We start from the raw sequence: 70,259 nt of genomic DNA, 5'->3' as shown, positions 1-70,259 counted from the left end.
GTTACCCTTGGTTGTGTGCAAACTACTTTTTAAAGTACCTCCAAAACACATCATTTCAACACTTGAAATAAGAAATTGTTTTTATGTTTCTTTATAAAGACCAAATACCAAACTATTAAAATGGCCTAGACACATCTTGATCCTCATAAAGAATGCAATAATTGATTTTTTTTTTTTTTTTTAAGAAGAAATTGTAAATCTGCCAACAGAAAATGTTCCCCAATATTCCTGCAGTCTAAACTCTATTTGTTCCCCCACTACCCTGGTCATTACCCTTCTACATGTTTCCTGACGTTGCTTACTATTCGAGTACTCTACTCGTATTTTACTATAGGTAAACTCAGAACATAGCTACATTATATGATCTGACCATCACATCCATATGTGCCCATTCTAAAATGTGCAACACAGAGCTGGTTCCACTCTTTTCTATTACAATAATCTCCACTCTTCTGGAAAGTCTTTCCACTACATTTTGAAGTATGGCTGTGGGGATATTTACATTCAGCCACAACAGCATTAGAAGGGTCAGGAATTAAACTCAAGTGAGGAGGCCTTGGGCGCACGTCAGTTCATCTTAAAGGTGCTCAGTGGGGTTGAAGTCAGGGCTATTCGCACCTGCGTTCTTCTATACCTACTTTGGCAAACCATGTCTTTACAGATCACACTTTGTGCACAGGGGCACTGTCATGCTAGAACAGGTGTGTGAGAACAGTGAGGGGACATCTTAATGCTACTGGATACAAAAGACATCTTAACAATTATGTGCTTCAAACTTTGTGGCAATCATTAGGGGAAGACCTACATATGGGTGTGATGGGGAGTGCAGGTGGTTAGTAAACTAGATTACATTTGTCACAAGTAGATATGAGTGAGGCTTTAGTGTCTATAGTCTCAATATGAAGTATTATATTCTCAGAAATTTATTTAACAGTAGTCAAACATGCATACTTCTTTTGTTGCTGTACCAGCTCACTGTACAAAGTTTTAGTTGTTTGGATCCTGACCTATTTGTACTAGCATGAGGACGTGAATTGGATGGAGAATATAAAGCACTTCAGTAAGTGGCCCTGGATAATAGCCTCTGGCAAAAGCTGCACATGTAAAAACTTAAAACCATTAAAAAAAACACACAATATTCAGTTCATCATTAACATACATTTTACAGCATTTGGTAGATTCCCTTATCCAGAGCGACTTTCATTTATCTCATTTTGAATTTTGAGCAGTTGAGAGTTAGGGGCCTTGTTCACGAGCTCAGCTTGGCAGTGCTGAGATTCAAACTCACAATCTTCTGATCAGTAGACCAATGTCTTAACTAACAGGTACTAACAGTTTCCAGCTACTAGGGATGGGCGATATGGACTTCAAACAATATTATGACATTTTCTGGTATTTATTGTGATAACGATATCAGTGACGATATAAATATCATGCCATTCACCACTGTTTTTGTGTACAAGTGATATCTGTGATCTTGAGAGCCTCAGAAACACAAACATTGATCTAAAAATAAAACAGGTTTTCTGTAACCAAACCAGTTCCAGATTGTAGAGGTAGCTCTTCGTTTAGTGATAAACTCCGCCTCAGCTTCACGTCATTCATGTGAGCTGCGAATGAGTCGCACACAGAACTACATCAACTAGGCTTTATCATTATTATTGATGGAAGACTAATTCTTATGGTGGGGAGAATTTCTACCGGTATATCACAGACGATAAAATATCGCCCATCCCTACCAGCTACCATGTCCTGATCTAATAATTTGCATATCAAACTATGATAAGTTCAAGCTATTGTTTTAAGTCACAACCTGCATTGTTACATAGTGCCCCCTCCCCTTATTTTCCTCACTAAAAATGTTCTGAGAAAATCAGCTTTTAATGGTGTGATACATGACCATTAATTCACAGGACTCATAATAGTAACAAATTTAACCCAAATACCAGTCAATATCTGCTAAAATGTTTACATTTACTCATTTGGCAATTACTTTTATCCAACACTAAAGATGAAGGATAAGGGCTTTGCTCAAGAGGCCAGCAGTGGCAGTTTGATGGTGGAGGGGTTTGGCCTCATAACTTCTGATCACCAGGATGTCTTTCTTCCTAGATGTGGCTTGCAAATATACAGCTTACAGCCTGACGAGCAGAGGGCGGCCTATAGCCATGATTCTCAGTCTCTCTGAGTTGATTTGAATGAATTTGATTGATACTTGATTTGAACGAGCTTATAAATAATAGCCAGAACATTACCTTTGAACAATGACCCTATCATTTAAAAAGTTTGCTTATGAAATGAATCTGTACTGAGAGCATTTGTGGAATTCATTCTCCAGTTAAAAGGGGTTTCAAATGTTTGTGAATCCCTGCGCTACTGAACAGACTATACATTTCAATTTACTGTTATACATTTCAACCTTCATGCTCCCCTCTAAACTTCTTATTCATGTTATGTGACAAGTGCAATCAGTGACCTCAGTAATATCCAGGATCATTTTATTGGTTTGTTTTCACACTAATTCTATAGACTACAATGAACAAACAAAAAAAGGAGAGAGACGGCATAATAAATGCATAATGTGCTCTATAAGATCATGAGCTATTAAAATGTTCATTAAGAAGAAGTTTTTGTGTTCGTACAAGTTATTTTTTAACCACCAGCCAGCGTCTAACAGCACACAAGGTCAGTAGTAACCGCGGGTGCTGTGGAGAGGATAACGCTCATTATGTAGCTAGCTCATGTGGAAAACAAGATCAATTCTATTAGCTGCCCAATGTCGCGAGCGAACGAGCACACACACACACACACACACACACACACACACACACTTTAATGCAAATAAACTGAACACGCACTGCACGTGAATATGCTTTAGCACGCTTACATTCCCTAACAAGCGCTAGCTACCAGTTAGCAAAACTAGCCTAGCAAGCTATCCAGCTAGCTCTTTCCCGTTCCCCTATCTATAAACATGTGGTGTATAGTACAGTGGTGACCAACAAACACTGCCACAAAACGTTTCTCTTGCCCTTCTTAACCCATACGCGCAATAACAACCCATAACAAACATCCCGTGCTAACGGCTGCTAATGCTAACCACAGTTAGCCAGCTAGCCGCGCGCGCTAAGTCTCAGCAGTGTGCAACAATAACGAGAAGACAGCGAGTAGATGCGGTGATAAAAGGCCTGGAGCTGTCCCGCCACATTACACACGCGACAAGCAATCAGAACAATCACAAGGTTTAATTCAAAGAAATGAAAAAACCCGGTAAAATTGTGAAACCACGAGCTCGCGAGTCCCTACAGAGCGCTGCTGTGCCACATCGGGTTATATTACCGTGTGAATGATGAATTCTCGTGTTGTTTTGTAGGGATTTCGGTAATGGCGTCCTTCCTCGCGAGAGAAGAGACTCTGCACGAGCTCCACGCCTTCCTGTGAGCTCCAGCGCGCTCTGAAGCTGAACAGGACAACATCAGTACTGCAACTCTTCCTTCACCTCATCTCTCCCTGCAGTGCAGCAAACTTTAACACTGATCTTCCTCAACTGAAGCTCCATAATGATCTCAGGCTTGCACAGGGCCCTCCATTAATACTGGCACCCTAGCTGTAAAAACCTAAAGCCATGATAGGTTAACTTGCTGAACTGACCATCTGATAACACAAAATATCAACACAGACCAGGCTGATCTCAAATAATAATAATAATAATAATAATAATAATAATAATAATAATAATAATAAAATGCAGCTCTTTCCTGCTCATCACATTATCTGTCAGTCTGACTAACCAATATTTGTTACTATACATTGTGGACAATTATTATTATATATATATATTTTTAAAGTAAACTACACAGCAGTAAAGAAACTACTAAATCTCACACGGTTTTCCTAACTATCCATCCCTCTTCCAAACTGCTCATCCTACACTGGGTTGCAAGAGCCTGGAGCCTATCCCAATGAACTTTGGACAGAACTCTGGATAGAGGGGCAACCCATCGCATTCACACAATTTGGAAATGCCAATCTGTCTACAGAGCATATCTTTGGACTGGGGGACGAGGCTGGGGTACACATGGAGGCCCCTGAAGGACCGGGAAGGCTCTGTGCACACATGGTGGAGGTGGGATTCGAATCCCCAACCCCAGAGGTGCAAGGCAAACATGCTAACTGCTAAGCCACACTGCCCCCGCATATGGTTATTAATTGATTTATTGAGTTACTTTAATACAGACAAGGTACCTAGAACTAGTGCATGTTTCTAAGTGAAGGTCATATACTTATTTAAAATTGCATTCAATTGCATAGAATTTAACAACTAGCACTAGACCAAGATGGTCTAGACTATAGCCCAAACAACAATAATTTGATGTAAAGTTCTTATACATATTCAGTGGCATATAAATAACTTTAAAAATGCTAACTCGTTTTTACCCAAAATGTCTGATAGAACCTTATAATTCCAATTTCAGGACGATACAAGACTTCTTGCACTATATTGTATTACTGATGGACTTTTTTGACTGTATTTTGTACCTCACTATACACATACATATTGTATTATATCACTTTGAATCGACTGCATACATTGTAATTTCCCAGCACATTATTCCATGTTACACCATGATGTCCTAAACTGTTTACACTCATTCATTCCTTTCATATCCACTTTATATTAAATATTACCATTTATTGGTCTTAACAACAAATCATTGATCAGGAAACTATCTAGAATTAAACAAATAGATAAAGTAACTTAGTATGGGATAGCTTTTCCTTTCATTTCTTTAAATGGTTCAACTTGCAGACAGCTTTTTACTTTATTATTATTTATTTTTATTTTCTTTTAATTTTGTACACCCAGATGTTTGTTAATTTGAATTTTACATCAAACATTTTGATCATTACCATGATTTTACCTTTGCGTATAAGAAGACTATAAGTGAATTTCCCCGTTTCTAGCTCCCCCCCCCCAAACACTTCACAGCAGCAAAGTAAACGAGCAAATGGTGGCACAGGAAGTCTCAGGAATGCATTTGTTTAATTCTTGCTCATTCTGTGACCAATGACTTCTTGTTAAGACCATTAAAAGCTTAATTTTTATAGCATTTTGGGCTTGGCCCTGCCATTTTATATCAAAATATTATTATAAATAAAAAAAGAAGTACAGTTTGTTAAATTATGCTTTATTGTCTTTAAACTATGACTATCATTTAAAGAGCTTTTGGTCAGGATCAGTTTGTACAAAGTGGAATTCCTCAAGAGGACTTCTTGATCCAGATGTCCAACAACTGTCTCTGCAGGTATAAATCAAAACAGTTCCGAACTCAACTGCAAGCTCTGTGAAGGCAAAAAATAATAACAAAAAAAAAAATGTAATAAAAATAAAATTTCAAGGCAGAAGATCAAGGTAAACTTTGTACTATGCATGCAGTTTGTTTCTATAAGTGTATATAAGAGTATAAGTGGAAACATAATAAATTCCTAATCTTATTGTTGCTGTACATTACACATTACTGGCAGGACTTCAAAACACAAATAAAAAAAAAAGTGCAAAATCTCAAATTCTGATGAGATATTAATATTAGAACCAGTGTTCAGAGAGTGTTAACATCTCAATTATAGTAAAAATATACACTATTCAGAATTCATCACACAAACCTGAAGTTAGATGTGCACTGCGGAGCAAACTGACCAGTGCTGGCATTAACTGGAATTCAAAAACTCTAGGACTGCCACAGTGTGCGCAAGGAGGCACGGTCTGATTAATGTTTGAAGGAGGCTCCATTATAAATAACGGCGTCCCACTCCAACTGTATCTGTAAGATCCAAAAACAATACATATAACCAGGGGTGAATTGGTACAGATACTGGTATCCGTCTGATACCATGTGTGAGCATGCAACATGAAATGATTGCAATCTGGACTTATTTTACGATTAATGATCAAAGTAAAGCAGACTGCAGCAAACTGCTGCAGCGAACACTTACTAGGTGAGATAAAATGTCTACAGACAATACGTGGTGAGTGAACAGCTATTACCAGTCCGTACAGGATTTCGCAGAGTTTTTTTGTGATTGTTGCGGCCAAAAATGCTCGATTTTGCTGCGGCTTGTTTAAAAATAAATTTGCAATGCAACTTGAGTTTTTTGTGCATTTTTGTAGAAAACTACTTGAATTGGTGAAATTGCAAGAAATAGTTTTGCACGGTCTTTCACAGTGATGTTTGTTGGTAAATGAGACCTTTTAGTTGTACTCATTTGACACACATGAGGGCTTTGGTTGACATCACATGGCGCGCCTTGGCCCAAATTTGCGGAAAATCTGCAGTAATTTTGAACAATTGCAAGCTCCTCTGAATATTGCGAAGTTTGCTTGATTTTGTGTTCATTTCTGCAATCGCGCAATCGCAAAATCCTGGAGGGACTGTATTACCCAGTATGTTGTTCTTAACAATCAGCCACCACTGGTGATTGACAATGATGGATTCCATCACGATAAAAACAAAAACATTCTTTACCAGAGCTGTACCCAAGCACTTTTCTGTAGTGAAAGAAAACCTGCTCTTGTCCACTGCCATCCTACTCCAGCTAAGATAACTAATATATCTAACTAATGAACTTCATTTAAAATCAACTCACTAACATTATGAGGAATGAGCCTAGTAGCCTGAAGGCATGAACTCACAAGTGTGAACTTATTTAAACAGAGAAAATATAAACAGCTAAAATAAAATATTGCATGACGCCCTTAACTTATTAATACTAATCATCAATGAGTACCAAAACACATGTACTCGTACTGAAAAAAATGGTATCAATGCATCACTACATATAACCAAATACACGCGCACACACACAAACATGAATTACTAGACAATGAAAGAAAGAATGTCGACATTTTCAGCTCTGGAAAGCATTAATTTCTTGCACGATGATTACTATAATGCAGCAGACATGAAAATGCCTGCTGTAGCTGTTTCTGGTGTAGTTGTAGTTGAGGCACATTGTTTATTATGTCTTGCTGTCTTTCATCTAATGCTAAGCTCACATGAAGTCAGGGGCTGGAGGGTGAAAACTTTAAGCATATCAATCATCCAGGCAAATAAACAAAACGCAAGGTCATAGTTTTTGCTAATGAAAAATGATTAGTCAGTGTTATCTAATCTTTCTGGCCACAAAACATAGTGGTCCATTTATTTTCCATGGCTCATTAATAATAATTCCTGCAATTCACAATGTCTGTTTTCTGCTACCCTAAATTAACTTGAAAAAAGCCATAAAGCATCACTTTAATCATGGAAGAGTTCTCCATGGGAACTGAATTATTATTATTATTAACTCATTAGTATGCGAAAGGGAATCATTTCACTAATAACGATCTCATTTAACAGAAGACATTGCTAGTTTTTAGCTCATCCTCAAAGTTTTGCCTATTATCCACCTCATTCATCTCACCGAAGCACTTGTTCTGGACAAAGGGAGATTCTCTTCATGAAACTGGAGAAGACTGCATCTCCATGTTTGGCTTTGGCTTTTTCATACGCCTCCTCCCCTCCTTCACCTTCACAGCTGAACAACACAGTGGAAATATTAGAGACGTCAACTCATATCCAAGATGAATCAAATTTCCTTTAGAAAAGAGAAAGACAGCATAATCGTGACACTAGTTCCAAATGACGTTATGTCTGAAACACAGGCTGATGATCTTCGTAAACGTTCACGTGATCATTTCATACGCTTTTCATTGTATGCAATCATAGCTCAATCAAAACAAACGCTTTCAAGAATAAAATGCCTCAGCTGTATTCAACGGAGTTCAGATGCAAAGGTTCTGTTTGTAATCAGAGGAAAGCCAGACACTTTGATTAATACACACTCCACCGAGATATGAGTGGAGTCCAGTGTCTCTCCGACATCGAAAGGAGAATGAACTTCATCACGATGATTGCTCTTCTCTAGAGAAGGGCCCTAATTTTGGCTTGCGTTTCTCTTTAAGCTGCTTTTTGTTTAAAATGAATCAGCCAAGAGGAGAATCATGAACACGCGCTGAGAAAGTTGGCTGGGTGATTTAGGTCCCCCCCCCCGCAAACATCAAGCCTTTTCTAATTAGCTCTCCCTTTTATTCTATTAGCTGAGCTCACACTTGAGACAAACAGTAGTAAACACATCAAGACCATATGGCAACATGGTTTTGAGAATGAGCAATCACTAGTATCAATGCTTAAATGAACACAAAGCTTTTAACATGCAGGGAAAAAACGCTGAAAAGTAATGCTCATAAGTTTCAACTTTTTATTTATGTTAAAAAAAAATATGTTCAGCAACATTTATATGAGCAACTAACCACCCACCTTTATAGACAAATCAAACATCTCTACCTTTGGTATTGAACTTAACACAGTTTAAGCCACAACAGACTGGAATATTCATCTCATCTTCATCAACCTCTTTATCCTGGTCAGGATATTTCCGGTGCCTATCCCCGGAAACAGTGGACGTGAGGAAGGATTACACATTGGATGGGATTTAAGTCGATTGCAGGGCCCCATACAGACACATTCACACACTCATTCATACCTAGGGGCAATTTAGAGCAGCTATTTCATCTTCAGGCATTTTTAGGAGATGGCAGGTGACTGTATAATCGTCAGGAATCCCATATGGACACGGTAAGAAGACGCTAAACTCCATACAGCAACCCAAGCTCAGGATTGAACCTGGGACCTGCAAGACCCATCAACCCGCAGCAATACCACTTATGCCACAGCGTCACCCTTATATTAATTATACTAATACTAAAATTAAAAAAAGAAAAACAATGACATTCAAAACACCAAAACTACTCTCACCGTGCAATCTCCCTGATGGCCACACCCTCCCTCTCCTCATACTCCTTCAGCAGTTTGTTGGCATGCTCCAGGTCATTTTGCCCCACAAGGTCCGTCTCCTCCACCACACTGATGTAGAAGGACTGAAAGGTGGGAATATCTGTAGGTTGTCCAGCAGATTCAACATTCATGCAGAGGTCTTGAAGTCTGCTGCTGACCTCCAGGCTTGCTGTAAGGTCATCTGTCTCAGGCTGAGCAGTACAAGTCTGTTCATTGTACACATTCTCCTCAGAGTCCATTCCCCAGTCATCTGCATCGTCACACCAGTCTGTACTGGAAACTGGTGTTTTATCAGAGCTCTGACACGCTGAAGGTTCTCTTATCTCAGACTCCATACACTGTGAACGGAGCGCTTTCCAGCTATGCACAGGAACAATCCAACAGAATAAAAGATGAACTTGAAAACGGTACCAATCTAACTTATGTTCCAATGAACCTGGAAAAGTTGCTTACCTTTCCAGCTTGCCATGACACTGTGGAGCACTGCAGGCAAACACATTAATGGTGCGATGATATGGAGATGCCGCAAGAGGGCAGTATATTTGAACAACATGACTAAGGAGATCACCACAAAGAGTGCACTGGCTATGTGGAGTAGATACACCTGGTATCAGGTCCTGAAGGAATAGAAATAATAGGTTACATGTTAGTGTTGGACACACTGGTGATTCTAATAGGAGTTATAGTTAAAAACTGATGTGTATTTATTTGATAAAAAGTGATAGTCTTTTTTTTTGTATCACACTAATACCCAGTGACATTATTACAGCAACATAATACTCACCTATAACCTCTATAACTGTAAACTCTATAAAACTATTGGGGTTTACATATATGAGGGTTCATCTGCATGTTGCAGCATTCTGCAATAGCAATATCATAAAGGCAAATACTGTGATGATAATTAATTAACAAATGTGGTATTATGCACATCCAGGCATCAATAAACAGTATTCAGTATATAAATGTATTCAATGCAGTAGTGTCTATTTATTTTTTTGGGGTCCAGGGGCCCCTTTATCAGTTAAATAATTTCCACAGAACCTCTCGGTACATGTTTAATAACAATGTTATTAATAAGTTTCAGGCATGATCTCTGCTTTTCATTTCTGTAGGTCTTGATTCTGTGTCACGATGTACCGTAACAGAATTATTTTCTCTTCTTGGTATGTGTTGTTTTGAGCATTCCTAATCACCCCGCCTTCCACTCTCTCTCTCTCTCTCGGTTCTTCTTCTCTTATTATCTGGTAGACTAGACGTCTTGTAATTCTTGTCACTCGAACATACATAAGATGTTTTGATTTTATCCGTGACTTGTTCCAATTGACATTTACCATTCTTTATCAATATTTCTGTGTGTGTGTGTGTATATATGTAAATGTATATATATGTATGTATGTATGTATGTATGTATGTATATATATATATATATATATATATATATATATATATATATATATATATATATATATATATATATATATATACACACACACACACGTACACACATACATACATACATAATCCTTTATGCATCATTAAACTAAGAAGCTTTCACTAAACAATGCTATCGGTGTGACGACTTCTTGGTACCAGACGAGAGGAAGTCAGCCAGAGTAGGGTCCAAATTTTGGTTCTGACTGATATCGGACAAAAAAAAACCTCAACAGTTATAACAATATATGTAATAACACAACACATTAAATAGGCATTAATATTATTAAAAGTGTACAGTAATATGGTGTCTATTTTTTAGAGCCATAGATCTTTCTGTTCCACTGAATGAGCACATCAGATTCAATCTACTATTTATAGCCTGCTTGATTTCTTTATTTTTTAGATTTAGCTCAAAGATACGTTATTACTGAACCAGAGACTACAGAGCTTTAGTGTTTTTAATGCTTTATTTATTATTCATCACTGGCTGTGTTAGGAGTATTTTATTATTATCATATCACCGTGCATCAAATGTAAATTTAGAGCTTCAATACAGAAGTAATATAAATCAATAAATGAATAACTGAATTTAGGACTCGGACACTGCACTTCACAGATCCACACAGAACTAAGACGTCATTTCCGCTGTGCCGCTGGTCAAACAGGAAACAGCGTTTACTATGTATTTATTAGATAGCAACTAAACGAGATTCCTAGTAGTTTTCTTTACTAAATTAAACACAGTAGCTTAATACATTACACAAATATGAACGGATATGTACAGTTGTTAATCCAGTGCGTGTCTATGTTCCTGATAATTCACTGTTTTAATTCTCGCTCCATCCCTGACCACCTTTAAATCTATAAACATTGGTCTTTAGCTAGCCTGGATAATGAAGGCATCATTTCCTCTCCCTGACTAAAATGCCTGCTAATGTATTTTATATTACTCAACTTAGTCCATAACTATGTTAACACACGGCTAGCTAGCAAGCAGATAGCTCATGCTTGTTCGTAGTTAGCTAACACGTTTAACAAGACGGCTAACTACAGTCAGTTTGCTACATAACATTGAAAATCGTGGTCTTACCGGACATCCTCCGATTTTATTTGTGTAATAATGCGTGTCTTTCTTCTTATCAATAGCACCGTCACATATTCCTATGAGTGGCAATTCCTCCATTGCTGTCTGCCCGGGGAATAATATCAAACCCACGTGGGACTCAACGTGAACTTAGTGCGCTAGCCATATTAGCTATAAAACTCAGGCACTTAATTCTTAAGCGTCGCACGTGTAGAAGAGGTCCACGGTTCGTAAACCCGCTCCCAAATGGGTTTTATATTGTGTTTTATGTAAATGTAAAGATGACAAACTTGGGCGTTTTATCTGGCTAGTTATCTCGGGGTAAACATTAAAGTGAAGCGACACATTAACCCCTAACATGCAGACTTGCCAAGTCTCGCGAGACACATGAGCAAGTTCAAAAACAGCCCATTATTATTATTATTATTATTATTATTATTATTATTATTATTATTATTATAGCCTGTTACAGCCTCGATGTAAACAGGCTCAATAAATGCGCCTGCAACATATTAAACAGAAAACACTCGCTGTTTGAAAAGCCAAAATAGAATTTATTTAATAAAAAAAATCATCAAATGGCAACAAGGCTGATAGGGAGGATGAGGGGAGGCACTAAACACTCATCCCTGATCACCTGCATGATTATGATTGGAGAGATAGGAGACAAGGACATTACATTAGCACAGCCGTTCTCCACCCGGGGGCGGGGGCCATAGTGTCCAAAGTTATTTTTAAATAATAATAATAAAAGTTATGAAAAGCAATTTTAAAAAAGTATAAAAATACAAAAAAAAAGAATATCTATCTATCTATCTATCAAAACAGATTATAACTGGTCTCCTCCAATATGGGTCGGGGGCGTACCACATGATAGGGGAGGCTTGGGCGGCTATAAAAGCAAAAATTAATAAATAAGCCAAGTCGATTGTCAGATATTCTTAACAAGAAACCATATTATTTATAAGAAGCCCAAAAAAACTGCAGTCCGTGATTTTTTTCAAGCGACTTCAGAAAAAAGAAGCAGCTAATCGGGTGTTATGAGCGGCCTTGGCAACTCTGCTAACAGGCCACATTTTCCTTCACAGTTTTACATCCGAGAGCCAGCGGCCAGTCTGAACATGGCGGGGATTCTCAAAGTTTTAGTAACCACAGACCCATTTAACTGTAAAATCAATTCCACACATAATCCCAGTACAGATTAATTTTATGAAAATAATCCAGTTAATCAAATATTATCCTCGTTATTCGAATGTGTTCAGTAATATTCTGGCCATTTCCTGGATCCGTAGAGCTTTTTGTTCCTGAACTTTCCACCATCTTAACACATTAGATCAGTTCGAGTAACTAGTCAAACAGGCTAATAAGGTCAACATAAAACATAACAGCTTTGATAATGATGGGTTGTGATTTCCGTCAGTTTAACAATATTAAAAATGTCTCCACACACATGTAATTTCCCAGACCCCACTTTGGGAGCCACTGGAATATGAAACATTCTGTGAATCTGTAATAGTTATCTGTACACACTTGGTTTAACTCACACTCCCTCATAAGCATGATGGCAGGGCTGAAAACGGAAAAATCTAGTTTACATTTTATCTACAAAACAGAATTACACATTCATTTAACGGTGTTTTACTACATATTACAGTGATCGAGTCAGTGTCAGTAGTTATCTTAAACAGCATTCCCAAAGACTTCCATCCATCCATCCATTTTCTATACCGCTTATCCTACTGGGTCACAGGGAATCTGGAGCCTATCCCAGGGGCCATGGGGCACAAGGCGGGGTACACTCTGGATGGGGTGCCAATCCATCGCAGGGCACAATCACATACACATTCACACACCCATTCACACACTACGGACACTTTGGACATGCCAATCAGCCTACCATGCATGGGGGAGGAAACCAGAGCACGGGGAGAACATGTACATAACCCTGGAGGTGTGAGGCGAACGGACTAACCACTAAACCACCGTGCACCCCATTCCCAAAGACATGCTCTAGTTAATTTATTTGAATGTTCATTAAGAAGTCATTAAAACAGTTAACACATATTATTTAAGGCAAGAGTTTTAAGGCAAGTTAAAACTGACTCAAACTCTCAAGCAGTTTAATTTAACCACGTATACAGCTGAGACGTAAAAAAAAAAATATTGACCTTTTACAGGCTGAAGAAGGATATTAAAGATGTAAGGGACACTGTTACAAACAGTAAAAACCATCATAGAGAAATGTCTACAAGAGTTCCATATCAAACAAAGCTATCTAAGAAAGCTTTTGAGTTCCACTTGTAAAAATGTAATTACATTTAATTGTAAAATTTTGTTATAGGCCACTTTAATCAGTGTGTTCCTGAAACATTAATCCAAAGTTATGGGGAATGAACGACAAATTCAGCTAATACAAATGCGTCAGACTGGCGCTCAGAGAGTTACTAGTCACAGTGTCAAGACGCAATATTTACAGAGAACTGGTTTCTGTCCGTATTTCCACCTCAAATGCAAATATATGGGAGGGAAGCATGTTTGTGTTGTGTACAGTGGAGGTGTACATTATTCCCTTGTATCTTCATTAGCACTTTCTCTTAGATCTGGCATGTTTTCTTTTCGTATTTGTCACCTTATCTGAAATTTCTCAAAAGGTTCCACCTCACATAGCTCAGCCTTTGAGCACACAGTGTGTGAAGATGAGGTGTGGCAGGCAACTCAGAAGTAAGAGCCTCCATGGCTTAGTCACTTTTTCACCACTTTCTTTAGAATGTTGTTAATGCCAGAGTACATGAATGGAAATCTACAGCCTTGTCCGAATGGAATAAAATGGAGGAAACATGAAATATATGCTGAAACAGTATAAGGTAAGCTTTATATTCTTATTTTATGCATGTAACTTGACCTATATGTCATTACGAAGATACTTGGGGGAGCACTGATAACAAGTGTTCAAAATGGTTTTGTTTAAAGTACTCTTTAGAAAGTGAGTTGTAAAAATGTTTTCTGCTGGCAGAAAACAATGAAATAATTTCTATCTGATTGTTTTAACTGAGCAAATGATACTAAGGTGTGAGGACAGCTGAAATCTCATCCAAAAAAAAGCTTAAAAACTGGAACTGAAATAAGAAAAGATAATGTCACCAGCTTGGACAAGTTAACTAGCCATGTTTTGTCTGTGGGGTGATTGGGCTTTGCCATGGGAAGTAACTTCCTTCCGCACTCCATTAGCTGTTGTGAAGTGTAAATTCAGCGGGACTGCAGGGATCCAAACCTGTGCTATAATTCTGCAACAGTGAGTTTATTGTATTATTCTAAAGTTATGTTAATATATATATATATATATATATATATATATATATATATATATATATATATATATATATATATATATATATATATGTCCAGTAAAGATCTGAAGCTTCTTATCTTTTGACTTTGCATAGGTTACATAGCTATAATGTTTTGAGGGTCTGTTACAATGTAACAGCAGTTTGCATTGGTCAGTCTGTTTTTATCAATGGTTCTCAAGTTATCTTGGCTTACTTAAAGGCCCTAATTATAATCATTCTAATTTTTTACAAGAAAAAAACATTTCTATTGTTATATGCTGTGTACCAGGCTAGGAGTTCACAGTCTTCACATGTAAATGTAACACATATTAACAGAGTATTTGTTATAGCAGTGCTTTTGCTCAATCCCTGTAGCCACACTTCTCTACTTTATAGGGATATATTTCATTGGAAAAGAATGTTATCTTTGTGCTCTGTAGCACACCCTGTTTAATGGAGCTTTCCATCAGTTGTCAACATTCCATGCAGTTGTTTAACTATGGTGGTGGCTTAACGTCTGATCTGTCATGGCAACTAAAGTTATTCTTTACAGTTGCTTCATTTAAGCCACAGAAAGTGAGTGGTGTTTTTTCCCCCAGTAAATCCCTAATTATTCTTTGCTTCTTCTTGAATAATTGTTGTCCAAAGAAATAAACCTGTGGAATGAATTTCTGTTTGTAGAAGTGTAGTTAGCATTTTAACCATCAGAGAGCAGTATTGCACAGCAGTTCTATCAGGAAGCTGAGTTCTGCACTGCTTATTTTTTCATTTTTATATTCATAGTGAGATTTTGATCTTCGTTTTGACACATCAGCCATGGCCTTCAGTACTACATTAAAGCAGAAAAGCACCAATGCTTCAGTTTCTCCGACTCCATCTTTAGCCAACATAACTTCATTCAACTCAACTTCAAAATCAGTCTCTGTTATAACATCAGCGTCTGCAGATCCGACTTCAGTCACTGCACCTCCGACTTCGGTCACTGCACCTCCAACTTCAGACACTTCACCTCCAACTTCAGTCACGGCACCTCCAGCCTCAGTCACTGTAATTCCAAAATCAGTCACTGTCAATGTCACGACACTGATTACAAACTCCACCACTGCCTACCCTGGGTTTCTGCCCTCTCTGTTGGACAAGATCCCATGTGAGTATTGCTAACCTGTTGCCCCTTCAGCTCTGCTAACAGCCCCCCACCAACTACCTTCGTCACTCCGTCCCTGAGGATGGAGGCACCTGTTTCATGCAGTATATCTAATTCCACTCCCAGGGCACATTTCTTACCTCTCACTTTTCACTTGTTGGAAGTTTATTGCACTCTAATCCTGCTGGCTGTGCTCTTGCCTAATGCTTCAGATGCATGTCATAGTGCTTCTTACAGCTTCTTACAGCCTTGCTGTTATGCCTGTTCAGTATAAAGGATGAACCTTTATAAATCTTTCATAACCCTCTCTTCTAGTGCCAAGATGGGCCATCTATGCAATAATTGCCCTGATCCTCCTGGTGTTTTTAATTTGTGTGCTGTGCTGCTGCATAAAGTGCTGCTGCAAAGGAAAGAAGAAGAAAAAGAAGCAGAATCAGAAGTTCAGTCTGAAAGGACTGAACGGCACCAGTACAACATCACTGGTGAGCGAATGGGCATTTTACCCTCGCAGATAGACTCACACTGGGGGGTAGAGAGGTGTGGTCTTTTTCTGATTGGATGATTTATTTGATCGACAGGTGCAGCCTGACACGGGGGATGTAGAGTATGGATCACTTAACCAGCCACGAGGGAAGCTGCTGTATTCTCTGGAGTACAATGCAGCACGCTCAGAGGTCCATCTGATCCATTTAATTACGTGTGAATATATGGGCTTAATTTAGAGACTGGGGCTGCAGATTGTAGAAGTTGCACGTCTGAATAAGAATTATCAGTTGTCATATTACCACTCAGAGATTGTCCGGAAAGGCAAAATAAATTGCACACCACATCATAAGTGTAAATATCATACACTTTTATAGTATCTAAATGCTGTGGTTGTTATTTTTAGATGACTGTCGGAGTGAAAGAAGCTGCAGAATTAATGGCTATGGACTCTTCAGGAACATCTGACCCCTATGTAAAAGTTTACATCCGTCCCAACAAGTTCAAAACCTATGAGACCAAAGTGTTTAGAAAAACTCTGAACCCAGTGTTCAACGAGCACTTTAAGTATCAGGTAAATATTGATCATATCACATGGCTTTAATCTGGATAAATCAAGGAAAATCATACACACTTGGCAAACAAAATGGCTACATTTGACTGCATAGTGCATTTTATTGTACTTTTATAGGATTTAAAAAACACCTATGAGTGTGTTTAACATTCCTAAATGTAACTACATTTTCTCTCTCTCTCTCTCTCTCTCTCTCTCTCTCTCTCTCTCTCTCAATCTCTCTCAATCTCTCTCTCTCTCTCTCTCTCTCTCTCTCTGTCTCTCTCTCTCTCACACACACACACTCTCTCTGTCTCTCTCATGCATGTGAATTATGTGCTTAGATTTCTCAGAAGGATCTCAGCGAGTCTATCCTCATGATGCAGGTGTATGACTTCAACAGATTCTCCAAACATGATGTGATTGGTGAGCTGAGGCTGGAGCTCTCTACTGTGGACTGGAACCATGTGATTGAGGAGTGGACAGACCTGAATGCACCCTCAAAAAATGAGGTACAATGGGCTTAGAAAGGAATTTGAGCTTTTTCCTCTGGAGTTTTTTGGGCAAATGATAGTGTTGCAAGGATCTCATAGTCAAAACTTCTTTTCTTGAATGTCTGGTTATGAAGACTAAATATGTTATATACCTTCAGCCAAGCTTTGTATATTTGAACATACATGTAACAGGCCTATCAGTGTTGTTGATCCAAAGAGTAGGGTTGGGTGATATAACATAAAGACATCATATCACAATATTTCTGTAAGACATTTTTCTACCATAAACATATATATATATATATATATATATATATATATATATATATATATATATATATATATATATATATATATATATATATATATATATATATCATGATATACACTGTAGGTTTCCTAAGAAACTGACAGCGTAACAGTAGTGTAAAAATAAGTCTTTCAAAATCAGTTTGATGATATTTTTATTTAATGAATAAAACAAAAATCTAAAAACTGTAAAAGTCTGTTTAAAAAATGCAACATTTTCCAATGTTAAATATTAAGATAAAAAAAAAATTCACACAGTAGAAATCTTTATTAAATCTGCTTCCAAAGTTGAATTGTTTTATAATTTAAAAATGTTATAAAAAAGATATCACAATACTTGAAATACCACATGAAAAAATATATCACAATATGATCATATTGCCAACTCCTATAAACCAGACTCAGACGCTCCGCCCAGAGGATACAGATACTTTGTACACTTTTCTGGTCTCAACCTTCAGAAGGTTGAATGCTTCAATCCAAGTGGGAAAATAAACTTTTTAACACCTTCATACAATGAGCTTTTTCGAGCAGTATACAGGCACTGGATTAATAAAGTCTTTAAAAGTTAGTCTAGAGTTTTGTGTGAAGCATTCAGTGGTGAGTAAACTAATAGCTGAAGGGCTACGGGAAAGGCCTGTGGTCTTTTATTAGTCAAATGACATTTTTCTGTTAAAGTACGCAGTTCTTGGCTTTGTCACATGGGCATATCTAAATCTTGTACCCCTTTATAGCAAGAACATCTGGGTGAGATTTGTTTCTCCCTTCGTTATGTCCCCACTGCAAGTAAGCTCACTGTGGTGATTCTGGAGGCCAAGAACTTAAAGGATATGGACATTGGAGGTTCTTCAGGTTAGTTATGATCCTGTCCCTAAGTGCAAATTGATCAAGAGGCTGATCTGTCAATATATCAGTGATTATTCTGAATGGCTATAATGTATCATTGGCATTAAATGTATTGTAGATCCATATGTTAAAATCCAGCTGGTTCTGGACAAGAAGAAGTGGAAGAAAAAGAAAACATCAGTGAAGAAGCAAACACTGAATCCTTACTTCAACGAATCCTTTACATTTGATGTCTCATTTGATCAGATTCAGGTACGTCACTTGTTTACTGTGTTTAAAACACGTAAGCCTTTTTCTTTTTGCTTCAATTACGTTGTTCCTCTTCAAATGATCTTGAAATGCATCCTTACATTCATTTGAAATAATGCCTTCATTATCATCAATATCCATCCATTTGTTAACATAGGAATGTTTTGAAACTTAATGAAAATGAGTAAATTAAAAGAATAACACACGCAATTTGTGATGTTTTCAGCTTGAGCACATTTTTTAAAACATAGGTTCATGCAGTTTGGAGGAAACTCTCAGAAAGAACTCCTAATCTTTGATTTTTAACACTATAGAAATAAACTGAACTGTAATTCTGCAGCTCAGAATCCTTTTTTATTCATCTTACTGTTTTGTGTTGAAAGCGCTTTGGTTTTCCCCATGGTGATGGATGACAAAGGAATTTTACATGTGTGCAACTTCACATTTTAGAGCTTTTTGGAGACTGGCAGCGAGTAAACATTTTTTAAGGATGATCACATTTAATTTGAAGTATTTTTGGGGTATGACTAATTTCGCCACATGTTTATTTATTTATTTATTTATTTATTTATTTATTTATTTATTTTAGATATTACCAATCTGTGTAACATTACTGCCAGTCTCAATCAAAACACAAACCCTGTTTCATGAATCACATCACAACCTGCATGATCCAGTAACGCACTTCAGCCAGTTAACAAACTACAGACCACACCACCTGACCAATCACATGACATGTCCTGTTCTCAAACAGCAGACTTTCAATCGTGCACACCTGTTCATAATCACACACATTTACACACACTCACACACTTTTAAATAACCTAGATATTGTTCTGTTTGCTATGAAGTCTTGCTTCTGTTACCTGTCGGTGATAATTCTGAGCATTTTGTTTGGATTTCCATCCTAGTTCTAGTCTAGCCTAGTGTACTCTGTGTGACTGTTGGCTTGCCTGCCTTTTACTCTCAGTATGTATCATTTCCTGAGATCTCCTGACATTATGGGCAATTTTTTAGGGAAAAGTAGTTATTCCAATTTAATCACTGAGTAAAATGTTTATTTTATTTAATCATTTTCTCTTTTAAACATTCTGGAGTTGACTATATATATTTCCTCGATCTATCCTGTCTGCACAGAGAGTCCAGTTGGTGATCTCTGTGTGGGATCATGATAAAGTGAGCAGGAACGATGCCATTGGGAAGATCTTCCTGGGATGTGATGCTACAGGAAACCAGCTGCGGCACTGGGCAGACATGCTGTCAAACCCACGCAGGCCGGTGGCACAGTGGCATACACTGCTTTCAGCCGAGCAGGTGGACACAACTCTGGCCTTAAAACACACACTGAGGATCCCATTCACTAATAAGACTTTTTGAAAGTGTCAACACTTCATTTTGCTATTTTGTGAACGACTTGGTGCCATTTGTTTTCAGGAACATGTAATTTCTGTCAATTTTTTAAAAAAGTGGAGGTTGCTTATGTTGCTTTATTTTAAAATGTGTACCTACAAGCTGTGTAGCATTTTGAAATGTAAACAAAATTACTTTATCAATCTGTAGAGTACATCCTGAAATGTTTTGATTTATAAATAACCTCACTGATGCACTGTCCAAGAAGAGATGTTTGCACAGGTGGTACGACACATGTTTGAAGACTTTATATGTAATCCAGTACTTTTTCTAAACACATATTCCTGATAATACTAGAGAGAGAGAGAGAGAGAGAGAGAGAGAGAGAGAGAGAGATGATTTTCCTTTAATTAATAAATCAGTAATTAAAATATATATATATATATATATATATATATATATATATATATATATATATATATATATATATATATATATATATATATATACACTATTTATGTCCACAAACTTTTCTTTGAACATGTAGTCTTTTTATTATATGCATCAGCTTGGGACACACACTGTATCATGCGCACACAAACACACACACACACACATACACACACACACACACACACACTGATTTCTCTGGTGGCAACACACACACTGATTTCTCTGGTGGTAACACACACACTGATTTCTCTGGTGGCAATACAGGAAAAGATTTTGTATGCATAGTGTCAGCACACATATGGTTTAACTACCTTAATGAAATTTCAGGTCCTCAGAATCAATGCCCAGTGCTACAAGGTTGCTGAGATTTCTCACTGGTGAATACAGTCAAGAGTATAATCAAGCTATTTTACGCTATATGCATGCATCCATTCTTTCATGCAATTATCCAATCATCCATCAGCCAATCTGATACTACACTGGGCACAGATTCACTGAAACTAGGCAGTTTAGGATCGAAAAAAGACCATCCGACATTTTTTCAATCACCATCTGCCCAATTTTAGGGAGTCTGTGCCCATCGTAACCTCGGATTCCTTTTCTTGTCTGACAGGTGTAGAACCCAATGTGGTCTTCTGCTGTTGTAGCCTGTCTGCCTCAACGGTTGATGTGCATTCTGAGATGCTTTTCTGTTCTTCTTGATTGTAAAGAGTGGTTATTTGTTAGTTACCGTAGTCTTCCTGTCAGCTCGAACCATTTTTCTCTGACCTCTCTCACCAGCAAGATGTTTCCACCTGCAGAACTTCTGTTCACTGGATGTTTTTTGGTTTTGTACACTAGAGTTCGGGTATTCGATCCCAGACTCGGACTTGAGTCCAATTATGAATTAACTCGGACTTGTCATGCACTCGGGTCAATTTGGACTCCAACTTGACACAGACTCAGACATTTTGTACTTGAAAATTTTTCTGAGCACAGTCGAGTTGACGCCATGAGTAACATGAAAAGATTAAAAAAATAAACAAACATAGAATTAAAATAACAAGAAATTAATGAAGGTCTCCCTGCCTGACCAGGGGGTTTTCTGTGCCATATACGTGAGGCCTGCGCACAGAAAGCCGCCTTATCACGCGAGTACCAAATTGAGTTCGCTTTAGCGGCTTATTATGCTTGAACAGCCAAATAAATACACACACATCATGTCAAAATGCAGGTCTGCAAAAATGAATAACTTCAGTAAATTTAATAAGAATCACTGTATATGTCATACAGTGAAGTCTATTTTATTTTACATTTAATTGCTTTATTAAATTTCCATAGTATTTCTTACTTGAATACTACTGATAGACCTACCTGAGAAAACGTATCGTTATCATGAAATAATATTGTAGTCATATCGACCTTCCCTAAACATTAGCATTTGGTGATTCCAGTCTTGAATTTCATGTAAAATGTGAAATGTACTTCTGAATGTATTAAATATCATAAACCCTGCTGATAGGGATTTTCACAATTTATTTTAGGAATTAAAATGAAAAGAACAGAGCTGTGTTCAGAAATTAGTTTGTTGTGATTCATAGACAGATTAGAAGCAGTAATAAAGCATGAAGCTTGTTGTTATGACATGCTGCTAAATGTAACTCTGTCCTCTCTCTCTAAGCTGATATAACTGTGAGGGAGACGCATCAAATCATTGAAATGAAACTCGAACTCAAGGACAGAATATAATATAATACAATAACAAAACAGGTTAATGTGTATTTTCATACACTTGTAATATAATAAAATGTATATTCTATATATACCTCTATAGTCTTTTTTTCTTTGAAACCATTTTTGAGAGGAAACTAGTTGAGGTGCTGATGACATAAAATAAAAATATTAATATACATTTGCAATTTCAAACTTTTTTTTTAGAGCAGTTTCTGAAATACTCAAAGCAGCCCATTTGGCACCAACAACCATGCCACCGTTAAAATCACATGCCACAGAGATCAAATTTCCTTCCATTCTGATGTTTGATGTGAACTTTAACTGAAGGTAATTAAAGCTGTATCTGCATGATTTTATACACTGTGCTTCTGCCAATTGAGCAGGTGTGCAGGTGTTCCTAATAAAGTGGATGGTGAGTGTATACAGTATATTCTATGTATATAATACTATATATAACTGTAATGTCAACTAATTTCTTGACGTTCCAAAACATCTGATGGTATCTTTTATACATGGCTTCATTGTACTTTATCTTTTCATTACCTTTGTGAAAAGGAGCCTGGCATGACCGTGTGTGTATGTGTTTTTCTTTCCAGAATTTTCTTGGTCCTGGATTCAATTTTTAAAAAATTTTATTTTATTTTATGAAAAACCAGTATTAACATTCAGAAGTAAATGTCCTGCTGTAAAAATACTGCTAAATGAATCTCAGATCAGTAGTAATAGACATCCTGCAGCATCAAAGCCTGCACTCAGCAGATGTGACCTTCAGGCTTCCTCCTGTTCATGCTGTGAACATTACAGAGATGTGATTCTCACAAAGTAACATTATTTCCAAGGGGACATCACTCTGAAGGGTTATACAACAGTCTGTCAAACCGAGCTGAGCTGTTTTCAGGTTGGTGTTCAACCAAAGCCTCGTGATCTGATATCTATTATACACATGTTAGTTCCAATCCACTAATTTGATTGGACAAGTAGCATTCCAGGAGTGCTGATATTTGGTATAACAGCACTGGTAGATTTCACTGTTTGTATCGCTCCGATCGTCTGTGTTTGCCTCATGCTTACGGCTAAATCACAGCCATGCTGATATTCAGTACAACAGCACTTGTGTGATATTGCTGAAATATAACCCATCAATATGCCGTTCAAATAGTGAACTCTAGTTTGCTTCCATTCAGTCAGTTATGGAAATGGAATACAAGAATATACAAATAAAGTTTTACCAGTCAGGAGGCTGCCACCCTTATAAACCATGTCCACCCCAGCTGCAACTCAACACTATTACCTCAAACCACTTAATAAATCTATTACTGTGAACTTAATGAATCATTTCTAATTCACACTGAATTGTAGGTATTTTGATTAAATCCCTTGTATTGTATTAGGAACCATTAGCACAAATTATGAGGCCATTCATTTTTTTTTTTTTTTTTGCACTAATCAGATATTCTTCTAATGCAAACCTCTCCTGTGCATAATTAGGTGTAACCACCCATTAGTGTGTTCTATTCCTGCTTTTGCACCCCATAACCTAAAGCCTGGATGCACCACCGTTATCAGTAGGCTTATTTTCTCTTTTAAATGAAGCTCAATACCTAAACTGCTTGTGTAATCAGTATGTAATGCATCGATTAAGGAATATTTTCATCAGTTTACTTGATCAGTTTTTTCTTTATCACTTTTCTTTTATTTCATCAGTTTAATGTCAGTTTAATGTTTTTTGTTCCCACCCCAGGTGTTTTAGACACCTGATGGTCATGTGACTTTTTTGAATCATTCTGTGCATGTGTGTGTGTATTTGTCTTTCCACTGTCCGTGTTGTTCGTAGTCCTATGAGCACTGTAGTATTAAGAGATTCACATCTTGTCTTGAGCAGAATGACCGAGATACAGGGACCAGCTCATTGAAATGCAAATAGGATCATTGTATTACCTACTTGTGTACAGTACTTCCTTATGTAAGAGTCTATTTACATACTCCTTATTCAATCATCACATGTAAGTTAACAATATGCAAGCAAATAATTTTTAAAAAGTAGTAAGTAAGTATTACGTACTATGTATATAAAAAAAGCATAACCCATATACTTACAGGTCAAACCAACCATTTACAATCGCAAAAGCACTACGGTATATTGAGAAACAGGCTGTAGACCCATCCATTCAAGGGTTATTCCATGATTACATAAGTTGGACAAAAGCCTCGTAGGTGGTTATTGTAGGTTATTGTTTTCTCAGACCATGACATCATTGGTGAGCCGAGGTCTCCTGGAAACCCAGAGAGTCAAGCAACAGGTCAATTAACCAGAGCAGCTCAGAGGAGACTGATGATCGCTAACACTGACAACAAGCTGTGCTGAGCTCCATCTCACGACAATCACGTTACATCAAGAAGACCAACAGTAAGTGAAAAGTTATTTGATATACAATGGATTATTTTTTTTAAAAATGCTTTGTGGTACTTTGTAGGCAAATAGATAAACAGAGTCATGATTGAGTGTCTGCTTTGTTTCTTGCCGGGCTTGTGCTGCGCTGTTTTATTTATTTTTTTAAAGTTTAAATTAATTTAATTTAAAATACATGATACAGAAGTATTTAAAATAAACTGCATTTACAGAATAAACTGCATTGCTGTCTATACATTCAGGTGTACAACTGTAACATATAATATATAAAAGAAGCTGGAATGGTCATATTTTCTGTGCACGCTAATAAATCTACATCTTCACTCAGGAAAGGTTTATTTTGTGTCTTCTTTATTTTGCATCCTTGCTGGATAGGTGCAGTTGTGAAATGAACACTCTTGTAGTGATCATCGATTTGTAAAACATAAAACAATAGGATGCATTTTTTGTGTGAAACCCAGACAAAAATGCCAGTTAATGTCATTTAATGCAGTGAACTCTCATTTGGGTAAAAGACCTCAAGATCTGTAGGCTGACATTTATTTACTGATTCAAATCAAATATGAACAGGGACATAGCCAGACCTTTTACATGGTTAGACCCAGTGACTTTATATTGCTGGCAGTGTAGAGGGGGGTAAAATACTAATCTACATCCACAGAAAGTGACATATGTGGCTAAGCCCCATCTGATATTAAAAATGCACACCTAAGCAACATTGATTTGTTGTCTAGCAAACCACAAAAAAGTCACAGCTATATCTTATGAAGTATGCTAGTATCATGAACCATGCCTGCTGTATATTTTAGGAGAAATGGTATTTCATTCTATCCACAGCTTTGTGTTGAATTAGAATTATAATAAACTTACATACTTACTATACTACAACTACTACTACTAATAGGCGGCTACTACTACTACTACTACTACTACTACTACTAATAATAATGTCTTACTCCTTCTGTATGTCCATGGACATGAATGTAAATAAAATGCATTGCTATCTGCTACAGATTGTGTGACCACAGAAACTATGCTGTTATTTGGAATCTATGGCGAGAAACAGTTCAGACGGAAATTGCACGAATGTCAGAAATAATTTGGATTTATTTCAGTTAATACACTGCAGGACAAATTCCGACACAAAATGTTTCAGTCGTCTGGGACATTTATGACAATATATACACACTTCTTCTGCAAAAGAGTGTGTGAATAACAGGCCTAACAGCTGTATCATGATTTCATTGGAAACATTACGCAGAAAATGAGATGATTTCCATCTAGTATGTTTATGCGTGGAGAAAACTGCTCTAATACCGAGGAATTTAGATCAATCTTGTTCTTCCAACATGGCTGTGTTTCAAATAGCGGAAACCGGAAAAGACCGACGCAGTGGCTTCTGCCTCCATTCAGCGCCCGACTACATTTCCCATCATCCCCAGCGTGTCGCCAGTATGAGGTCAGTTGTCCGCGTGAGCCTCATTCAGCTGAGCGCTGCAGAGACTGTGTGAATGGCTGGGGTTTGTGCTTTTCAGATTCTTACCCTAAATTGCATGTTGTAGTCACGGCTGCGCGCTCGCGTGCCGGTGCTGTGTCCGCGTGCTGCTGGGTGGTGTGTGTGGGAATAGATTTGCATGCGCTGATGAGGAAATAAGGCGAAGTGGCTGAGTGTGAAAGCCGCCCGTTGATGAAGGTGCTGTCTATCTGAGACAGTTCCGCTAGGATCCGCAGTGATCCAGCCTGATTTTAGACAAATGTTCATGTGCTATCAGTATTTTACACCCGATTGCAGTCGATAGCTAAAGCCTGTTTCTAATTCATGCACACTGGGACCATGCAAAGACTTTCCTCAACGTTATTTGTCGTTATTTCTGTTTGCATTTGTCGTGTTTCCAGCCGCCAAGTGGTGGAATGCATCGGAATTGCGGGGGTGTTTTTGTTTTCCTTGCCATTAAGTTAGTGTGAATGCAGATAGAAAGAGAAAAAGAGAATGAAAAAGCTCATCCTTTGTGCTGCATTCATTTACATGCATTACAGTGTTTTTTTAAATTATATTATTATTATTATTATTATTATTATTATTATTATTATTATTATTAAGTTATTGCATTTTGTCTACTTCATGCAGGCGGCAGAAGATGGAAACTGTGAAAAAATGGAACAAGGATTTTATTGCACTTGACCAGCTGGAGACGAAAATCCACTCCAAACAAAATGGTAAGGCAATTGTGATTGCTGAAAACCCTGATCAGGGATGAGTTTCCCCAAAACACTGCAGCACAAAGATCAAGATTAAATGGTAGAGTTAGTATCACATTAAACACTCTCTCTCTCTCGTGCTCTCTCTCTCTCACTTTCTCTCTCTACCAGATCAGATCTGGTGATCTTTGATATTAAGTTGATGTTGTTGGGAAATCACAGCTCCCCAGTTCAGTCCTCAGCTCAGGTCACTGTCTGTATATAGTTTCACATGTTCCCTGTGTGGGTGTCCTCTGGGTTCTCTGGTTTTATCCCACACCCCCCCCCCAAAAAAACAATTGCAATGGCTACACTAAATTACAATAACACACTAGGTGTGAATGTGTGTTTTTGTGTGTGAGAGATGGACTGGTGTCCCATCCAGGGTGTATTCACTTGGATTAAGACCAATGTGATAAAAGAGGTCTGATGCCATGTTCCGTCATCTTGATTGATGGATGTTGTTTTTTATTATTATTTGTCTGTGTTTTTCCAGTGCAATATTTTGTCCTTTTTAAGAGAGCTTACTTAATCTTTTAAACATGTGTGTGTGATAACTGATGTTACATTATACAGTCCTTTATCCACTTCACAGAATAATGCAGCCTAGGAAACTTGAACTGGGCTTTTCATTTAAGGCATTTGGGAGACGACCTTACCCAGAGTGACTTACATTAATGCCATTTTATACAACTGAGCAGTTGAGGGTTAAGGGCCTTGCTCAAGGGCCCAGCAGTGGTATTGTGGCAGTGCTGGGATTTGAACTAAATACCTCCCGATCAGGACCACTGCCTTAGGAGCATTTTCCACTGGCTATCACTCCTGTATGAAAGGTTGTATGGTTCAAGAATGGCACCAGTAAGAGCTAATGGTACTCAAGGTGGTGACAATGGGTCAAAACACCAAAACTCTGGGGTCCACACTATGCTGAACATTTTGAAGCGGGGTGGACCATGGCAGTCTTTCTTAACTGAACTGACGAAAAGCATTTACTTCAAAGGGCCATTTTGGTAGGGAATAACCGAAGGACACTTTGCTCATGAGTTGTTTTTTTTTCTTCTGTTTTTAAGCTGAATGGGGGAAAATGGCCATGGAAACAGACTTCAGAGTTCTCAGTGTGAAGGGAAGAGCCTTCTGAGGGAGTAGGGCGTAGTCATGATCACTTCAGAATGGATTGCAGACAAACTGAGCCAACATGTTTAAAGAATATTTCAGAAGACTGTGTTTTTTTTTATTGTTTGAAATGGAGGTAGAGTTCCAGACTAACCAAATCTCAGCTAATGTATGTTGGATAACCAAACAGCTGATCAAGCAAACTATTAAAGCTCATCCAAACATTTTATCCATTAGGGGTTTGTACAGGTATTTAAAAAAAAAAAAAAACCCAAAACATCAAACTATTTGAGGCACCAGTTTTTGAATACTATGATCATTTATTCAGATATTCGTTATGCTGTACTGTCAATGAAGTCAGTGACAAGATCTAGACCAGTGGTCACCAACCCTCTTCCTTGAGATCTACCTTCCTGCATGTAAATCTCCATCCAAAATCTAACACACCTGTTTTAGGTGATCAAGATTTTCTTAACGCAATGATTAGATGGTCAGGTGTGCACGATCATGGTTGGAGCCTTCAGTCTTCATGAAGTTAAATCTCCAGGAACAGGGTTGGAGACCACTGATCTAAAGTGTGTATCTGAAATTAAGAAAAAGTTTTTGCCCTCATGCGGGTGGAAAGGAGAAGACGGATAAGAAGATTCCAGTAACGTCCAAAAACCAACAGAAGGTGCACGGTGGCTTAGTGGTTAGCACGTTCGCCTCACACCTCCAGGGTCTCGCTCGGGCCATGTGTGTCGAGTCTTGCTGGGGCCATGTGTGTGCGGAGTTTGCATGGTCTCCCCGTGCTGCGGGGGTTTCCTCCCCCAGTCCAAAGACATGCATGGTAGTCTGATTGGCGTGTCTAAAGTGTCCGTAGTGTATGAATGGGTGTGTGAGTGTGTATGTGATTGTGCCCTGCAGACTGTCCAGGGTGTACCCGGCCTTGTGCCCGATGCTCCCTGGGATAGGCTCCAGGTTCCCCGTGACCTTGAAAAGGAGTAAGCGGTAGAAGATGGATGGATGGATGGAACTCCATCAGAAGTGGAGTTAGGACAGCATGTCAGGACAGCATGTCTAACTGCCGAGCGATGCTTGTAATCTTATACAGGGCACTGGTTTAGTACATAAAACCTGCAAAAATCTGTACTTCCCATCAGATTTTCATAAACCTCCGTTGCCACTGATGAGATAAGTAAAGGTACAAAGCGATTACAGTAAGGTTACAGGCTGAAATATCGAGTGGAGTTTCAGTAAAGCTTTTGCTGCATTTAATATTTCTGTTTGTCAAACACAAACACGTGCACTTTCACAGCCAGGAAGAAAGTATAATTGAACTTGGAAAATGATGCTTGTTTATGACACAGTAATGAAGCTATCTTTTTCCCCCTGAATATTTGTTTAGCTCTTATTGGTATTCCAATATTAATATTTGACAGAAGGCACAGCTCTGCTTTTCCATGTAAACACACTGCAGTGTGATAACATTGCACTCTTTTATTGTCATTGTTGTAACCATTGTATTTGTCTGTCCACTATTTGGGCCAGTTCTTGTTGTTTTATGGAAAAAATAGCCTAATGAAATTTCATGAAAAACTAAGAAGTGCCATGCGGATCTATTGCGACGGATAATATAGCTGAATGCTGGGACTGAATTCACGTGTTTAATTCTCTTTCTTATTTTTAAGGCATGATCGCCAAGAATCTTCTGAATACTCTCAAGATCTGCAACCATTTACAGCTCCAGCCCATTTCTCGTTCAGCATGTGCTATCGGTAAGGAGCTGCAGTATGACCGCTCAGATCATTTGGCGCTCTGAATGAAAGGAACATTTGCTCCGTCTCAAGTTTGTGTTGTGCATTGCTGAGGAACTGTGTATTAATAAATAATCTCTTAATTTTATTTGGTGACTCATGTTCACTCTCACACATGCTGTGCTGAAAGGTCTGAGCTCCAGGCTTTCTCAACTCTAGCCTTATCATCGGTAATCATGCAATATTTACCCTTTCAGTGTTTCACTGCTGGCTGATAAGACCATTTTCCAGACTTCCCCATGGTATCCAGAGTTCAATTTACAAATCTACTGAAATGTTTTTGTGACTGTAGATTTTGTGACTCTCCTTTTTTTCTTTTTTTTTTTTTAATAAGCTGATCTACAATACAGCTGTACAGAAAGATTCATTGTGCTGTCGCTGCTGTTGAAATGACACACTTATCAAATGTGCTTGTTGTCAATCAGCTGAACAATAAAGCGTTTGAGCAGCAGTCTGAAGTGAGCTATGTGGGAGTATTAATGCCTGTGTCATGTTGCTGTGGATCAAAAAGACCCTTCAGCTCCTTTATTGAGTGTCCTCCTTGATTCAGGCCCATGGACGTGGTTTTCCACGAACGCTCCGAGACAGGTGCCACATGCACACGCAAAGAAAGAGCGAGAGATAGACAGTGAGAGAGAGAGAGAGAGAGAGTGCACTCGTCATTGTTAGCTTCCTGATATGTGAACAAAGGGCAAGACCAAAACATCTATTGTAGTGCTATGCAGATTAATTTTAGTTCTGTTATGTCAACTCTTTGTTTTGGCACTTTCCACCACCACCACCTCAATTTCTACTCTAATATGTTAGTCCTGTAGTTTCGAACTTTTGTGATTTTATGTTTTATTGTTCTCCTGTCAGGCTCCTGTCCGGATCTGATGATGAGTAGGAATGAGCAGCGTGGGTTTCGGCCAGCTCCCGTGGCACTGACCCCACAGCTGCCTCCCAGGACACACCGACCTCTCTGCCTCTCAGTGTCCTCAGACAGCAATGGCCGCTTCAAAGCTCTGGAGACACAGGAATGGAAGAACAACCTCAAAGCTCAGGTGTGGACAGCAGAACAGTCTACCTTTGACTTAATAGTATATAACAGTAAAGGACAAATCAGTCATTCATTAGCTAGTCCAGCAGGCAAGTGAAAACTCTAATTTGCCCCCGAGTCCCATGTATTGGTTACTCGGAAACATGATGATAATTAAAAATTATGGCTAATATAATGTAATAAGTAGAGATGCACCGATACTAGTCATCTTGTCCTCTGTGATTTGTCCACTTATGATATAAAATAGGGTTGTGTAAAATATTATGTTTTATGGTATTTTTTTTTTTTTTTTTTAAACAATGACTTCAGTCTCTAGTTAACAGACTGCAATCCCAGCAAAAAGTAGGCTTGCCGAACATTATATATATATGTGCGTGTGTGTGTGTGTGTGTGTGTGTGTGTGTGTGTGTGTGTGTGTGTGTGTAAACGTAAAGCATACTCAGCACTGTTTTGCTGGCTAACCTCAGCAAAATTAAACAAGAAGTGCAAAATTTGCAAAGCTTTAGGTCAGAATTAAGAAATTGAATGACTGACAGAATTAAGAAATTGAAGTGCTCAGGTCACGTTTGGAGGCCAAGAGCCTCATCCAAACCTCTGACTTTTTCTTCTGTAGAATTTTTGGTAGCAGAATACCTCACCATTTCATTTTTAACTTCTAAGATAGTGGTATTTTTTTTCTTTGATTCCACCCATAAAACATGTGTAGATCATTATAGTGTGGAAATGTCGGTTCTATTTTTACATCCACTCCTCATATAGAATGGCGATGCCTGTGGTTTTTGGTTCCACGTGATCAGTGCGCTTGGATTTACAGTAGTGTGATTCGATCTGTTCCTTTGTTTGTGTGATGCTGTGCAGATGGAGCAGGCCCACAGCGCTGGTGCAGCCAGCAGCACGGGCTCTCTAGAGCGAGCCTCTCTTTTCTGTGCCTCTGGCTCGACCACTGCCTCCAGCTCAGGCCTCTCGAGTCCCGTGGAGCTTCTCGGCAAGAGCAAGTCCTCTAGCCGTTTCTCGCTCTTCTCACCGCCGTGGAACAGCAGCTCTGAGTCTGACTCGAACCCTCCGTCGCGCACCGGTTCCAAGAAATTGCGCCGCAGAGCAGGACCAGGGGGTGTCAAGACTAGCCCCGAGACACCTGAACCCAAACCGAGCGGCCCGGAACACTTTCACTACTCTGAACCTGTAATCTCCAAAGTGACAGACTACATCTACGTTGGGAACGTTAATGCAGCGTATAGTGGCCGCATGCTGTGCCGGAACAACATCGACAGCATAATTGACATGAGCAGCCTGCCAGGTGAGACATGCCTCAACCTGATCCCTTGCACATGCTCAAGAGGCACCAAGCACAGTTGGTCACGCCTGAAAGTGCACATGGAGGAGTCACGCGAGCTGGGTGAGGATGGAGCTGAGCTGCACCAGCGTTGCTTTGATGCCATCAATGAGTGCATCGATGCCTCGGCCGGAAAGAGAAAGCGAGTGCTGGTTCACTGCCGTGATGGCTTCTCACTCGCCCCTACATGTGTCATCCAGTACCTCATGATCAAGCACAACATGAGGCTGATTGCTGCGTATGAGCTGCTCAGGGCCAAGCACCCAGTCAACATCCGCGAGTGCCACCAGAATGCTTTAGTGAGTCTGGAGAGGACGCTTCGACCTGGTGGAAACACCGACCCTGAATGCTTCAAACAGGCCATCTCACGCAAGATAGCTTGGACTTAAACATACCACCATGCATTCTTTTCAGCCTCATACTGATTTATCTGGAACACTTCTAGGACTGGCAGCTTGGGGCTAATTACTAACCCTACTGATTATTCAAATAAAAACAACAACAAAAAAAACTTCTTCCAGAATAAATCTGAGATGGAAAAACTCAAGGTCAAGTACTGTATAGCTGCTAATCAAGAAAGCTGGAGTGAAAATGTGTCCGCTCTGGTGTTAAGACTATGGTGCTGAAGTCTTGTGAATATGAGGGTTGCAGCCATAGTGTTGTTACATTTTTCTTTCAGGACAGCATGACGGGAAATCTCAGGAGACCCAGTGATGTCAAATCATGTCTACTGGATGGGGAGTGTAAAGCTTCTCCAAATGGACTACCTTTGAATAGTGGTTAAGCATCGGTCTAGTGCCATGTTTCCCAACTCAATCCTTAGGAACCTCCAGACTGTCCACATTTAGGCTCTCTCTTAACACAACAAACACAAATCGAGCAGAACACTCAATACCTGGCAGCTGTGTTGGGAGAGAGCAAAAGCGTGGACGGTCTGGGAGGGTTGGGAGACATTGATCTAGCGTCAAGTCTTTAACTGCTGCCATTGTAAAAAATAAACCTACATTGAATCTGAATCGTTTTTGGTAATCCATTAATTTTTCAGAATCAGTGGACATTCTTAATGTTTTGTAGGTACAAATTTTCCTCCATGAGGAATCTGGTCACAACCTTTTCCCAGACATGTGATTATCACCAACTTCTCAGAGTTGAGTGCAAAAGTTTGCCTACCCTTATCACAGTAAATAAAGAAGTTTCCACTGTTTTTCCTCCATTACCACTAGTAACAAAAATAGTCACTGTTAAGATTCTAATGTTCAGAAAGTGAAATATTTTAAAAATAGCTCGTTCACCTTTCTGACCTATTTGCATGATCTTCAAGCAAATTTTGGATCGTTTTATTTGTAATATTCCTGCCGGTCTTGGCCCATTCTTGGTCAATCTTGGCCCTTTCACTCCCTCCAGGATTTTGTGATCGCAGAAATTAACGCAAAATCAAGTAAACTCCGCAATAATCAGAGGAGCTTGCAGTTTTTCAAAATTAACGCAGATTTGGGCCAAGGCGCATCATGTGACGTCATCACAACGTGCATTCAGCCAAACCCATCTTTGATTCACGTGCGTTGAACGTGAGCTAAAAGGTCTCATTTCATCACTGAAAGACCGTGCAAAACAATTTTGGCAATTGCAGTTTCACCAATTAATGTAGTTTTCCACAAAAAAGCACAGAAACTCCACATCTTGCATCACAAATTTTGAAGAAGGAAAACAAAAGCCAGAGCAAAATCAAACATTTTTGGCTGTGACGATCACAAAAAAAAACTGCGAAATCCTGTACGGACTGCTTTTTTTTTTTTTTTTTTTTTTTTTTTTTTTTAAAACACATCTCTGCTAAAATGCTATCAGATATAATAGACCGCATACTTCTAATCAGATCTGGAACCTGATAGAGTCTTCCTTTTGGTTCTTATGAAACCCATGTAACGCAGATACAGTATGAAAAAGTGGTACATTTACCCTTTTTCATCCCAGAACTTTTGCACCCAACTGGAGCGTTGGTGCTTGGGAAGTGAGATGTATTGTGTCTGTAGTGAAACTGATACCAACTAGTGTGTATCTTTGGGTTGTCAGCATTACTAGTGTGGATTTGACTGAATTGTGAAGCAGTGAATTACTACAAAGACTTTTTTATTGCACTAACTAGACGTTGTAAAGAAACTGCACAGGTGAAATGTTCTTTAACTGACTTGCCACTCCTTTTAGTTCTTCATTGCTCAGCAAAGGTAGACCTTTCCTATTTTTAGATGAATATGATGCACATGCTTCCTGTGTACTGATTATTAATTGATGCTAGATTGCTGTTGTGTTTTAATTCACCATGTAGGAAGTACTATCCAACCTCTTGTGTGGAATTGCTTATGCTTGTGTACAGTAATTATTATATTTTAATATTTTAGTGAGCAGTGTGCTGAGGTGGTGCGTTCCTGAGTTTTTGGTGCCTTTGAACTTGTCTTGCGTGATTGTATTGTGAGACTCACACTATGTATGCAGTTGTCAGGCACTGACAATGTTTTTATACTCTGGAATCTTCTGTATAATGCCTAATCCTTGTCCTGCTGGCGAGTACTGCATTGTGGTGTGCGGCAGGACACAGCTCAGTTCAGTAACGTGAAGGTTTTGTTGCAGTGGTCATTCTGTGAGCAATGGCAGTATTTTCAACCCTTGTGGTGGTAACTAGTGCATCTCTGTCTGACTGATCGTAACTTCTCCCCACTGCTATGCTTCTCTCCTAAAAACATTATCCACAGTCTAATCTATATTTGGCCTAACTACAGTACACTGCTTTCTTTTGTTGTATATTTCTAACAGTTTGACTTGATCTCAGGTGAAATCTATTGACCTAAACTATAATATTCTCTGTTTAAACTAGAAAACAGAACAATGTGGCAATGTATTTTCTGTATTATGTTTTTAAAGTCTTATGCATTTGTATATATAGATATTAAAGAAAACAATCAATTCATTTTGACTCGTCATTGACTCGACAATGATTTGAAGTGTATTACTATAAAATGCTCGATCAACACACAACACATATATGTGTATGTATGTGTGTATGTATATGTGTGTGTGTGTGTGTATTTATTTATTTATTTGAGCCAGAACAGTTATTTGCTAACAATATTGTCATTCTGTTGGCAGATAATTTAGGCATTTAATGCAGTGGTGTTTCCTGTACATGTTCTCCCTGTGTCCGTGTGGGTTTCCTTTGGAATCTCCAAGTTTCCTCCTATATCCCGAAAAACATGCTGTTATATTGGATTGGCTACACTCTATTGCTCCTAGGTGTAAAAGAGTGGGTGAATGTGTGTGTGTGCATGGTGCCCTGCCAGTGGAAGATCATTTTCACACTTGAAACTAGCAAAAAGTTCTATAAACACATTGAATCGTCTGATAATAGTTTTACGATGGGATGATATTGTTAAGATATAACTTTCTGTAGTCAATCGACCCTTATTTTATGCTCCGCTGCAAGGTGTGGAGGCAGTATGTTCTTGGGTTTTCTGTGCATCCATCTGAGATTCTCTGAGAATATGACAAGAGATATGACAAGAACGAGTGTTCCACTTTTGTAGGATTTATATGGAATTATCACTGTAACCCACAGATTAGATTTTGGAATTGATCCAAACAGGGTCAAGGTCAAATGTCAGAAAGTTTTTCTTCAGTTGCTTCTTTGAAGTCTATTGAAAGTGTATTTAAGGCATACAAATTAGTAACAAGAAAGACTAGACTTGTCGCTGGTGGAGGTATCCCTGTTAACGCCGTTGGCAGCAAGTTCTACTTGTTTTTTAAATCATTTTTGCTTTGTCCATTACAGAATTTTTTCAGTTTCATTTACTACAGGGTGTCCCAAAAGTCTCGATACATAGAGGAAATGAACATATTTTAGAAAAATTTAAAGATTTTTCATGCTTAATTTATATTATACACAGTACTGTGCAAAAGTTTTAGACACTCTATTTTTTTAGTACATACTTTTATTATAGTTTTTTTATTTAATGACTTCTACATTATCGAGTCAGTACGAAAACATTTTAGATTCCCAAACAGTTTTCCAGCACAAAATTAAATGTTACATAAAAAGTTTGAATGTCAGTAAAGAAAGCAGTACATTACGTAAAAGCTGCTGGGTTTTGCTGAAAATATAAGAAGCAAGTGCAACCATCAAAGTCTCCAGAAGAATTGTGACTGGTTCTGCAAGATGCTCAATAAAATGTACATCTCATTTCCTTATAAAACTGCACTAATTAAACCAGAGACTTCTATTTTTATTTGTATTTTTTGTCACACCAAATATTGACTTTGTTTCATTTACTACTGTCCACGAACATCCACTGGTGAAGGCACAACCAACGTGGTGCTGGCAAACATACTCCCCTATGTATGGAAACTTTTGTACAGCCTGTAGTATAGGCACTATAGGTTTTGCTACAATAAATTTCATTGCATCAACCTTTTTCCAATAGGATTTCAGTCACATTATCTGAAATCAAGTAGATTAGATGAAACATAGCTCTATATTAGCACTAGTTATAGTTGTTGACACATTATATTAAGCACTGGATGCATGCTAATTACCTCAAACTTAACACATAAAACAGATGTTCTCCTAATTGGTTCCAAAGCTTTAATGTTTAAGCATTTAGACCTCTATCTTGACAGTGACTGGTTATAACCTTTGCATCATCTTTAACTCATCACATACATTCGAATCTCATATCAGTTTGATCAGTAAAACTGTATTCTCTCACCTCTACAGTATTGCAGGATTCTGGCCTATACTCAAATTTAAGGATGCTCAAACTCTAGCCCAAGCCTTCATAAGCTTCATCAGTGTTCTTCTTATAGGTCTTCCTGTCAAAAGACTTTCCAGGTGGCAGTATATCCAAAATTCACACACATACTAATGGCTCTACTTATATTTCACCCAATGTCTTTAATTTACATTGCTCTTACAACATTTCATATACACTTCCATATACTGTACATATATGTACATAGAAGAAACTTTGTAGTGCAAAATGATTATTTAATTTATTGTTGCAACAACAAAAAATACTGAAAGGTTCTTTTTATTTTTAAAAATGTACCCTTGTCTGTATGTTAAGGTCATGTGGTTCCAATATATTCGTTCCTGGATTTAGACATTCATATATGGCTGGTGTTAATTTTGTGGCATTTAATTCTTGGAATTCACTTCCACAGAGACTCGAACAATTTTTACAATTGGTTCTCCACTTTTAAATCAAAGCTCTAAACATTACTATCATTCTCTCAACAATTACTAAGCAGTAGCTCACTATTTCTATATCATCTCTTTATCTCAACTCTGAACATGTGTTATTGTTAATGGATGTTATTGTAATTTGTAATGCTACCTTAACTATGACTAAAACCTTACTATTTTTAATAATTGTTTTATTACCATCAAATTACATTGATTACCAAAGCTCTCTTATGTCAAGACATGAGAAATTCATCATTATATTCTTGACTAAACTACATGGCTCACTTTAAACACAATCTGTTCATAATTGTCCTTCAACACTTTAAACCCCCAACCAATCCACCCAGAGATCTCCTCTTGCCCTCATGCATGTTCATGTGTGTGTGCCCTTATATTCATCCTGGCTTTGTGTGTGTGTGTGTGTGTGTGTGTGTGTGTGTGTGTGTGTGTGTGTGTGTGTGGTGTGTATGTGTGTGTTCTCATAGTAATTCTCTGGCTCCATTCCCCTAATGTTCTGCAGAAGTCTTGCTGAGTATGCCTTTCTGACTCTGTTCTTCCAATTAGTGAGATAACGACAGCTAGCGAATCTCTTTTCCACAGCCACTTAACACAGATGGGATGATGAGACATCTAACTAAGAACTAAGAGCTCAGGGGAGTCAAAGGAGTGCTAAATTATGACATGTTTGGTAAACCACTGTGTGGTGTTTATTTCCTCCGAGTTTTTTATATTCCACCCCATCACATTTGCTAATATCACTTATTACTGCAGTCAGGTTATTTCATGACGGAGTGCTTGTGTTTACTCCTGCAGTGTCCCAAATGCAGCACACCTCTTCGTCTATGACCATCTGTTCTGAAAGTCTTCCATAAAGAAACTTCTACCAGCTCCAGTTGGCAAAGCCTGTTGCCCCCTCACCCCCACCCTCTCCATAATGGGGGTGTAGTTTGTATGAATAATTAAAAATAAGGATCACTATCGTGTAAGAAGGGTTATTTATATTGATGGTGGTGAAGGGAGGAGTTGGAGGTTTCCATCTAATGTTTCAGGTACTTGCTAGCCCATTGGCCTCTGTGTGAAACTACTTCCATAAAGAGGAAGATGGGCTTTCCTTCAACATTAGGGAATGCAATATAACCCTTCAGATTATGCCAGCTTCTTGCAGCAGACACAGTCATCCCCCCAACTCTCTCGGCTGTGAGCTCTTCTCCACCTTCTTCCGCTCATAGGTGAGCGCCTGCATTCTCTCTTTCTGTCACTTGCTCTGTGCTATGCTGCAGCTGGTCTTTGAGCATATGTGCTGCATTCAAGCTTTTGGATTAGCACCGTGGCTGTTAGGATGGTCCTGTCTGATCTAATTGTGTCTGATCTGGAGGGTGTTCGTTGGTTATACAGTAAACAGACACAGTAAACAGACGTGTTACAGTGTCTGTGTTCTTTAGTCTTTGTACATAAGAATACAGTAGGAGGGGGAAAAACACTCATTTAATTACTATAATATAATGATCCTATATACATTTATTAAGTTATAGATGGCCTTCTTAGATGATGATTGTGTATGCATTTGGATAGAGGATTTTCTGTAATTCTTCATGTAAGTGAAAAATAAAGTTATTTAAGTAGCTCATATCAATTTACACATTTGCTGGTTGATAAATTGTGTGTTGAGCTGAGATATAAAAACAAAATTCCTCAAGGTTCTCATCTCCAGAAAGTGATATGGCAGTGTTTATCTTATTGCGTCTTCAAAATCTTCATATGCGAATATGAGGCTTCAGATGGCATTTCTGATGTGCATGGAATGTGAGAGACACTATGAGGATCCCAGTGCCATAGTGTATGCAACCGGCTTTGTGTGAGTGGAAAAAAGATAACGGGAGATTAACTCACATTATCGGGATCTTAATTCTGGTGAAATATTCTGACCTTTAAATTGTGGTGGCTGACTTTGTAAGAGAGGTGATGATGTGCATCATACATTAGAATTAGTGACAGAAGGAAATGCTACTTTTTCTTTTGCTGTTTATCTGTTCGATTCTAATTTTGTTCCATTTGCTTCATATTTGGATTTTATTTTATTTTTTTCACACCAGGATGACATTCTTGTCTTGTCTTGAATATATTAAACAGTCCTGATAAGCTGCGTGCAAATACTTTTTTGTCACCAGTTTGTGCTATGCTGAATAAGCTTACAGAGCTTTGTCATATGAATCCTAAGCCACTTTATAAACCACAGGCGCTAATGTATAAGTCATCTTAGCTATCTCAGGACATTTCCAGAAGGCCAGGTGGACTCTGAAGTCGTATCAAGTGTTTTGACAATCGTCCAAAAATACAATCCTGTCAAGCAAGTGAGCTGAAGAACCTCATACTCACCCAAATATAGCATCTTAAATTGATTTCCACAACACATGCCAAAATAAGGATTCCCACATATTGTGATTGGAATAGATTTAAAATTGGCTATGATAAAACCAAATTTCACTGTAATGCTCCTAAAAAAAAACAAAACATATATATATATATATATATATATATATATATATATATATATATGTTTTTTTAAGAGCATTACAGTGTATATATATATATATATATATATATATATATATATATATATATATATATATTAAAGTTGTATGCTGATATATGCATGATACGTTTGCTGGTATGTTGATGCCATTAGTTATTTCTGGAAGCATTTTGAAATATCACTGAGACATTTCTCAGTCAAAGCCATTTATTTCCACATATACAGAGTACAGTAAAATTCTACCTTGTGTGTTATTCCTGCACAGAGTTGAACAGCAAATATCATAGGATGTATATAAAGCAGTGGCACCATTATAAACAACAGCAGACACTGTACAGTTTGTGCACATAGTAAGCATAAGCATGCATGCTGGAATGAAAATGATAGCAGATTAACATGACTGTTAAAGTATCTGTTAAAGTGTCAAATGACTGCAAATGAAGTGAACTGCGCACAATGTTAAGAGTTCACTCTGCAGTTCAGTGTGCATAAGTGTTATCAGTATAGTTTACTCCCACAACCTCAAAATGCCTTATTACTTTAATATATTTAATAGCAAAAAAAATAAAAAGGCTTTTGATTTTCCATTTTACATCTATTAGCTCTTCACTCCAATAAATAAATACTAAACTGTACACTTGCTTGTCCCTGAGGGATATGTTTTGTTAGTTGTTTTTTTTTTTTTTTTTTTTTTTTTTTTTTTTTTTTTTTTTTTTTTAGTATTTATCGTTTAGATTGGAAAGGTAAAATATACCCTATAGGTAAGATACACCCTAAAGGTGAAAAAACAACAACAAAAAAAAAACATTCCAGTGACCAAAGATAAGATCAAATATGATCCTTTATTGATCCCATATAGAGGAAATTCAGGTTGGCACAGCAGCACAAGTAGTAGGAGTAACATCAAAGAAAAGAAACACATTTCCATAAATACCTATACAGTAGAAATAATAGAAACAATAAAATAGATCTGTGTGTATGTACATATGCTAGAGTTCTATTTCTATATGTACATGTGCAATATGTGGTATGACAATTAACTGTTGAGTGTGTGTGTTTGTGAGACTCAGTCAGTGGAGTAAGATATACTGTGTATTGCAGCCAAGTAATAGTACATTTCTTAAATATTTTAATATCTTTTTATCCAAGGCAGTGATCCAATGTTTACAATTTAATTCAGTTATAGTATGCTGATTTTGTTGAATATTGCTACTATTGTGAAACTTAACGGACTTCCCTTTGTACTACAGGGTGTAAAAACTAAATCCAGCCAAAATGTCGGAGTAAGTACCTTGCGATCTTTATTTTGATCATGTTCTAGGTGTACACTGTATTTTCAACAAATCATAGAAAAAGCTGATTGTGTGAAAGTAAACAAGGAGAACTTGAGGCACTTCATTTGAATTGCTATATATTGCAAGCCATGTATGTGTGAAATAAATTAGTGGAAGTTCACTGGAGCTCTAAAAATGCAAAAATATCCACAATGAATTTCAAAAATGTATTGTGACTCTGCATGTATAAATAATACTTTATCTGACATGTTTTTATAAACACTTTCACCGTTCCCATCCAAACACTTAAGGAAAAAGATGTCATCGAGTCGCAAGCATAATCTGAAGGTATGTTTTTATTTATCTGTTCATCTTTCCTAGATTAATATTTGCTTATTTATTACAAGATAGAGAATTTAGTTGCAATGAAGGAATGCCATGAAACTGATTATAAATCTGTGTTTCAGAGCTTGATGCTCTCCATCGCTAAAGGTTTACTTGAGGTTGAAGCAAAGGAAAAAGAAGAGGAGAGGAAAAGGTACATGGTAGAGACATGCCCACCTTTATCCCTGCCAAGTGGTGTACAAGCACTACAGGTACTAACACAAATACACCCAGCATTGCTTTAGACATTTTAGCCTTGATGCATATAGTTCATTCATGTCACATATTAAAATATATCTATCTATCTATCTATATATCTATATCTATCTATCTATCTATCTATCTATCTATATATATATATATATATATATATATATATATATATATATATATATATATATATATATATATATATATGCTGTACAGTGCTATCTCAAACTAAGGCCATGCTGTTTTGCCTCTGGGTTGCTTACAGGAGCTGTGCAAAGAACTTCACCATAAGATTGATGTGATTGATGAGGAGAGATATGATCTGTCGAACAAAGTTGACAAAAGTTCTAAGGAGGTACAGTTAGACTAGAGATGCACGATACTAAATTTCTCAGCCAATACCGATAACCGATTATTCAGAGTGATATCGGCTGAAACCGATAGTTCTGCCTTTTATGCCTTCTGTTAAATTAATATTAATGTATTCCACAATTCTGAAAGAAATGCAAACAAAAACTTTATTCTCTCCATTTCAACAAGTTGTTTCACAGTAACTGGTCTCATAAACAGAAAACACATTACTCTAATTAACATTAACACATGAACTAAATTCTGAAGATTAAAGTATGATTTTTTAACTTATTGAATGTTATTAATTCATATTAACATTGACTGAATTCTAAAAAACCTCCTGTTAGTCTCACATTCACTCACCACAAACAAAAGCATTTCTACTTCATCACTGACAGCAAACTGGTAATATATAATATATATTTTTTTAATATATATATATTAACATTAACTGGATATGAAATACACTGCTCTACAAATATATTTTTCTGTGCGATATATACTTAATACTTTTTTCTCAACTTATCTTCATTTAAATCTTTCAACAGTGTACTGGCTCTTTAATGCAGCGCGAGCAGCGTGGCAAAAAAAATAATTTGACGCCGAAACTCCCGCTTCACTGCTGCAGTGTCCGGTGTAAAATTTTAGCAGTGCAGAGTTTACAGAGCTTACACACAGCAGTTTTGTCGTCATTCCACACAAGAGACATCATCTTTACACACAGGATGAAATCGATGTGTTTTCCCGCCATCTTTTGATTGACAGAATATAATCGTCACTTATCACCGGATGTTTTTAAACTATCGGCCCATAGTGGGAACAATAGCCTTTATAGGTGCATCTCTAATTTAGACCTCACAGAAGACCGCAGTATCTCAATAAAGAGCATTCATAATTAAGGTTATTTATGTGATTGTTCTTCTGCACCACACTAGATTGAGGACATGAAAATTAAAGTTCAGGATCTGAAGGGCAAGTTCAAGAAGCCAGCTCTAAGGAAGGTGCGCATGTCTGCTGATCAGATGCTTCAGGCTCTGCTTGGCTCTAAACACAAGGTATCTCTGGACCTGAGAGCCAACCTGAAACAAGTGAAGAAGGAGGTCAAGGAGGAGGTGGGGGCTCAATTATTTTTACTACAACAGCATTATCACCAGTGGTATTATTTACAAATAAAGGTTTATGAACTTTATAATGATGTATAATCGTTAAATACTAACTTTTCTGTGTGTGCCACAGGATAAGGAATTGCGTGATGTCGGGGACTGGCGTAAAAACGTTGAAGATAAGGCTGGCATGGATGGCAGAAAGAAGATGTTTGAGTCCGAGGCTTAAATAATCATATGTAGTCTAGTCTTCAATGGTTCTACGGATTAACTGTTGTGTGCTGCTGCAAGAGGAATGGAAATGTCAGGTTTAGCATATGGACAAAATCATTGATAGTGTCAGAAATGGCAAAGCAAAACAAATGAAATGTTGTAAGTGTTATATTCTGTTTCAGAATATAAGTTTCAGAATTCAGTTGTATTTTGTGCAGTTATAAAGAACTTCATACAGAACATTTGTATTGTGCAATTCAATTTTCCAGTGCATGAATAAACGGTTTAAAGTACATTTGCATTTTTGTCTTAATTTGTGTCAAAATAATGCCATACTTTTCCATGCAAGGGCTATAAAAGGTTAACAAAATCTGCATTATTGCTTATCATTTCATTGATTTTAAAATAATTATTATAATTATTTGTTACGTTGTAAGTTGCCAGTTTTGGACATTTTTTAGTTCTGTTTCCTAGTCTTCCTTTAGCTGATGTAGTTGACTTCTGATGCCATTAACAGTATGGCAATAAAAACAATTAACAAAAGTTGTCTTTCAAAGCTAAAACATCACAAATATTTTACATTTGCATATTAAGTACCTATTATCTATTCTGTGTAGTACTGCTTCTAATTCACAGGTAAAGGTATGCAGCATAATTTAAATGAAGTAATGCAGTGATTTTTGGTGTCACTGGGGTTATAATACTGCAATTAACCTTTTTCTCATGTCTTGCAAGCTTAAGTATGGTTCAAATGATGGATGACTTCAGGACATTCTTCTGTTTACGGTAAGACAAGTTGATATCTTACAGTATCTACAAGGTGTCCGAAAAGTCAGGAACCAGTGAGATTAAATCTACAGTTAATTTTGTATTTATTATTCGCAACATATGCTCTATATGTTCACCCTTATACTCCATGCATTTTCTCTGTATCATGTTTTTTGCAGATTTTGCGGACACCCTGTAAATTGATTGTATCCTTATGAGTTGACAGTTTTTTCTAGTGTCATTTACCAGTATCCCTTTGGATGATGTAATTGACTTCTGATACTATTTATAGTATATAACCAATTAATAAAACAATTAATAAAAGTTGCTTCTAAAAGCTAAAACATCACATTAAAGTTTTAAATTTGCATATTAAGTACCTATTATATATTGTGTGTAGTTCTGCTTCTAATTCCTAGATAAAGTTAAGACTTTAACAGCATAATTTATATTACAATACATTACAGTATCTTATACAGTATATTACAGTATCTATTTTGACTGTATTTATATCCGCTATAGTATATATTAATAGTTTTGATATCTACTATATTATCTAGTATTGACTGTATTGATATCTACTACAGTATCTATATTGACTGTATTGATATCTACTACAATATCTTTATTGTCTGTATTGATATCTTCTACAGTATATATATTGATAGTTTTGATATCTACTATATTATCTAGTATTGATATCTACTACAGTGTCTGTATTGATAGTTTTGAGATCTACTATATTATCTAGTATTGATATCTACTACATATTGATATCTATATGTAGTAGTGTCTATATTGACTGCTGACTGTATTGATATCTATTTCATTTGTATTGATTGTATTAATATATATTATTCAAAGTTATCTATTATTCAAACTGTGATGATGTTGAGCTCTAAGGTCCCTTTCAGGGTCTTCTTCCCTGAAAGTTGGTAATAAAGATAATACCTCAATAATAATCTTGAGGGATGTGTTATTCATATTGAAGAAGCAGAGAAAGAAGCCATAGTACTGTATTTCATGACCTTGTCAGCCCATTGGTTTGGTTGGTAATCCATTTCCATAAAGAGAAAGGCAGGATTTAAGGGTGATCAGAGAATGCAATATATAACTTCTTTGCTCTTCAGCTGCTTGTGTCTTCGCTTGACAGTAGCTAATCAGCACTTTTACGAGCCTCTGTGTTCTCTTCAGTCTGTAAGGTAAGGGATATTCTTTGATTTATTTAGCTGTGCTTTCATCCGTTCCATGTTTTGTGCAGACTTGCATCATTCTTACATAATTTCTACATTATTGTTGTTTCCACTGGTATTATACCTGTACATCTTTACTGTGAAATGAAGATTAAGGTAAAATTAATAATGGTGTTGAATTAAACATTATTTCATTTTGGACATACATGCACACATTTTTAGCATAATTTGGTTCATGCTTAATTTATTTCCAAATACACATAATGTTATTGGTAATAAGAAATAGACTTGAAAACCATTGAGTTTGGTGAACATGTTTTGTGTGTTTTAGTGAAGAGTGGACAGAGAGAACCAGGATGCTTGCTTATTATATGGAGTGATGATGTGGCACTTTGAAAGTCTACACCTCCTTCAGCAATAAATTATGAAAATGATACTGCAAAGTTTTACTTCTTGTCAACACCCACATTCTGTCATGTGTAATATGTTGTTCACAAAAATGTGTTTCGCTTCCAAATGATAAAATGGTGATAAATGTGAGTTAAATTGATTAAAAATATATGTAATCCATCAGCTATTCTATATACCACTTCCACGGAAGGATAAAACTATCTTGTTTCTAGTGTTCTCTAGCCTCTAAGAATAACCAAAGAAGTGAAGGGTTTTATATGCCCTAACAACTGTCTTTGTAGCTTTCTAAGCATGTAGTTAAGGAGTGTGATGACCATCTGAACAAGCTTAAGCTGTTCAGTCATCAGTTAGACAGTCAGCCTACTCAGTTGCTCCACAACGGATAAATAAAGGCTAAGAATGGAGTCAGTTATGAAGGAATAAAGGACACTGAGTTATTTTTGAGCACTTCGCTAATGTCTTGGTCATCTCAAAGATGTTCCATAAGGCTGGGTCTGTCTCTCGGCACGTCTAACAGTTGTGGTGTCTCATTGCAGAGACCTCACTAAGAAAATATCAGACAAGGATATGAGGCCACATAGCCTACTCACATCTCAGATTTAGAATCAGGGATCTGGTCATGTGCATGTGACACTTTAAAGACATAATGAACTTGAACATGAATTTGACTTTGCACTATGCTCTGTACAGTATGTTTTCAAAGTTCCATTTCAGATGTTCTCAGAGGTCAAGCTTTCAATATTTTTTCTTTAAAGGTCGAGAAGCAACATCAGATTTGAAAACAACAACAAAAACATTGACATTTTGCTGCCTGAATTAATTACTTAAAAGTTGACATTTTCTTAATAATTAGATTCTGTGGAGCATTAATTATACTGAAATGTCTAACACATCATTGTCCTCCCAAGAATACACCATAAGCAGACAATGTATGTGCTCTTTCTTTGTATTACTGTCACCAGGAAACAAAGACAAGCAGCCAACATGACTGAGTGAGTAATACTGTATTTTGAGTCACTCACTTTGCTAAGAAGTAGTGGTAAAGAACTTAGCATTATGGGAACCTGATCTCATGAGAAATATGCATATGCATAGGAAATATACAAGACAGTCATGTGAATTGTTGTGAATTAAGGACTAGAAAAATAAAAGTTATACATAATATTTAACTTATAATTTTCATAATAAATTATAAGCTATAATGTAACTACAGAAACAAGGGGAAACCCCCAATATATCTATGTTTTTGTTCTGGTAGAAACAAGAAAATGTCCATGAGCCGGAAACACAGCCTGAAGGTAAATATCTTTGTTTAGATTGTAACAATTTTGCCACTAGTGATATAGCATGTATACTGTAACATATTTTACATGAAACTATTGAGTATGGGCAAATGATGCAAGAATAAATCCTCAGATTGATTGTGTGTCTGATAAACTTCTGTCTCCAGAGCTTAATGCTTCAGGTTGCAAGAGACTTGTTAGAAGTTGAAGCTGGAGAGAAAGTGCAAGAGAGGAAGAAGTACATGGAAGAGCACTGCCCTCCTCTTTGTTTACCCAGCAGCAAGGAGGAGTTACAGGTAAAACTCATGCTAACTTTTCCTCTAGAACTGAAAGACTTTGTTATTCTATTAATATAGACACTTATACATGAAATAAAAGTACCCTGGCCTATCTCCTATCTCTCATGGTAGACACTTGGGCTTAACTTTACATATTTAATTAAGTTTCCCTTAACTGACATTATTTAACACAATTAGTTTTAATAAATATAAAGGTGTACACGTCTGCTACAGGGAGGCTGAGACTACTGGGCAGGAATGACAGTGACCAACATGAACCTTAAGGAACATTTGTGGTTAACTAGTATAATTCACAAGTGAGGTTGAAAAACAAGTTCAAATATTAGACAAGATTTCAGTAAATTAGTAGCATATTTAGGAACATGCTGTAATGACCCCCCCCCCCCCCCCCCCCCTTTGTCAAGAGAGTCAGAATCATGTTTAGTCATCTTTAGTCAAAACAGGCATATAACATTTAAACAATCATCTAATATGTGTTAAATTACGTTGTTACTTTACAGTAACCTATGGTTTATTAATGCTAGGTTTAAATATTGTTACTGTTAATTAAAGCTGTACACTGCTCTGGATAAAAGCATCTATCACATGTTATAAATGCAAATGTAAAACACTCAATTTTGCGATCCTGTATAGAACACTACATTTAACCTTTTATTCAACAGTGTAAGATGTGTGAAGCACTGTAGTTTTATTTTAAATCCCATTTACTATTCCATATTATTGTGTTTGGAGTCTGTTATCTGTCTAGATCAATATATGGGGTAAATTCAGATGCAGAAGAATACCATTGTAACATTTTATTGTTATTATATGGCATTACTTTAAATGTACCTGTATATGCTCTCAGGCACTGTGCAAAGATCTACATGAAAAGATTATAGTTATTGATGAAGAGCGATACAATCTGGAACACAAAGCTATTATGGTTGTGGATGAAGTAAGTTTTCAAAAAAAAAAGTTTAATCATTTATCACGTTCCTTAATGCTCCATTGACATGTGTTCTCATGCACACTGATTGATTTCTCTCTGTCATCAGGTTAAAGATTTGAATATAAAAATTGTAGACCTCAAGGGCAAGTTCAAGAAACCTCCTCTGAAGAAAGTACGTATGTCAGCTGATGCTATGCTTCAGGCTCTACTCGGCTCCAAACACAAGGTGAACCTGGACCTGAGGGCCAACCTGAAACAAGTGAAGAAAGAGGTCAAGGAGGAGGTGGGGCTTGGATTATCAACAATCCATTTGATCATTATTTCTAGCTGTTTCAGACATGGATTTTAAAATCTGAGGTTCATTCTGAAGAATCACTTGTGTGTGTATTGATGCTGATGAGCACACATGGAGAGTGGGTTAATTAAAAGCAAATGGCTTTATTTTTCTTATGTTTATCAAAACCAACAAAAAAAATAACTGGCCTGCAACTTAGCAGCCAGAGTATCTTAAAAATAATCTAACTACCTTTAATGCTTAGCTAGTTTACATTTATCTTTGATGCCACACTGGTTATAAATTATACAAACATCTAGTCACTTTTCTCCTTCCTTTCACAGGATAAGGAACTGCGTGATGTTGGTGACTGGCGTAAGAGTATTGAAGACAAGGCTGGCATGGGTGGAAGGAAAAAGATGTTTGAGACTGAGGCTTAAATGCATTGATCAGACATGTGTCTTTTAGTGACATTATCAAAATAGTTCCCATTTTGCCAGTAGTAATGCCACAATTGTCTCCATATAATTACAATATTCACAGGTCAACTAACCCATGAATGTTTTTCTATTAAAGCAAACGTGTGTTCCCATCTTTAACAGCATTGTGCTTTCACTACAATCTCTTTGTAAATGCGTTCAAGATGACTTTTTACCAAATAAATGCACTATGTGGATTAAATAAATATCATTTCTGAATTATTTTAACAATGAATGATTACATTCATGATTACGTGAAACCTTTCCGCTTTCTTGTCAAGGGATTCTTTAGGAAGAATGGTAAGTAATTTCTGACAAAGCATGTCTGTTACTTAGAGTGAGTATCTGAACTGTTACATATTCTTGAATGAATATATGATGTTTGTTTAAAAGTATTGTTTTTGTCTTATACAGATGCAGACCAGATTGATTTGCATTAGAGGTAAGTTATACTTGGGCCAAAATGCATTTATATACTAGCATACACTAGAGTGTGCTGTCCATCCTACTCATGGAACTCTGTCCTCCAGGTGAAGATACCTCTAACTGTAAAACAACACAAAGCTAATAACTTCTGAAGGTAATAACTTGCTTAGATATATATTAAGGTTGAAACTAACTCGTTAACATGAGAACGGCTAATGGAGCTTTCAATGGGTTCATCATTGTCCTCCTTCCCTTGCATCTCAGGAAACAATTGTACATGTGGAACATTTGTACAGTTCCTGAGACCATAAATCTCAGCTGACAGCAGGACATTAACAAGATATATAAGTCATAAAATAAGAAAAACATCTTAAACGATGAGTTATTTATATGGAGGTTGGGGTTATATGGAAGGGAGGGGCTGAGGCTCGAGTTTCAGATGCATGCTGATCTGTTGGTCTGAGCAGCACACCAATTCCATAAAGAGAGATGCAGTGTTTTGCTGAGCCATCATACAATGTCATTAAAACCCCCATGGTGTTTCAGTAGCTCGTGGCAGTCTCTCTGGATCATACTTGCCGCCTTCTTCTCTTAGGTGAGAACCTCTCAACTGTCTCTCCAGAGTCCAGCTTATTTTCTCTTTAGCACCAGGTGGATTTTATGGATTTGGACAGCTTTTTTTTTTTTTTTTTTTTTTTTTTTTTTTTAAACCTTGGAACCTTATGAGAAATTCAATCTCCCAGGATCTTCCTGAACGCAATAGCAGATTCGCATTTGATCTGCAGTAACAGAAGAAAATAATTGTATTTGATGTCAAACGGGTTTTTGACATATTGCAGCCCAGTCATTTGAGCAAAGTTTGTTGATGTGGTAACTATACAGTGGCCATTGCAATAATAAAGATTTACATACTTTATTATTGCTGACATTTTGAGTTCATTAGTGAATGAATTTACAAGATTGTTCTTGTAAATTACACACTGATGTTCCAGCTCTGTGTGAATGAGCTGGAAATTAGTGCTTTTGGAATGTATTTGAAATCTATTTCAATTTTAATCCAATGACTATAGATTTATTCTTTACTAGTCTCTATATGTTCAAAAAGTGTGGTGTAGACCCAAATCAATCTGTTGTTCTATACTTATGATATGTGAGTTACTAAACAATTACATACATTTTGGTTTGACCTTTATGAATTTTTTATTTAAAATATTTGTTGTGCTAGATGATTTATGAGATTATTTAACATACTGAAACTTTATATCTGTGGAAAGAGAACAATTACAGATGTTCTTGCTTGGTGCACGTGCTATGCCTATCAGCTATCAGTGTATATGTCACCCTGTGAAATAATACATGCTTACATATATATGTATATATATGTGTATGTCATATTTATTCCATGACAAAATTATATGACATTTATAGCAGTCTGTTGTAGATGTAAAATGGGAACGACATGTCTGCAGTGTTCATCCAGCTGACTACTAAGTTACAAATAATTTTAGACAGGTCTTTTCCTTAATTATGCAAATTCAGTTAATAGAAATCGTTCATGCCGTATTTGAGTCAGTAAAGATTTCATCATGCTTGTCAAAAGTGGCCATTTGAATCAGACTGATGAATCTCAGATGTCAGAATCTAAAGCACATGCCAAGGTGCGAAGTTATAAATGTGTCCTCCAAGACAAGCACATCACCATAAGAGGGATATACTATGAACAGCTGGCCTCTTAACACTTACTTGCCTAACTTAATTTAGAAGGGATTTTCATTCTGTCAGGACCCTACCCTTGTAATCTTTCATGTATTAGTTTCCACAGAAAATCTAGACTAGCAGACACAGGCATAGAGAGTCTGAGTTAAATGCATGTCTAATATTATCATCTAGATAATGCTGTCATTTTGCTGGATAAGAAACAAGAAAAATTATCTAGAAATATAATCAGATCTGCTAATGGAATTTCTGCTTAACTTGCTTATATTATCCAGCAAAGTCTTTTTCAGTTAATCTTTACTGAAAAAGCTTCCTATTTGCCTTATAAACACTGTCCTGAAACAGAAAGGCTCAGAAATCAGAATTAAGCTGCGAGTGTACAGTTTCCCCCCACACTTAAAGCAGACAATAAAACAGTGTGTTCCTGAGTTCTAACAAACGCAACAACTTTTCACAGGATCTGAAGCAAACAAGAAGGCAAGATGTCTGAGTAAGTCTTCTAATCTAAATTAGTGAAAATTATACACTTTTCATTTTTTTTTGTTTGATCTCTTTGTTTATCTGACATGCCAAACAATTAGTGCAGGGAAAAACAGATGAAACACAGTCAATTCAATTTTATAATAAATGTATTTTTGTACTTACAATTTTTCTAACCTTGAAAATGACTGTTTTTTAAACAGCACCTTTACTGTGAACATTTATCCATAGTTTAAAACAAACATTTTTTTTTTAACGCATTATAACAAATGTAATGTAATTTCTGAGCTAAAATCATGCAGATGTATTTCACAGCATAATGTGCCAAATTCGGTTCACTTCACTCACATTTTCTTAAATGCATACTATGTAATATTCAAATATAATTTATTGTTCCCTTTTTTTCCACTGAAAAGCAAAAAGATGTCCTCGAGTCGGAAGCATCATCTAAAGGTTGATCAGCTTTACTATGTGCATCTTATTATTTCTCTCTAGCTATGCTTATAGTTAGTGTTTTATCTAAAATTAAATGTTATATTTCATTTGTGTTCCCCAGAGCTTGATGCTTTCCATTGCTAAAGGTCTCATAGAAGCTGAGGCAATTGAAGCAGTGGCCACAAGGAATGCTTATATGGAGGAGACTTGTCCACCTTTGAGCCTCTCAGGATCTGTGGCAGACCTTCAGGTGGATTTACATGAGTATTTTTTATATTAGTTATATTGTTTTCACATTTTCATTATGTCTCAGACAGATAGGCGATACACCTAGCAAACCTTTAGCTGTATATTTATCATATAGTAAAATATATAATATAGTTAAAGACATGCTAATGATTTGCACACTACTTAGCACTACTTGTATTGTTCTCTGCTCGATATATCGCTTTGCTTGTATTTTCTCATTTGTAGGTCGCTTTGGATAAAAACATCTGCTAAATGAATAAATGTAAATGTAATGTACTTACAAATGTGATTTTCCTAAAAATTATGGATTGCAGGAGCTATGCAAGAAGCTGCACTCAAAGATTGACAAAATAGATGAGGAGCGATATGACCTGGCAAGCAAAGTGAGCAAGAGTGACAAAGAGGTATGGATGCTCTGCTACAGTAAAACGTGATTATAACATTTTATCCTCAGCTGTGCATCAAATACTGTATGACTTGCGATCTGTTTGTGTGGAACAGATTGATGACCTGAAAATTAAAGTTCAAGATCTGCAAGGCAAGTTCAAGAAGCCAGCTTTGAAGAAGGTGCGCATGTCTGCAGACTCTATGCTTCAGGCTCTGCTTGGCTCCAAGCACAAGGTGAACATGGATCTGAGAGCCAACCTGAAACAAGTAAAGAAAGAGGTCAAAGAGGAGGTGGGTATAAAAGCAGGCTTCAGAGCAACACGTGATGACCATTTGTGGTGATATTATTGCTTGGTTACTCATTTTCTGGTCTTTTGGTCTTTTAACACACAAAAACACTTAATGACTTTTATGTTGGATTTTTTTTACAGCCTGCAGAACAAGTTGGTGACTGGCGTAAGAACATTGAGGACAAGGCCGGTATGGATGGCAGGAAGAAGATGTTCGAGACCTCCTAATTATCTCATAGCACAATGCAGCTGGTTGTTTTTAACTAGAAAAGCAGGCAGTGTACTTTTCTTTGCTTTTACCACATTATAGACCATCATTCTTTTGTATATGACCCAAGGATAAAATATTTCAAAGCATTAAGTCATTTGTTTTGTTCCTGTCTGCTGAATAGTAAGTACTGTACAAACATGTATCAAGTCATAAATAAATATCAGAAGGATTTTAACGATTCCTGTAGTTTGTCTGAATCTGTGCAGTTGGTTTCACTGGGTTTCTGACATTTTATAGATAAAATACAAATCCAGGGATTTGACATGGTGAATATGATTTGAGGGTTTCGAGGTTCCCAAAACCGCGCTTGATAATTAACTAACGAGTTCTTTTGGGTGGACCAGAAAAGTGAAAACAAAAAACTAACTAAGCCACTGCTCTAGGCAGTCTGAATTGGAGAGATGAAGAGGATTTCTCACTTAATCAAGACTTAACGAGTGTTTCAGCGAGTTGTCAGGTAAGTTTTCCTCTGTACCTTGTATGCCAAATGTCTCTGTTAATGTCTCTGCTGACAATTTTTATCGTACACTAATCACATGCCAAGGCAAATTAATCTTCTTGTTGGCGAGCTCATTTGAACCGCCAAAAACTAGCCACTGTATATAGTTGGAAAACTCTACTGATGGTAATGGATACTTGTGACTCATTTTTAATAGTGCTGCAGAGACACTGATGAAGACAGCTGGTAAAGACATGAAGACTTCTGGACAGTGCTCAGAGAAGATACGCAGAGAAACACTGACATCTATCGGTCAATCTGGAACTGCAGGTATGACTCCAAGCCTTGCCTACAGTCTTGCCTATATATAGAGCCTTTATAAAACCACTGGCCTTGCATCTTACCAACCTTATGCATACTTCATGTTAGTCATTTCATTGGTGGTTAATTAGAAATGAAATGTTTTTCATGAGACACACCGAATACACCTGGAATAGAATGAACTGCAAATAAGATAAATGTGCTGAAAAACAAATCGACAAAAAAATGGAAAAATGAAAGGAAATTAAATCTAGAAGCTGTGCACACAAGAAGTATAGACTAAAATAATTGTTTTTGTTTTGAACGTTAATCCACTGGAACTCATTAAGATTTATAAACAATAAAATTAAAATAAAATACATTTATGTCAATTTAATCTTCAGTATTTTTATATGACAGCAAATTACACTAATTATTCCAGGACAAACACTTTTTCTTTCCATGCAGAAACATCATTTATCCCGTTCTTGCTAACAACGTGTCAAATCATCGATCATCCTTTAAGAACACAACCAGCTGGTACACAACTGGTACATTTTCTTAAAGGTGAATATTCCGTTCATTTAGAATGCATAGAAAATGTGTCTGTGTCTTTTGGAAAATTAAACTTTTTCTATCACTAAGGCTGTTATAGGATAACTATCATGAATCCAATACTTCCGCTCACTACTTCCGCCCACTTCTTCCTTGATGTGCACTCATGCTGCTGCTCAGCGCTATTTATTTATTTCACTGCTACAGATCCTGCCTCCTGCACTGGGATTGGCTTATAGTTAATATTCACAAGCAGATGCTTATGGCTTTAAGTGCCAACCAGGGTTGCAAGGGTTACTTTACAAATATATTCCGTTACAGTTACAAATTACTTCATCAAAAATGTAATCAGTAACGTAATCCAAGTATCACAATATGAAAGTAATGTAATCTGATTCTTTTGGATTACTTCAAGGTCACATATGTAAATAAAGTCAAGAGAAAAGCAATATGATCTAAAATACTTTGATTTAATGCTTATTCCATCCATCTATCTATTTTCTATAACGCTTATCCTACTAGGTCATGGGGAACCTAGAGCCTATCCGAGGGAGCATGGGGCTCAAGGCGGGGGACATCCTGTACGGGGTGCCAATCCGTCAAAGGGCACAATCACACACACCCATTCATACACTACAGACACTTTGGACATGCCAATCAGCCTACTATGCCTGTCTTTGGACTGGGGGAGGAAACCAGAGTACCCGTACGAAACCCTCACAGCACGGGGAGATCATGCAAACTCTGCACACACAGAGCAGCGGCGGTACTCGAACCCCCAACTCTGGCGGTGTGAGGCGAACGTGCTAACCACTAAGCCAAATAAAATTAATTAATTAATTAATAAAAGATCACTGTCCATTTAACATTACATCATAAAATACATATTCTGGTTTAAAAAGGAATTACAGTGAGGGGTAAATGCAATGCAAACATGTGCACACATGATGCAGTATTAGACCATACGCACATCATAATGAAACTAAAGCCAAATCCCAGACATTTTCTCAAATTTAGACGCTTTTTTAAGGTCCGAAAAAGAGGACATGTCCAGGAAAAAGAGGACGCATGTTCAAAAAGCATTACAGAGAACTTATTATAAATTAATATAAATTAATAAATTAAGAAATTTATTTGCGCATGCACCAGGAGGTTGCTCATGTGAGCCACGACTGGTAAGAGAGAACCAGAATCATAATCAAGCAGCTGTCTATATTGTGTTATGTCAAAAGATTAATTTATTTGGGTTTGAACGAAAAAAATTGTAATCTTGATAGTATTCTCATTTTTTACAAAATGTAGCTGTAATCTGATTACTTTGTTTTTTGATGTAACTGTAACAGATTACAGTTACCAGTTTTTGTATCCTGATTACGTGACACGGTTACATGTATTCCATTACTCCCCAAACCTGGTGCCAAACAATCACTGTCCAGAACTTACCAGCATGTGGATAGAGCAAAATAGCCCCTCCCACCTCTACTCGGATTTTAGCGGAGTTCTGATTTATGTCTAGAGAGTGCACTAGTTTGGAGTGACCCTTTGAGGGCAGTATTTAACCTGAAGACTGCCTTTTTCAGGCTTAAGGAGAAATCACAACATTAACACAAGCCTCATTAACCTGGTTGTCCATGAATGTGTTAAAGCTAGTGGCTTATTAAGAAGTTATGTCCAAAGATGCAGAAAGAGGCCACAGAAGATGATGTCTTAAAGCTGAGTCGGTTGGAGCCGTCTGAAAAATGTCTCAATAAGGGGTCTTTTGGATAGATAAAGGGATCTTAGCTTCCTAAAAGAGTTCTATGTGATACTCTTTCAGAGGGAAATAATCCATTGTAGAGTTCTGTATGCATCCATGCGGAAGCTTTAAGGGGTGTCACAGAGGGACAACTGAAAAACATTTAAGAATTCTATACTTGAGCTTTTATTTGTGGGGTATAGGGGCCACTGCTAAATTTTCTTACAGAGTTGAGGTTTTCTAGTCTTTTCCCATCTGTAGAGTAATCTTACTTTAAGTTTCTTGTGTATGAACGCCATAACGTTTCCTTTGGTTTGCCCCTCTGGGAACCCTTGTGGGTTTGATGTAGAACCCTGAACAAAGTTTTGTTTACGAAGGTTCCAAGAAGAACCACTTTAGAAAAATATAAACAGTCACCATGCAATAAACCCTTAAGGAACCATTTTCCTCTATGAGGGCAGCACATATATTTTGGTGTGCATGTGTCCTGAAGTATTGGGAAATACTTTTGCACTTCCCAATACTTTTACATGTATTATGCTCCAATACTTATGCATGTCTAGCTATTTCTTATATACTAAGATTAATTCAATTCAATTCAATTCAATTTTATTTGTATAGCGCTTTTTACAATAGACATTGTCTCAAAGCAGCTTTACAGAAATATCAGCACGGTATACAGATATTAAAGGTGTGAATTTATCCCAACTGAGCAAGCCACGGTGGCAAGGAAAAACTCCCTAAGATGTTTTAAGAGGAAGAAACCTTGAGAGGAACCCGACTCAGAAGGGAACCCATCCTCATCTGGGTAACAACAGATATTGTGAAAAAGTTCATTATGGATTTATATGAAGTCTGTATGGCGTTAAGAGCAGCCGTAGTCCCAGCAGTCTGGAATTAAAGAAGATTTGAGCTCCATCCAGAGGCAGAAAGGATCTGGATCTCTAGTATCTCCATAAATTCGTGTGGGGCTCGGCGAAAGGAGAGAGGGAGAAAGTAGAACAGAATCTAGTCAGGGTAGGCTTGAGTAAACAAATACGTTTTAAGCTTAGACTTAAACACTGAGACTGTGTCTGAGTCCCGAACACTAATAGGAAGACTGTTCCATAACTGTGGGGCCCTATAAGAGAAAGCTCTTCCCCCTGCTGTAGTCTTCACTATTCGAGGTACCGTCAGATAGCCTGCATCTTTTGATCTAAGTAGGCGTGGCGGATCATATAAAACCAAAAGGTCGCTTAGATATTGTGGCGCGAGACCATTTAGTGCTTTATAGGTTAATAAGAGTATTTTATAATTAATGCGAGATTTTACTGGGAGCCAATGCAGTATTGATAATATCGGTGTGATATGGTCGTATCTTCTAGTTCTAGTTAGGACTCTAGCAGCTGCATTCTGGACTAATTGGAGCTTATTTATATTCCTACTGGAACATCCAGACAGTATGGCATTACAATAATCTAATCTAGAGGTGACGAATGCATGAACTAGTATTTCCGCATCATGTAGTGACAATATGTTTCTTATTTTAGAAATATTTCTGAGATGAAAGAAGGCTATCCTAGTAATATTATCTACATGAGCATCAAATGATAGGCTGGAGTCAATAATCACTCCAAGGTCTTTAACTGCTGCACATGATGAAACAGAAAGACCATCCAGAGTAACCATGTGATCAGAAAGATTACTTCTAGCTACACGTGGGCCTAATAAAAGTATTTCTGTTTTATCAGAATTAAGCAGAAGGAAGTTAATTAACATCCAATGTCTAATGTCCTTTACACAATCCTCAACTTTACTAAGCTTATGTCTGTCCTCTGGCTTCGCTGAAACATACAACTGTGTATCATCAGCATAACAGTGGAAGCTAATTCCATGTTTACGAATAATTTGACCTAGGGGTAGCATATATAAAGTAAAGAGCAGTGGGCCTAAAACAGAACCCTGTGGAACTCCAAAAGTAACCTCAGTACGCATGGAGAATTCACCATTTACATCTACGAACTGATAACGATCGGTGAGATAAGACCTGAGCCAGGAGAGGACTGTTCCCTTAATACCAACAACATTTTCTAATCTGTCAAGGAGAATAGTGTGATCTATAGTATCAAATGCTGCACTAAGGTCGAGTAACACAAGCAGCGAGACACAACCCTGATCGTAAGTCAGTAGAAGGTCATTTACTACTTTAACTAACGCTGTCTCTGTGCTATGATGAGGTCTAAATCCTGACTGATATATTTCATGAATGTTATTCCTATCTAAGTACGAGCATAACTGCTTTGCTACAACCTTTTCTAAAATCTTAGAGATGAAGGGGAGATTTGATATTGGTTTGAGATTAGGCTTGGAAAAGATCATAGGAGTTGTTGCAGATGTTTTCTTTCTTTCTTATATTTTATGTTTGAAAGCATTGACTAGTATTATGACTATTTGTATCAGCATTGCTTTTTCTGATTCTGATTTCCTGCCATCGTTCACATGAACAAATTCCTGACTGAGGTACTTGAGGACAGCAGTGGATTGTAGGCTCTGTTCAGCAAGGCTTTAGAGAGAAAAGCGATGATTTTTGCTGTGAGATACTTTTTAAAAAAATTCTCGCTAATTAACAATTGATTTATCCTGTGAAATACATTTAATGCAGAATGTGAAATGAGGTACATTGGAAACCAGAGCTAAACAACTTCTGGTCTGTCAAAAAAGTTTAATAATTAAAATTTAACTTAAAATTTCAAGACAGCTTGCTGCACAGCTTTTCTGAGTTTATTCAACTTTTAACCAAAGTAGTTCACCTAAGTAATTTACTGTGTAAATTATAAATAAGGTCACATGTCTCCCAATTTGTACTCTTTTGTTCAGCTGATGGAGTTTTTATAGTTGAAAAAAACTTTGAACAAAAAAGTAACTATAAAAACGCCATCAGCTGAACAAAAGAGTACAAATTGGGAGACATGTGACCTTACTCAGTAATTTGAGTTAGAACTACTTTGGTTAAAAGTTGAGTAAACGCAGAAGAGCTATGCAGCAAGTTTCCCTGAAATTTTAAGTTAAGTCAGCTTTTCTTTTTTACAGTGCCATTCACTTTATACAAAGAAATTTCTATCATTTTCATTTCCTTACACGTTTTATTGAAACTAATATATGATCTTCACTTACCTGGTTATTTTTAAGCAAAGTGATTGAGATTGGATGTAGTGTGTATTTCTGGACATTGGCACACTAATGGCTTTGCTCTTATTACCATAAACAGGGTGGGAGGTATTTGTTTTAGAGGTCCATGCCAGCCTTATATACTGTTAGCAACCAGTAACCGGGGTGTCAGTGATTCGCTTCTCTGAACCATTTCTCCATCAAGCAGGTAACACTGCCACAACATTTCATACAGGTGAGAGTAAAGTGCACTGCAATCTTTCCTCTGATTGTGCTTTATAATCCTCCTTTGCTAGAAAAACTCTACATGGCTTCTGTTCTTGCTGATGGATTGTTGGGCAATTAATGATGAGATGAGATAAGATTTATTGGGGTATATGCTTGTTTTAACCTCAAGGCATCACGATGTTTTCTACATTTTGTATCTGTATGCATAACGTACATAGAAGAACAAAGAAGTTTTAAGTGGTAAATATTTGGACCTTTGGCCACAGGAAAAATCGATGATGCTTAACTTTAGTTTTGAAGATCAGAGTTACCAGGATTACTGTTTAGCAATGATAATATGAACAATTGTATGATATATTTGCATAGCAGTTATACTGTATTAGGCACAATATTGCTATATTTCCTTTAGTCCCATGTTGCAGGACGCTATTAATTTAACACTATTTTGTGTCATATTTGTGCACACTTGCTGGTGTGTGCCTGACAGAAATGCCTTGTAATGATAAAAACCAGATTTGTTAGCTGGCATGCAGAGGCTTTCATGGAAACGTGAGAAGTTGTTCAATACTGTACTTTGTACTCAGGGAAGCTTCAAGAAGCACTTGAAACAGCAGACCTATGTCTGTAGCCCTGACTCAGCTGGTTTAGTAGATTTATGACATTGGCTCTGTGTATAGCATACTGATATCTGCCAAAATGAAAGGTCCGGAAAAAGTTGATGGGAATATGATAAGCTCTGACTTGATTAATATTAGCATACTGATGATGGTGGTAGGGGTTGGCTGGGTCAAATGCTCCTCTTGCAGCCTGTAGAGATTGTTCCAGAAGCTAAGACTGGACATTAGATATCAAAGGTTGAAACAGATTCGATGAGCTTCCATGAAGTCAGAGCATACTTGTGGGTGTAATGAAGATACATCAAGTGCATCTTAAATACTTGACTGCGTGTATTTCAGGTGGTATTAATGTTGGAAACATCTACTGGGTTTCTGGGGCACGTCATAACATTCCGTGCAATTAAAGCATATGATTAGCTGTAATAGCCAATGTGAAGAACTACAAAAAAAGAATCTAGCCAATTGTATTAAATACTTATAAATGCATTTTACAAGTAACTAAAATGCTTTTTCTGTATGTTTCTATAGAGGTAGAAAATAAAAAGAAGCAGTCAAGATGTCTGAGTATGTATTATTTCTTATTTATTTTTCCAAGTTGCCTGTTAATCTGCTTTTGTAATTATATGCAGTATACTACATACAGTACCCTCCACTAATATTGGCACCCTTGGTAAATATGAGCAAAGAAGGCTGTGAAAAATTGTCTTTATTGTTTAACCTTTTGCTCTTTTATTTAAAAAAAATCACAAAAATACTCTGCTCTCATGGATATGGATAGATAACAAAACACAGGTTTATCCAAAAATATCTATGTTAAATATATGTGTGCAACAATTATTGGAAAATTATATTTACCAAGGGTGCCAATATGAGTAGATCACTGTATCTTATGTTCAATATAGCACCCTAAAGAATTAGCTGTTGAAAACTTTAAAGAGTCTCTGTAGAATCTTACAAAAAAGGGTTTCACTGTTAGAAGGGGTTCCTAAGTAAAAAAAAAAAAAAAAAAAAACAGCTGAGGAGCCCTCTTTTATCAGCATATGTGCCAGTTACTAATTTGTGCATACTGTGTCCAATATTTTACTCATATAGAAAAAAGATGACGTCAAGCCGCAAGCACAATCTCAAGGTAAAAAAAAAAAATCTAATCTTTGTCCTCTTATAAATCCTCTCATAAAAAAACATATTTATAAAAAATATCAACACCGACTGCAGTGAACATGTGATCAAACTGCATTTCCTTCCACACAGAGCTTGATGCTTTCGATAGCTAAGGGCATGCTGGAGAAAGAGGCTAAACAGTCTGTGATTGACAAAGAGGCCTACATGGCACAGAATTGCCCTGACCTCTCCCTTCCACACTCAGTGCAGGAGCTGCAGGTACAGTACAACACATTCACTCTCTCACACTCAAGCCAGTCTAAACACATTCATACTAATCATGTTTATCATATTGTTTTACATAAAGACATCTTCCTGATTCATCTAATACACTGTTTAGTTGTGCTGATAATTTGCTTACAAAGAACCAACAAAAGCAGGGAGCCATAATGTGGAAATTTTTTAATAATATATATTTCAAACTATTTTTAGTTCAACATTTGTAAAATCTTAGTCATAACTAGTGAGTGTGGAGTTATAAGTGTTGTTAATAGAGTAAGAATGTAACGATTGAACGATTTGGACTTATGCATCAATTAAATTGAATCGGGGTAAAAATCATAAAATGAAAGACAGACAACTAGTGTTGAAAACGTAATTCTTATTTGTAAACTAATGTGTAAATAGGCTAGCAAGGTGATTTGCCTATTTACTAGGTGATACTTAAAAAGAATCCTTCTCTACATCATTGCATTCGTGAATTAATGGTATGCTCACACCAGATTCTAAACAAAGCTGGTCACATATTGAATGAAGGCTACTAAATTAAAATCATATCATATCACAGCAGATTCAGTGCTATGGTAAAATGCCAAATTGTTACCTTCAGAATCGAAATTGTGTTATAATGTGTGGAAGCCTGAGGATTACACATTGAATATATCAGCTAGTAATATCAATATCATCTTGTCATATTGCCCAACCTCAGCTCATCTGAAACCGTTTGATTTAACCTCTTAACTCCCAGAAGCTGTTGGTGGTGCAGATTTACATTCTTCACTCTTTATATTGTACATTTCTAATATTTTCACTGTAGTTACATATTAATTTATAGTAGTTTCTAAAAAGAAATTGCTCTAAGAAGAGTAACTGAATAAAAAGTTGGGTTTTAAAGGGTTAATGTAGATAGATATTTATTTAATTGTTTTAACTGTTTTAAAACTAAAATGTGAGACTTTGTAAGAACTCAGCTGAAGTGATTCCATTGATTACCTCTTATCTTTGTCCTTCCATCAGACTTTGTCATTATCAATTGCACCAAGAATGAATCCCCAAGATGTAATAAAAAAGAATAGCATACAAGGATGGTTTCATCTTTTGGTTAGGCTTAGAGTTAACTCTTACATTACACAAACTGTCTATGCTTACCCTGAATGTCATTAGAACATTATGTATTACAGCCGTGGGATCAAGACAAGATTTATGTAAGAGCGCATAAATGAAAAAGAAAGAGATTGTCACCTAATAGCCCAAGTCAACAAATACACCTTTTTATATATGTTCCTGTTAGCTGGGAAATGAGTGTAACAAACTATAGTTAATAGGTGAACCAAATAATTAATGTACAGTATGTGGAATTATCACTGTGATGTGGTTTTAAGTAAAAACCTCTCACTTCCAAAACCCTGAAGGGTAATTTTAAGGAAGAAACACAGAAGATATACACTTTCTTTGTGAAATCTTCTAATACAATCTGTCATTAGGATCTGTGCAAGAAGCTGCACCAGACCATCGACAAGGTTGATGAGGAGCGATATGACCTTCATTCCAAAGTCCAAAAAGGAGACAAAGAGGTATTTTAAGATTTTGATGTTCCTGAACATTTTGGTAACTTTGTTTGTGTTGGTTTGAATCATTATTTGACCATGGGATGTTGTGTGGCTGCAGATTGAGGATCTTAAAATTAAGGTGATTGATCTGATTGGCAAGTTCAAGAAGCCAGCTCTGAGGAAGGTGCGCATGTCTGCTGATCAGATGCTTCAGGCTCTGCTCGGCTCTAAACACAAAGTGTCTCTGGACCTGAGGGCCAACCTGAAACAAGTGAAGAAGGAGGTCAAGGAGGAGGTGGGTTGTATAAATAAAGCTGTGAATAAAAAAACAGCTACATATCCTTCTCTGTTTTTGTCAGTGAGCAAGATGGAATTTATTACATTCTTCTGTGCTCCTGAAATGGTTTTATTATACCTTTATTTGATCATATTCTTTACCCAAACATATGCATTGTCGGTTTCACAGGCTACAGATGTCGGTGACTGGCGTAAGAACGTTGAGGACAAGGCTGGCATGGGTGGCAGAAAGAAGATGTTTGAGGGCGAGGCCTAAATTTCTGGACATTGCTTTGTTTACTTGCTTTGAACACTCTCAACAGGGCAGTGTAGTGTTTCACCTCTTTGCAATAGTTGGACTGTTTATTCCAACTCTACCAATGCCTGTTGCTTACATTTGTTTCGTGCAGTATATTTGTTCTGAAGGGGAAATGTATGTTATTGCACAACCACTACCATTAAATGAATGTATATGGAAAACCCATTCCCATCATGCTTGTTTTGTATTAATTTTATTTTCATATTTTATGAAATGCCTCACATACTTTTTAGCTTTCTCTTGACCACTGGAGGTCACCAGAACTTCAACCATCTAATCTCACTCCTCTTTTTTAGTTACACTATAGGGTGTCCCAAAAGTCTCCATGCATAGTGGACTACAGTATGTACGTCAGCACCACGGTGGTTGTGCCTTCGTCAGTGGATGTTTGTGGACGTCCACTTCTCGGATGGTTGGCAACACTTCCAGTCTTTTTTGAAGTTTGGTAACAGTGTCGTGTGTGATGTGCTTGCCATGTTTCCTGTGAAAGTCCAACACATCCTTGCGACAGCTTCCTGATCCAGCCATGAGAATGATTTCAATACATTCTTCTTTTGTCAAAACATTTCCCAATATGTATGGAGACTATTGGGACAGCATGTATCTTGGTTTGTCCCAACTGAGATTTTTCTCTTTTTAAATTTATTATATTATTTTTCATTTTTCAGTATTTCCCTCTGATCATGCATCTATTAAACCCCCAACTCTAATTATTGATATATCACTGCTACTTTGAGCAACAATCTTGATTTCATTTAGATGATTTTAGAAAAATTAAGATTGGAAGGTGGACTGTTTTTGTATGATGGACAAAACTTTTGATGCAGGCCCTGGTAAGCAACTTTAAATTAGTTTTATTAGATTTTTAAAAAATCTTTCAATTAAATTGAGAATTAATTATTGGGGCCCTTTTTATCTTTACACAATAGATATTATTAGGCATTATGATGCATTATATACTATATTATTATATAATTGATTTTTAAAGATGGAATTTTCCCTTTAAACCTTTTTTTTTTTTTTTTTTTTTTTAAATATATAACATATATACATGTATATTGAGCTTTCACTGTGTCAACTGTAGGTTAAGAAGGACCCAGCACTTGTCTCAGACCTCCTCAAGGCAAGGAAATTTATGAGGTCTGCCGAGTTTGTGCTGGAAGTATTTCAGGATCTTGATGGCCTATTGGCTTGGGGTGGAATCCACTTCCATAAAGAGGACTCTTGGGATCTGCTGAGCCATCAGAGGATCCCATATATATCCTATTTAACTTTTCCTTCTCTCTGTCGGCTTGCCAGTCTTTCCTGTCCTTTCGCCAAGTGTGTTCTGCCCTCACTCTCGTACATAGGTGAGCATTTTTCTCGTGAAATCTAGGTAATATGGATAAACCACAACCCACCTTGTTGCTGAAAATATTTGAGGTTAAAGGAATAATACATGGGTATGTACATTATTTATATGAATAAAATAATATTGCACTTATGGTAAGTGTCTTTCCTATTGCTTATAGCTTTGCATGTGGTAAAGCAAAGACTAAGTGTGTTGAATGAGAAGTTAATTGTTATACTGTATGAAGCCACAGTCTTGGCTTTAGTTGGTTTTAGGAACTGAGCCATCTCAATTAGTTTTTGGCGATACTCCTTATTGAACATAATTAGTTAATTGCATGCACTGGAAATGTTCATTTAACATTGAAATAATTAGCTCAGTCAATTATTGAAGAATTATTTATGACTTTATTATTCTTAATGTGATGTTTGACAGGTAATTGCTTGCAGTGTTATTTGTGTGAAACTGACGTTGCATTGGCATTCCTGCTGCTCAGTTAAAATATACTATAATAGTAATAGTATTATAATACGATATAATATAAAACTTCTCGATCCTGATCATCCACTTTGAGTTGTTGTTCACTTTGTGATAGACCCTTAAAGCTGGCTACTGAAATGACATCATCTTGAGCTATAGATTTAAAAATATTTCTCAACTGAATATGATTAGATTTTTTTTTTGTAATTATACAGCAGTTTATTGCACTCTGTGGTTTTTAAAGTGCTTTATAAATTTTTTTAATTCAAAAACATTTAATTGAATAGTTGATCATATATTTCATGTCATAGCTACATTTTATTTTCTACTATTTATTGTATGCTTATATTTAATTCTCTTTTTAATAGATTTCATCAACTCTAATCATGCTATATTCAATGAAATCTTTATTAAAGTTAAGTTGACCTTTCCAATCAGCAGGCTGCATGTCACAGATGTTATCTGACACTGCTTCACTAAATTTAGCATCTGTCCTTTACAAAATCAGCCATTTACAAAATGCAAGTGCAAGCCCATGCAGAGAATAATGGAGATGCTAGAGAAAAAAATTCAGAAAACAGCACCAGTTTGAGAAAGTAAACCTCTGTAATGCATAATGTGACCCTTGACCCTCTTGTAAATACTCTTGTCTGTTTTTTTTTTTTTTCCTGTTTGCAGGGTGTGAGCACAACAAACTGCCAAGATGTCAGAGTAAGTCCTGTAGCTGAAATTTACACATTATTTTCTGTCACAGTTAACATCAGCCACAGAATAGGTTGATTAATGAGTGCAAATGTTTGTACACCCTTAAAAAAATTCTATAATGTGTATGTTCATGCTTTTCCTTAATAACTGCTTCTAACCTTTTTGCCTATAGCAACACACACACACACACACACACACACACACACACACACACACACACACACACACACACACACACACACACACACACACACACACACAGAGAGAGTCTTACACTGCTTTCTACAGATCTGGTCTGGAGACCATGGCCATGACAAAACTTTGACTTATTCTTTAGATTTAATTTATTTTTTAACTCCTTCAAAGTTTTTTCTTCCCCTTTTCTTACATTTCCTATTCTCTTTTTGTTGTTGTAAATGATTAGTAAAATAGAGGTACTTTTTCCTTCCTCATTCAGAATCCATGGGGTGTGCAAACTGTTGCACACATTTGTCAAGATTATGCAAATTTATAAGACTTGTATCCTATATTAGATGACATAGTGCCATCACAAGTTTGATGAAAATAATATTACATCTTCCTTCTCTAACAGCAAAAAGATGACATCCAGTCGCCGGTATAACTTGAAGGTAAATGAGACTAAAATGAAATTAATCAAATATTTTTTTATGAATGTGAAAATAAACCTTCATACTCAACCCAACTTAAGGTAATAAACAACCTTAAATCATTACTTCCAGCTTCATCTGTCCACATTTCTCTGTCTGTTCTTCAGAGCCTGCTGCTCTCCATTGCTGCTGGCTTGCTGGAGGCTGAAGCCAAACAGCTTGTGGCAGATAAGGAGTCTTACATGAATGAGCACTGCTCATCACTGAACCTTCCTAACTCTGTGCAGGAGCTGCAGGTAGGAACTCAAGTACAAGCAGATGGAGCTGAACCTGACAAAGCCAAAAATGTATAAGAACCTTAGTCTAAGTACAGTAAACCAAGTGTACTTGTAAAATATAGCACAATAAAGGATAACCCCATAATAAAGACTAAATTCTGGTAAGATGCTTCAGGCTCTGCAAATCTTACTGCTCTTTAATGGCTTAAGTACATAAAAGCATGTAGCTTATTTTGATGAAATCTACAGTTATGCTGTACAATTCAGAGATTTGTTGTAAATACATTCAAAGTTCAGAGCATACAAACATCACTGAGCAGTAATATATATCTGTAGGTAATTACCAATATTAAACCCCATTGCATTAATTCATTGAACAATGTTGTGTTACAGAAAGATTAAAAAGAATCAAATATTTACATTTATTGATTTATCTGCTGTTTTATCCAAAGTGATAATCCAAGCATTTAGGTGAGTAGAGCCTCTATATCAGTCCTGGGGTTGGAACGAAACCCTGTCTAGTATTACATTACTACATTATTATCTTCTAAACCTATTCTTTGTCCCATAGGACCTTTGCAAGAAGCTCCACCAGAACATTGAAAAGGTTGATGAGGAGAGATATGACTTGGAGGTCAAGGTTGCAAAGTCAAACAAAGAGGTAAGAACATAATTTAGCACATATAAACAACATACAAAACCTTTGAGCTTTAAGACTTGCTTTTAACATGACCTCTTCCGACAGACTGATGACCTGAAAATTAAAGTTCAGGATCTGAACTTTGAACTTGTATTTGGTTTGAATCATTATTTGACCATGGGATGTTGTGTGGTTGCAGATTGAGGATCTTAAAATTAAGGTGATTGATCTGATTGGCAAGTTCAAGAAGCCAGCTCTGAGGAAGGTGCGCATGTCTGCTGATCAGATGCTTCAGGCTCTGCTCGGCTCTAAACACAAAGTGTCTCTGGACCTGAGGGCCAACCTGAAACAAGTGAAGAAGGAGGTCAAGGAGGAGGTGGGTATAAAAGCAGGCTTCAAAGCAACATGTGATGACCATTTGTAGTGATATCACCTCATAGATATTCATTTTCTGGTGTGTTGGCTCTTGTTATTGCTCTAAAACACTTAATGAATTGTGTTAAATGTTTTCTGTTTTATTTTTTTTACAGTCTGCAGAACAAGTTGGCGACTGGCGTAAGAACATTGAGGATAAGGCTGGTATGGACGGCAGGAAGAAGATGTTTGAGTCCGAGGCTTAAGAGGGAATAGTGATTATTGTCTGAAAGATCTTAATTTATCTCTGGCAGTTGTTCTGTAATCCCCCCCACATACTGTTGTTTCAATAAAGGTGGTTTACTGGTCATTTTTCACATTTGTTTTTACACGTCATGTATACGATATTAAATACAGTGTATACAGTGTACTGAAATATATATGTGCCCTTGTTTTTGCTCATGCATAAAGCAAATAAAAATGCTTTAAAAGAACATAAACTTTGAAGGATATTAATAATAAATGTAGATTTCCACAATATAATAATATAGGATTATAATATGGGGTGATTTTTAAGATTGCCTTAAAGATTGAGTTAGAGGGAAATTGAATCCTGATAGTATAGTTTATCACATTCAATTAATTCACTGGAAAGTTAAAAAGGTAAACAGAGAACAAGAACAAACCCTATCTATCTATCTATCTATCTATCTATCTATCTATCTATCTATCTATCTATTAGAGACTGGACTTGGACTATCTATCTATCTATCTATCTATCTATCTATCTATCTATCTATCTATCTATCTATCTATCTATTAGAGACTGGACTTGGACTATCTATCTATCTATCTATCTATCTATCTATCTATCTATCTATCTATCTATTAGAGACTGGACTTGGTCATGGTTAACATATGACTGCCAGTGATTCTCAAGTTTCGTGCTCGCAATGGCAGCACATATACTAAAATTGGAACAATCCTCAAGTTTAAAACTTTACTTCTCCTACACTGTAAAACATGATAGCCCCATTAAGTTTTGCGAGCGTATTTCTTCTCTTTAAATCCAATTGTCATGACAAGTATTGGATATCAAACTCAAGTTTTTAAGTTTTCAAAAATGAAACTTAACGTAATTTATTGTCTTGACTTTGAGTTGAAACGTTGAGTTGAAAGTTATCTTCAAGATGAGATTACTTGTATTTTTAAGGCAGCTTTTGTTTCTAAGTTTAACCTCCTGAAATGTTTTACAATGTACCCATCTAAATACAAAACAGTTCAGTTTAGTTTGAGTTCCTAAACTATGCAATGGCCAAGTGGTAATTCTTTCTGTCAGACCAAACCATTTGTAATGAAAAAACACATACATCCTACAATCTACACCTGCTGAGTGTTACATAGCACGAGGTACGGACGATGACGACAACAACAGAAACTTCTTTTTTTAAAAAGTGTGTCCTGACAAGGACTGTGTGTATGTGTGTGTGTGTGTGTGTGTGTGTGTGTGTGTGTGTGTAGTTGTGTGTGTTTGAGTGTACACACTACACACCTTAACATGTGTTTCAGGGACAAGGATCATACTGTAGTTTCTGTAAATTTGTTTGAATTTGTTGAATCTAATTTATTGTCACTGCTTATCTGTAATTAGTTTCATTAATTATAGTAGTATATTTTAGTTTTAAAAGCTGAAACATCAGAACGTTGATCAAATGTTTAATAATGATAAAGTGTGTCACATTTCACTGTGGAAAAGTATGTTTCCAGGCTTCTGGCAAAATGAATAATTTGGCCGTGAAATGAGCTCTCCTACTGAGAGACCGAGAGGGTGGTTAACTACAGGCCAGCTATTCAGTCATGC

General features: G+C 36.9%; 9 protein-coding genes across 19 annotated transcripts in view; 7 read left to right on the top strand and 2 right to left on the bottom strand.

Annotated features, from left to right (window-relative positions):
- Positions 1–3,457, bottom strand: part of banp (BTG3 associated nuclear protein) — a 52,642-nt gene extending 49,185 nt beyond the window's left edge. For 2 of the 3 annotated variants that reach the window (XM_017485793.3, XM_017485794.3), the window contains exon 1: positions 3,340–3,457. The gene's annotated coding sequence lies outside the window, so the exon portion shown is untranslated. The remainder of the gene's footprint in view (positions 1–3,339) is intronic. The other variant, XM_047159861.2, reaches the window with a different exon arrangement.
- A 1,711-nt stretch (positions 3,458–5,168) lies between these two features.
- Positions 5,169–11,786, bottom strand: pdcd2l (programmed cell death 2-like). Of its 2 annotated transcripts, XM_017485795.3 has the most exons (6): positions 11,422–11,783; positions 9,348–9,511; positions 8,856–9,254; positions 7,462–7,575; positions 5,665–5,822; positions 5,169–5,343 (listed from the first exon to the last, which is right to left on the bottom strand). In XM_017485795.3, the coding sequence occupies exons 1-6, from the start codon at positions 11,512–11,514 to the stop codon at positions 5,213–5,215; spliced, it is 1,059 nt and encodes a 352-aa protein (XP_017341284.1). In that variant the 5' UTR covers positions 11,515–11,783; the 3' UTR covers positions 5,169–5,212. The 2 variants fall into 2 exon arrangements, with proteins under 2 accessions (XP_017341284.1, XP_017341286.1); XM_017485797.3 differs by lacking the exon at positions 7,462–7,575 and having other exon boundaries at positions 11,422–11,786.
- A 1,812-nt stretch (positions 11,787–13,598) lies between these two features.
- On the top strand, positions 13,599–20,425 carry syt8 (synaptotagmin VIII). 2 transcript variants are annotated; one of them, XM_017485798.3, is made up of 9 exons: positions 13,599–14,279; positions 15,528–15,891; positions 16,204–16,370; positions 16,467–16,562; positions 16,778–16,945; positions 17,269–17,436; positions 18,462–18,579; positions 18,692–18,825; positions 19,960–20,425. In XM_017485798.3, the coding sequence occupies exons 2-9, from the start codon at positions 15,561–15,563 to the stop codon at positions 20,197–20,199; spliced, it is 1,422 nt and encodes a 473-aa protein (XP_017341287.2). In that variant the 5' UTR covers positions 13,599–14,279; positions 15,528–15,560; the 3' UTR covers positions 20,200–20,425. The 2 variants fall into 2 exon arrangements, with proteins under 2 accessions (XP_017341287.2, XP_047015818.2); XM_047159862.2 differs by lacking the exon at positions 13,599–14,279 and adding an exon at positions 14,310–14,707.
- A 5,717-nt stretch (positions 20,426–26,142) lies between these two features.
- LOC108274466 (uncharacterized) lies at positions 26,143–35,227 on the top strand. Of its 3 annotated transcripts, none has more exons than XM_017484655.3 (5): positions 26,150–26,268; positions 26,877–26,965; positions 29,770–29,856; positions 30,754–30,938; positions 31,793–35,227. In XM_017484655.3, the coding sequence occupies exons 2-5, from the start codon at positions 26,887–26,889 to the stop codon at positions 32,654–32,656; spliced, it is 1,215 nt and encodes a 404-aa protein (XP_017340144.1). In that variant the 5' UTR covers positions 26,150–26,268; positions 26,877–26,886; the 3' UTR covers positions 32,657–35,227. The 3 variants fall into 3 exon arrangements, with proteins under 3 accessions (XP_047015820.1, XP_017340144.1, XP_017340145.1); XM_017484656.2 differs by lacking the exon at positions 26,150–26,268 and adding an exon at positions 26,286–26,441; XM_047159864.2 differs by lacking the exon at positions 29,770–29,856 and having other exon boundaries at positions 26,143–26,268.
- A 3,371-nt stretch (positions 35,228–38,598) lies between these two features.
- LOC108275296 (troponin I, fast skeletal muscle) lies at positions 38,599–43,860 on the top strand. Its single transcript, XM_017486034.3, has 7 exons — positions 38,599–38,726; positions 41,281–41,313; positions 41,616–41,652; positions 41,772–41,900; positions 42,164–42,253; positions 43,185–43,361; positions 43,486–43,860. Exons 2-7 carry the CDS (start codon positions 41,306–41,308, stop codon positions 43,579–43,581), a joined length of 537 nt encoding a protein of 178 aa, XP_017341523.1. The 5' UTR covers positions 38,599–38,726; positions 41,281–41,305; the 3' UTR covers positions 43,582–43,860.
- Positions 43,861–45,410: 1,550 nt separating this feature from the next.
- On the top strand, positions 45,411–51,835 carry tnni2a.2 (troponin I type 2a (skeletal, fast), tandem duplicate 2). 5 transcript variants are annotated; one of them, XM_047159855.2, is made up of 10 exons: positions 45,411–45,535; positions 46,900–46,929; positions 47,196–47,235; positions 47,388–47,516; positions 48,367–48,456; positions 48,557–48,733; positions 49,069–49,503; positions 49,618–49,645; positions 49,734–50,224; positions 51,803–51,835. In XM_047159855.2, exons 1-7 carry the CDS (start codon positions 45,435–45,437, stop codon positions 49,162–49,164), a joined length of 663 nt encoding a protein of 220 aa, XP_047015811.1. In that variant the 5' UTR covers positions 45,411–45,434; the 3' UTR covers positions 49,165–49,503; positions 49,618–49,645; positions 49,734–50,224; positions 51,803–51,835. The 5 variants fall into 5 exon arrangements, with proteins under 5 accessions (XP_047015811.1, XP_047015810.1, XP_017341522.1 ...); XM_047159854.2 differs by having other exon boundaries at positions 49,618–50,224; XM_017486033.3 differs by having other exon boundaries at positions 49,069–49,645.
- Positions 50,154–53,635, top strand: LOC108275298 (troponin I, fast skeletal muscle). Its single transcript, XM_017486036.3, has 7 exons — positions 50,154–50,224; positions 51,803–51,835; positions 52,242–52,278; positions 52,382–52,510; positions 52,824–52,913; positions 53,011–53,187; positions 53,328–53,635. The coding sequence occupies exons 2-7, from the start codon at positions 51,828–51,830 to the stop codon at positions 53,412–53,414; spliced, it is 528 nt and encodes a 175-aa protein (XP_017341525.1). The 5' UTR covers positions 50,154–50,224; positions 51,803–51,827; the 3' UTR covers positions 53,415–53,635.
- Positions 53,636–59,748: 6,113 nt separating this feature from the next.
- LOC108275297 (troponin I, fast skeletal muscle) lies at positions 59,749–64,168 on the top strand. Its single transcript, XM_017486035.3, has 7 exons — positions 59,749–59,868; positions 61,007–61,042; positions 61,571–61,607; positions 61,730–61,858; positions 63,343–63,432; positions 63,527–63,703; positions 63,875–64,168. The coding sequence occupies exons 2-7, from the start codon at positions 61,035–61,037 to the stop codon at positions 63,959–63,961; spliced, it is 528 nt and encodes a 175-aa protein (XP_017341524.1). The 5' UTR covers positions 59,749–59,868; positions 61,007–61,034; the 3' UTR covers positions 63,962–64,168.
- Positions 64,169–65,327: 1,159 nt separating this feature from the next.
- On the top strand, positions 65,328–68,892 carry tnni2 (troponin I fast skeletal muscle; the record flags this gene model as incomplete). The annotated part of the gene is given in 7 exon segments (NM_001200564.1): positions 65,328–65,352; positions 66,492–66,524; positions 67,111–67,147; positions 67,294–67,422; positions 67,976–68,065; positions 68,244–68,420; positions 68,575–68,892. Coding segments are annotated over 6 exon segments (531 nt in total). The 3' UTR covers positions 68,665–68,892.
- Between the last annotated feature and the right edge of the window lie 1,367 nt (positions 68,893–70,259).

The sequence above is a fragment of the Ictalurus punctatus genome, chromosome 14 (genome assembly GCF_001660625.3).
Source record: "Ictalurus punctatus breed USDA103 chromosome 14, Coco_2.0, whole genome shotgun sequence".
NCBI classification, from domain to species: domain Eukaryota; kingdom Metazoa; phylum Chordata; class Actinopteri; order Siluriformes; family Ictaluridae; genus Ictalurus; species Ictalurus punctatus.
The sequence above is the reverse complement of the archived record's forward strand: the minus strand, read 5'-3'. Positions and strand labels throughout refer to the sequence as shown.

Coding starts and splice junctions, on each gene's coding strand:
- pdcd2l (XM_017485795.3), bottom strand. CDS start 11,514: ATGGAGGAATTGCCACTCATAGGAATATGTGACGGTGCTATTGATAAG. Junction 7,576..8,855: donor GCCATCAGGGAGATTGCACG/GTGAGAGTAGTT, acceptor TGTGTTGTTCAG/CTGTGAAGGTGAAGGAGGGG. Junction 5,823..7,461: donor TGTCCAGAACAAGTGCTTCG/GTGAGATGAATG, acceptor TGGATCTTACAG/ATACAGTTGGAGTGGGACGC.
- syt8 (XM_017485798.3), top strand. CDS start 15,561: ATGGCCTTCAGTACTACATTAAAGCAGAAAAGCACCAATGCTTCAGTT. Junction 16,563..16,777: donor ACAATGCAGCACGCTCAGAG/GTCCATCTGATC, acceptor TGTTATTTTTAG/ATGACTGTCGGAGTGAAAGA. Junction 18,580..18,691: donor GGACATTGGAGGTTCTTCAG/GTTAGTTATGAT, acceptor AATGTATTGTAG/ATCCATATGTTAAAATCCAG.
- LOC108274466 (XM_017484655.3), top strand. CDS start 26,887: ATGGAAACTGTGAAAAAATGGAACAAGGATTTTATTGCACTTGACCAG. Junction 26,966..29,769: donor AATCCACTCCAAACAAAATG/GTAAGGCAATTG, acceptor CTTATTTTTAAG/GCATGATCGCCAAGAATCTT. Junction 30,939..31,792: donor AGAACAACCTCAAAGCTCAG/GTGTGGACAGCA, acceptor GATGCTGTGCAG/ATGGAGCAGGCCCACAGCGC.
- LOC108275296 (XM_017486034.3), top strand. Junction 41,901..42,163: donor GTGGTGTACAAGCACTACAG/GTACTAACACAA, acceptor GGTTGCTTACAG/GAGCTGTGCAAAGAACTTCA. Junction 42,254..43,184: donor TTGACAAAAGTTCTAAGGAG/GTACAGTTAGAC, acceptor GCACCACACTAG/ATTGAGGACATGAAAATTAA.
- tnni2a.2 (XM_047159855.2), top strand. CDS start 45,435: ATGCAATATATAACTTCTTTGCTCTTCAGCTGCTTGTGTCTTCGCTTG. Junction 47,236..47,387: donor GCCGGAAACACAGCCTGAAG/GTAAATATCTTT, acceptor TTCTGTCTCCAG/AGCTTAATGCTTCAGGTTGC. Junction 47,517..48,366: donor GCAGCAAGGAGGAGTTACAG/GTAAAACTCATG, acceptor ATATGCTCTCAG/GCACTGTGCAAAGATCTACA.
- LOC108275298 (XM_017486036.3), top strand. Junction 52,511..52,823: donor GATCTGTGGCAGACCTTCAG/GTGGATTTACAT, acceptor TATGGATTGCAG/GAGCTATGCAAGAAGCTGCA. Junction 53,188..53,327: donor AGAAAGAGGTCAAAGAGGAG/GTGGGTATAAAA, acceptor TTTTTTTTACAG/CCTGCAGAACAAGTTGGTGA.
- LOC108275297 (XM_017486035.3), top strand. Junction 61,608..61,729: donor GCCGCAAGCACAATCTCAAG/GTAAAAAAAAAA, acceptor CCTTCCACACAG/AGCTTGATGCTTTCGATAGC. Junction 63,704..63,874: donor AGAAGGAGGTCAAGGAGGAG/GTGGGTTGTATA, acceptor TCGGTTTCACAG/GCTACAGATGTCGGTGACTG.